Genomic DNA, 72089 nt, shown 5'->3' on the forward strand with positions numbered 1-72089 from the left:
CTATCAAACCAGTAAGCAGGAAATCTTGAGTTAAATAAGCAATTTTAATCTTGTTTTGCAGATATACCTCTCTCTTATATTCCTAGGAAATCCTGGAGTTCTTTTTTTGATTGGAATAACCACTAATAACTGTCAGCTGGAGATTAAATACAATTAAATTTGCACCAAGTTAGGAATTTCCTCATGCTAATCACCAGACATACATACTTCTCCCTGTATCCAAGTGACTGCACACACTTTCTGAGAATTATGAGTTTCAGAAAAGTCTTTTCCTTGCCCTCCTGTCTGCCAATGAAATTCCAGATGGGACTACTCACGAGAAGTTACATCTTCATCACTGACACCTACATCACCTGCTCCCAAACTACACAGCTACAGTGGCAGTGTTAACTCTCTTGTCCTCACCATTTTTACACTAGTGAAGAGTGAGTTGCAGCAATAGCTTCCTGAAAACTGTGTGCGTACCCCAGTTTTAAGGGTTGCCACGTTCTTAGGTATCGAGCTCTTTACTGTTTACCAGCTATCTTGGAATTTCCCTGAACGAGACACAAATCAAAGTGAAGTTTTTATTTTTGTAAGCTCAAGGAGGACAACCGCTACAGCAGGTTTAGAAAAAAGTGCACTAAAATAATAAAAAAATCACAGCCCTTGAGTAGCTTTTACCTACATTTTTATGAGGTCCAATATATTTCTCTTTCTATGCATTGTCATTTTTCATTCATCATTCACTTAATTTTTTTAATCAGAGCTTTTGTGGCCTCCTGTAGGTAGAATTTGGTTTTCAATTTAAAAAGCACAGAAACATCTTTTAAGGAGTTTCAGGCTTTTAATTAGATGACACTGAAATACGTTGTGTATATAAGAAAATCATCCATTAAATACATGTTTATTTAAAACTATTACACAAAGGGATATTAATTGCAATTTGTGAATTGATGGATTATACCTGGTCACAGGTGGAATTTTCAATAGTACCTAGCAGCGCCTTCACATAGAGTCGTACATAATCTGAGTACAATCAGTTATGTTTCCACAAAATATTTGGTTTTCTGCTGTATTTATTTTTAGTCACTTTGCCCTGCATTTGAGAGCTGTGAGGCTGTGGCCCTACTGAGGCATTCCAGCACTTGTGAATCTTCAAAAGGAGCAACCCTTGTGGAAATTCTTGATGATAAAAAAAAGGTCAGTTGTAAAACTTTCATTGTGACCATTTGAAAGAGAAATTGGCACGTGAAACTCAGAAGAAAGTCACTAATAGGACAGATGCAATAAGCAAAAACAGGAGCTGAAATGAATGCGTGGAATTGGGTCTCTATTTGATTTAATAAAATATCAACGTCAGAGCCCTGAGAGCACCAGTAGACCTTAATGATGTTGACCAGCCTCACCTGGGACTTCCACCCCCTGCCCATGGGCCTTGGAGCCCCATATCAGCTCAGGTCTGAGCTCCCCAGTCCCTGTCCGAGTTATGCTGTAGGGGTGTCTGTCCCCAGTTCCGTCTTGCACATGGACTCCTTGAACCCATATCGCAGCCATGTCTCCAGTCCTGTCTGCAGATCTGTCTCCTGCTGCTCCTGAAGGGACTCTCTGGATGGGGCTGTGGATGCACACTGTTTCCAGCACCCGTCTCTGCCCACCATGCTCAGGTACTTCAGGACCGTGCCCTGGTCAGTGAGGGCACCGCCTGGCTGGGATCACCCTCAGCTCCAGGCTCACTCTCCCTGAGGAGCTGCCTGTCCTTGCTGCTCCCTGGCAATCCAAGACAGGACAAAATTTTTCTCTTGCTTTCATAAATTGCTATGTGATCTGTAAATAATACTCAGAAAAGGACAAAAAGCCGAGTGTAAGCACATTAAGAATGCCCAATACTCAAGGGCAAGGCAATCCACCTGCTACTGAGACTTGGAGCCTGCTTGATTGTACTGTCCCTGGCAAAAGAGAGGCAGATGAAAGAGAGAATCAGGATAATCCTCTCAAGTGCTAAGAGACCTTGATCGTGTAACACAAGTGTCCCAAACAGCAGAAAATGTTCTTTATTCTTGGTTAATGTTTAAAGGCTTCGAAGTGCAATATTGCTATGTTTGTGATTGAAAAGGACAAATTCTGCTCACAAACATACCTCAAGATTTTCTCTCTTATTTCCTACTTAACACATTTTTTTCTCAAAATACTGACAAAGCTATCGATTTGGGAGACAATGACAGTAGCTGAAAACTGTTTGATTGACTCTAGGAGCTCAAGTCCTTTAGCATAATGCAAAAACTTTACCTTGCCTTATGTGGGTTGTAATACTCGTGTGTTTGACACTTTAACATCACTGGAAAAACACACTCCTGGTAGTGTAATGGTGGGAGGACTTCAGCCTGTACAGCTGTTTTGAAATGCCTAATTTCAATTTCCAGGAAATCCTGACACTAGCAAAAGTATAGCTTATTTGGGAACCAAATGCATCATTTTTAAAAAATTTGTCACAGGCACAAATTTCTGGAAGTGCTCTGGTTTGGAAAAGTCAAGTAATTTCTTAGTTGGGGTATTTCTCTAAGAGAACAGAAATAGCTATACTGATTCTTAGATGCTCTTGGCCAGGAAGTTGCTTTAGATTTCCTGTGATGTTCTTCATTCCTGGGAGCAGCCCTGGTTCTCATCCTCTACAGAGGAACTAGGACTCTCAGATTTGCTGTGGTGTCTCATGAGCAAGGAAGTTCAGAAACTCCCTGGAATCAGCCTGCATTTCCGCAATGATCTAAGGAAGTAAACATGATTTGTAAAGCAGCATTTCCTAAAAAAAAAACAGCCAACAACCATTGAATGGCACCTCTGCCCCCCCTCCACTGGCACTGCTTTTTCATCAGTGCTGGCATGATACTGCTGGTGTTTACAGCTGCCCCTGCAAAGGGCTGTAAGAGCTGGCCTCTGAAATGTGCTCCCCAGAAACTACATAAACACCTGAATCAGTACTACTTTGTTGATTCCCTTCACGGTTAATGAGGAGGACAGCATAGGCTCTTTTACCAATTCACCCTCTCCTCAGATTTTAAATTCTCTCTCCCAGAGCTCTTGGTGGAAATAAGCAATTTGTAAGAAACAATCAAAGATTCATCAAGAGACTGACTTGGAACCTGACTGTCCCTAGGTTAGTATCCTAGCCAACCCATAAAATGTCAATCTTCTCTTTTTTTTCTCAGCTGGAGTAGGTCATCATTTATACAAATTTGGATAGTTTCAGCAGGAGATACTCTGGTCTCAGTCCCAGTGGGACTGGGACTGAATTGGAACATAAAGTTTGGAAGGTTTGAAAGAGGTCTGTTGCTTTCCAGTGGCATATTTTAATCCCTATGAAACAAGACGTTCTGGGGAAGATCCCAGTTTCTTATGAAAAGGGGCTTCTCTCCTTCCCAGAAAGGACTCAAGTAGGTGGTGCTTCAGCAGCAACAGGCATATCCTACAGGCTTGGGGTTGATGTGTACCTACCTTCCAGAGACACAACTTGCCATATCGCTCCTGAGCATCCCTGGCTCGCAACCTCAGTGTTTCATCCTCAGCTTCTGCAAATCCTTTTCTTTCATTGCACGTGTTTCACTCTCTGTAGTTCAAGGTACTTGGGCACCTATCCTGAATCCCACTAAGCACCAGGACAGCAGCTCTACTGGTGTCAAGCATCTCACTGTGTCATCCTGAGAAACTGAGGTTTCTTGCAGAGCAGTCTAGGGCCAGACATACAAAGGAACATAGAAAATCCCTGGAGGAGTCAGGTTACTCAATACCTTCTTGAATCTGGGAGAGTAGTAACTAAATCATTAGACTGCCTTCCCCCTCAGGTACACTATGTAAGTGGATAATGTGCAATAGGTAGTTGTAGATTAATGAAGTTCATCTGGAACACCAAAAAGAGGATTTTTCCCTTGGGTATTGTGATTAGGCTTCGTATACTTTCAATATAGTCAATCCATAGCACTTTACTCTCCTAGCAGTCACAAAGTCTCATATTGGCAATACTGAGCTCTGGTAGCTAATTAGGCAAGCAGTAGAAAAATACGTACATCTGTACAACTCCTTTTCCCAGAAAAAATCTTTCTCATCTCATTCCATTTGGTTGTCCTTTTATAGAAGTCTTATTACTATTATTTGCACTTTCCACACAAATACAGTGAATGCTTTCTTCACAGTAAGGTGCTGCTGCTGCCCTTTACACTACTTCCTGATATTTGAGAAACAGTTTGTTATTCATATATTAAAATAACAGCACAGTTGTGAGATTTAACACCACTGGGTGATATTTCAAGCTTCAGAACATTTTATGTTTCTTTAGTGGTTTAATTTTCAAGCTGATTTGATTCATTTTTGCTCCTTTATTCCCATAGCAACCATAGCCAGAAATGCCTTTTACCATTTGAGCAGGCTAAAAGGCTTCAGCCTTTTTCCTAAGATGCAAGACTACATACCGGGATTGATGGTGACATCTTTGTCACAGGAGGCGGTGATGCCTGCTAGGACCAAGCTTGCAGGCTGCCTGGAAGCTGTCGCTGATTCAAAATGCAGTGGTCTGCCAGAACAGAGAGATGAAAAACATTATACTAATCCCTAGATTGTACATTGGCCACCCATTGGAGCCTGGTTTTAATTCAATGCACTGGTCCTTATCTCTAAAGCCTTAAGATTTGGCTGACTCTGAGAACATCTATTTTCTGCCTGCTAGCATGAAGGCTGCAGCTGATGAGTTTTTTAGACTTTTCAGCTCTAGACTGAAAGATGAAGCGGGCAGGGGCACAATGCACCAGTTACTTCTTCCCATTTCCTGAGGCCATCTTCTTTTCCCTTTCAGACTGCAATATACTAATTCAGATTTCCAAGTTACAGAATATGGCTGGCAAAATTCTCTTACACATGCAGTTAGGACAGGTTTTTTTCATTACTTTCCTATTAAAGAAAGCCCCATGTTGTCACTGGTGAACATATTCTCAGCTCTTTTTATCTAGAGGTCTGCTAGATGTGATGCTAAGAAGTGTTTTTAAAATGTCTCTAATAATAAAGAAGCAGAGATGGAAAAGAAATATTTTCCTGTGCTTTAATTGGAGACTCAATAAAGCCTAGTGTTGACATGTGTCTGATATATTTATTCCATCCAGCAGCATTTTTAGTTCATCAAAAAGTTACCAACTGGCCACAAGATTTGTTTGGTCAATGCACACAATATGCTTTGAATACCTTACAAATACCATACCTTTCTTCTGTAAGCAATGATAGATACTAATGGAGTTGTGTCATTTCCAGATTTCAGCCTCAGTCCTGCAATTAATATAAACGTGGTTAATTACAGGTCATACCTGTAATCATAGTGAAAACAGTGGACTTTTAGTAAAATAAATCATATGTGCTTAAATGGTTGCAACAGCAAAGCCTTAAAGATCAAGAAGCTGTTCATTACATCTATTTCTTCAGGTTTTTGTCTTCAGGTGTTTTCAGCTCCTCTTTGTATGCATAAATCTTTATTTAGCATGGTTTGTTGCACACAAATACAAAATATAAACAGCAGCAACTAAAGAAGCCGAGAGCCTATAAAAAGACTGATAAGGAAATGCAGAGGGATAGAACCTCACATTTGTGTTGAACCCCTATCTGCCTTACAAGTTGAAACGTGTTAATATGCAGAAGAGAGAAGGCTTTGTGTCAGAAATAAAGCAAACTGCCCCCCTCACAGATTCTTTTCTATAGATTGTGCTGAAATTAATTGAGATTACAGCAGTGATTAACCATTCCATTCCAAGCTCCTTTAAAACTGCGTGAACAATATGAGATGAAACTTGCCCTATCTGCAATAGCAGATTCCCACATGGATGTCTTCTTAGAAGATGGTAATTCATATTAGTCTAGGCTCAAGATAGAGGAAGTCCACTTCTTGTGCAAGGATTTTCTCTATATGCCTTTTTTTTTAAAGCAGGTTGGTCTCTCTGAGGAAACTCAGCCTTATCAGCACATATTAGATTTTTATCTCATCATGTTGAGATAATGTCTGTGTCCTTGCCCGGAGATCTCAGGAGGTCTAGGTAGGGGAACGGCTGAGTTGTGGAACCCTGCCAGCCTTGGCACTGAGCTGGGTGCTGGACCAAAGAGATGGGGCAGTTCTGTACGTTTGCATGAAAAAGGTTCCATGTGTCTGTGAAATTTTCATACCGATTTGGATGGTAGCTACAGATTTTTCGTTCCCCTAGACAGCTGCAGAGCAACTGTGGGAACTCAATTTACAAGTCTGGTCTTGGTGGTATCTTTTTCTGCTTCTAGATTCAGTTTCAGCATCTGAGCCTTTTCTTCTGTCAAGTCATTAAATTCATGCAACCAAAACCCTGTTCAGTTAGTTCCTAGCCTTGAAGAAGTCTAAAATTTAGGGATAAGTGAGTTTTATTATTAAATGTCCCCACTCTATCTCATGAAGCTGAGCACACTCACTCTGTGCTCCCTTTAACTGGTGACATCTGGTGCTAGTCAGGTTTAATTGTAACTGCTTTGGAAAGCTGCAAGCTTTTTATTTCATTTAGCTTGAATTAATGTCCCCTTACAAGCACTCAGAACAGGCCTTTTCCCTCTAAGTATGTTGGCCACAGAGCCATTGTTGTGACTCATTATTAAGAGTCCTTTTTCTGCTTAGCAAAACTGAGACAAAGGAATGCCTCGTCGAGTTTTTACTGTTCTGCTGCCTTGCATTTATAAAGCTCATATGAATGGGCTATGTGCAAAAGTCCTTCCTGTAGAACGTCACCCAATGAACAGCTAGTGCACAGAACCATTGTTTTATTAATACAATCCTTTGCTTTAAACTTTTTTCATCTAAAAGCTTTTTTAAATTTCTAGTAATATTTCTGAGTATAATTGCAATTAATTTACAGTAATTAGAGAAATCATGGCTCTGAGACTTGTATTCCTATACATATTTAGCCCACCAATATTTAAATGTATAAACATCAAAATATCTTTAAAAATCCAGTCCTCATTCTCTGATTTCTCCAGCTTCTTGAGGAAGTTGTAATGCTTTTTTCCCCTCTGTCATTTTGGACTGTAAATTGTTCAGGCTGAGAATTCTGTTTTATTATGTCTCTATGCAGGATAACAGGACACTGTTTTTTTCAGGCTTACTGGGTGTTAGTATAGTCATTACTAAAATATTTGAGGGAAGACCACAAACATAAACTGTGACTGATGGCTGCTCACTTTCCTCCATCCAGATCATGTGTTGCAGTGGAAGGTGAAAGAGGAGGAAGAAATGTAGGTACTTCTCTCACCCACTTTCTTCCCTCCCTTTTCATCTCTATTATGATGGAAACGCAGCATAGTAAGGGACAGATGATGGTACTGGAGAAGACACAGTAAGATCTTTTTATAGATTCATAAAGATTACACCTCACAGGGATCATCCAGTCAGACCTCTTGTTAAGCAAATAAGTTCTCTATATTCAAATCACAAAGCATAATTGTACTGAAGTCTTTCTTTTCCCGGAAGATTTAATTGTTGCATGCTATGGGCAGAGAATAGGAGACCTCCAAGCACTGCCAGTACTTGAGTTAACAATAGTTTTGTAGCAGGGAGGTATTCAGGTGATCACAGCAGGGGAACAACAGCATATAATACAGAGAAAAATGAGAACTTTTCCTTTTTCCTGCCACTTCTGTGAAAATACTATGTCAATTCATCCGGTATGGCCAGTACACATAAACAAGGCTTGTAATCTCAGGTCCTGGGAGAGCTGGGCTGTTCTACTCCATGCTCTATGTTTGCATACAGATGGCCTAATGTTTTACATAGACATGGGGAAAAAAAAACTTAGAATGCATGTAGACTGTCATGGGGGAAAAAACATAATCTCTGATCTTTGCCTAGAGGGACTTGGTGAGAGTTAAGCTTTTCAGGGCATTATAAAAATACATTTAAGTCCTTACTTCACTGACAAGTCATAAAGGCCACTTGAATGATCATGCGTGTTTAACTACCCTAACTGCCCTCACATTGATACTGAATATTAGAACATAGTCACTCTTTATGAACAGTGAAGCATGCTCTCCTTTATAATTATTATTTATAATTAAGGATTTGGTGAAACAGTTATAAGGGCATGCTGACAGCAGTTGACTTGGTAGCAACCCTGAAATTGGCCATAATTGCTGTAATAAATCAATTTTACCAGGATTATTGCTACTGTAAAACTAATAGTCTGTAAGAGTAGTATGTGATTAAAGATCAGATCTTAGCAACTAGGAATTCAGAATGTAAAACTAAATTCCTAATGTAGAATGTAAAACTAATAGAGCTGCTTATAAAAAATGAGGTTAAAACTCTCCCAAAGTGTCAATGATCTAGGAACAAACGAAGATGAATAAAAGGAAAGCTTGATCAAATTTTGAGGCTGACAAGAAAACACAAAACAGCCCACATACTACCACACAAAGCTGGCAACCTGAATGCCCAAAGCAGTCTCAGTGTCATTAAGATCCCTGCCCTTGCAGTGCTGCAGGAGTTGTGTTTTCACATCATGAATAGAAGAACAAGGGAGACTTCTGGAATGATACCCCAATGAAACAATAAGCCTCGCATTTTCAGCTGGTCTAACTGAAACACTTCGTTAAAACAAATGTCAGGAACAATCAGTGCAGTAGTCAAACTGCAGCTTCAAATTTCTCTTTGTTCCAAACAAGCCTTTTCAGCACTGTATCTGTAGTTAGCGCCAGGACAGTCATGGCTTCTGCGTGCTAAAATATCTGTAGAACTTTTGGCCATTTTGGTCATGAGAGGATCCACATTACTCTTGTCTTCAAGGAATCAGTCTCAAAAAAAGAAGGATGGTTGTTCTCAGGCCAGCTTGGTCATGTTCCTTGCTTATATCCTGACTCTAAATGCAGAAAATATACATGACTAATTTATCTTTTGGACTATACTATTTTTCACATTGTCCAAGCAACACTGGATGCTGAGGGCTTTCCTGTAGTGTGGAGATTTCTGAATGTGTCAGGAGGATGAGTGATGAACCAAAGTGTCAGCTTCCATGACAACTTACACTACATGTTTCACAGACCTGTTTTTCTCCCGTCCCTTATATACAGGGCACATTTCAATGCATTATCAGCTTATAAAGCACAGGAGGAAAGCCTTTTGGGGTGTATTTCTTGGTCTCTAAAAACCAGTAAATCTTCCTGCATCTATGTACATGCCCAGAAAATCTAGAAGTTCACCAAGGTAGGAGTTAAAAATGTTAAGTAAAGTAAAAAGTTTAAAAGTTTTTAAAAAGTTAAAAAGTTAAAAATACCATTTCCTATATCTATCTTTAAATACTTTGAAGATACTGACACATTGGTTTGTAGTGTCTGTGGTTTATTCATCTTAAATAGACCAACTAGATCATAGTAAAGATGAAATTCTTTTGAGTAAGCCTTTCAGACAAGTACAATGGGAAAATATTAACATGGTTTTGTACGTACGTGTGAATGTAAACCACACTTAGGAGGATTATTTACTGCTTTTCTTATGAGAAAGAAAATAAATTCATGCAGACTATAAAATCATAAGAGTAAAATTGATGCTAAAATTAGGGACCAAACGTATAAGAAATATGCATAGAGCAAAAATTACGGTGAAGTAAGAACTCACTACTACAGTGTTCAGCTGATTCATAACCAACTTCGTTAAACTGCAAGGTAGAAAGGAGAAAGAAGGTCAATGGCTATTACTGCAAAATCCATTTCCCTTTTACTTTATTCATAACTTTTTGAAGAACGACTCTTCATATCCTTAGCTGTTACTACAGCACACATCCTTCTAGCTCACCAGCCCCTGTTTCTAGCTGTTTCTAAAATGCTGCCACTGAGAGCTTACCATCCAGTCCAGCTCAAAATAAGGTCCACAAATAACAAGACTGCAGCACTAAAACCACACAAGTGCAAAGAATGTGTTGGAGTTCTAATTAAAAACTTAACAGAATCTGCAGATGAAATCCTCTTTTCATTCTTGAGACAGGATAGCAAGAAATGTTCTTGCAGCTACCTCCACCTTGTTTTCTTGAAGGACTGGCAATGCATAGAAAGGATGGAAAGCTCGCAGCTCACTGGGAAGCTCGTGGGAGTTATATTCACTGAGTCTCTGCAGAAAGAAATAGCACTGCTTTACAATAAGCTTTGATTAACCAGACCTGGAACAAAGTGGACTGCGTATTTTACTAACTCTTCAGCACTGTAATCTTAGCAGATTAGACAAAAATTAGGACCAAACTGGGGAGCTCAGGTAGGCCTGCCAAGTTACAGATGCTGATGAGAATTTTATCCACTAGAATGTCAAGTACTGACTTGCCTCTGGTGTCAATCACTATTCGGTAGGAGTCTGACTTATTAATCAATACATATCTCACATTGATGATACTGAAGACAGTTGTTTCTCCAGAGATCTGTATGCCTTAAAATAATGATGCTGCATCTTTAAGACTGGTGTTCTATTCCTAAAAATAGAATCCAAATTACACAGGTTTCAGCAAAAATTTTTGTCACATTGGGTGTTAGCAGCTTATGAGAAATTAAAAGATGAGACAGGTTTCTGTAACAGTGTCCTGAATCTATTTTATATCTATTTTGTGGAAGTGTTTTTATTTTAAGATAAGACAAAAGCTTTAAAATGATCACATCATATAAATGTTAGCAGTCTCCAAAATTGTGTTGTTTATTTTTCTCTCCATATCACAAAATGAGTCTGATAATGCTTTGACTGAAGTCAGTAGAATAGCTCCCATTCAATTACACCCTAAACCTGCAATGGGATTTGCTAATGAGTATAATGTCAAAGCCAGTGCAAGTGATGAGCAAAGGGTTTTTATGATGTGCAGTCAATAATGAACATTTTCCTTTAGTTTTTCTGAAAGGCCTAGTTTCAGAATCAGGGGAATATTCAATGCCAAATACCTATTTCAAAAGGACCAATTCTGCAACAATACTCAAGCTAAATATTCAAAATCTGTTTCAGACCAGCTTCTGTGACATTACGTGATACCCAAGGTGCATGAAGATGGCAGCATCAGAGCTGATATGAGTAAGAGGCATCAATGACAGAAGGAAACAGATAAAGAGCAATCAAAAGGAAAAACAGCGCAAAGCAATGCCTTCAGAAAATCCTCCCCTCCCTGTTCTTCTGTAGTTAGTATTAAACAAAATCTTCACCAGCTGATCAATTCAAATTCCTAAGTCTGAAAATGATTTTGCCTATTCCACAGCATGATAATGGTCATGAGATGAATTTTGCATCTTTAATCCACCGTGACTACGAGGAGAAAAATCTCAGAATTTTTCTGTCCTTCAGGCCACCAGGATCCTGCCCGCTGTTACCCGAAACCTTTTCAGACATGAATGTCGAGATACAAATGGGAAGGAACTGCACGCACAGTTGTGTTTTTCACCACTGTTAATGGTATAGTCTAGTTAATTATCTCCACACATTTTCCCCATATTTTCAGATAGCTGTTCAGTTTATGGAAGCTAGAACAGCTGTAATGTACCATACAACACCTATATTCTTTCTAATCTAATTAGAAAACCCCATCTTTATAGTCATGGTTTTCTTATCTGATAATCATGTGCTAGCACAATGTGATGTGTTTACTTCCATCACTACAGGGAATGCAGAGTTATTTGTTCATCCTCCACAGTCTCCCTCAAATACAATACTGGCTTCACTTAATTCAGTGGAAATCTTACCACAGCTGGACCAACATATCATACACCCTATCCTGAGTACTTCAAAATAATTAACATCTTTTAGTCATTCTAGGTTTTATAAAAGAAAAAAGCAATCAAATCTAGATTTATTCGCCTCCTCTTGCATGGGAGTCCTTGTGGGAATCCTGAAAAAACACAAAACAAAACAGTGAGTGTGATCTGGATATGACCCGTATATCTGTTTGCATTTTAAAAACCAGAGCTGGCCAAGTTCTTATCTCCTATGTAGCTCTGCTGGTGTCTGAGCTCTAGGGAAAAATTTAAGAATCTTGGCCATGCCTACAGAACACAGAGAGAAAGACGTCTGCTCTCACAGTCCAGCCCTTTGGTTTCTGCTAGAGCTCAGGGACTGGCAGCAGGGTTAGCTAGCACCTGTGAACAGGAACTGCTGGCCACTAAAAAGCAGCTTGACACACCAGGCATGCCCACAGCCTAGGCACCTAACTCAGTGGGAATTAGGTGCCTAAGCAACCCCAAGGCTCAGTGCTCAGACACTGCAGTAATGGTTGCCATTATCCATGCAGAGAGCGAAATATTAGATTATGCAGACTATTCCTAAGGCTGCTAACACACTGCACAGTTCTTAATTTTCTCAGTTATTCATGTGTTTGATCTCAGAAGCAGCAGTAACAAAGGCATTTAGGGGAAATGAGGGCATAGCATCCTACGGACAAGCAGGTTTCACAGGATGAGAAGCATGTTAAACATACGGTTTGACCTATTAACCCATTAGGTCCAACAGTACAAACCCCACAAACTGCTGGGCATGAAAAAGGGAATAATGCAAAATACTGAGGAAGAGATGCACAGGGTGTTAGCAAAACAGGAAAACACGTAAAAATGAAAGAACCTAAATCTGGATGGTGGTGTAAAAATTTTGTTTCTCAGCACACACTATTTGAAAGATTGAGGGAAACAGAGAAGATCTCCCATCCCTTCAGTAGATGCTAACAAACTTCCTGCTCAAAGTAGTGTTCTGTACGTGTAAAAAACAGGGATCGCCCTTTAATATCCATTCATCGTGGTGAGAGAAGCGGTGCATAAAATACCATAACGAAGCTCTCAGGGTGTGTCTAAACCAGTGGTTCAATTTGGATTACTTTTCAAGTGTATCTCCTAATATTACTATTTAGTCCTCTGATTCGCATTGTGGAGTGGTGTCTGAGTGCAGAAACTGAATATGTGCTCCAGGAGCACACCTCGTGTACTGCCACCACAAACAGGCACTAAATCCATGGATCAGATTTGTGTTAGCCCAAAATTTAAAATAACCTGTAATGTGACATCCAGACCTCAGCACTAACTCTTTCACTCTACATATCTACTGTTATTGGTCTGCACCCCTTGCTAATGTGAACTTGGCCTCAGATATCACTTTTTGCAAGTGTTAGCAAATGCTGGTGAAGAGAAAGAGGCTATTAAAGTGGTTCGGGTTTCAGCCAACAAGGGCAGATGAGAGAAAGGGGAGAGAGAAAAAAGAGGGAGGGAGAAAATGGCAGAGGCAGGAGGAGTCCTACCAGCATGGCTCACAAAGAGACTGTCAGAGTGATGCTCTGAAGCTCTCAGAAAAGCTGGGGAAACAAGAGTGGAAAGATGCAGGCTTTCTCCCACTACCAAAAGATAAGATCTGAAAGGAGCCAAAAAGTACGTCAGTAATTATTAATATAGGAAGGTGAACATGGATGCTGCCTGTAACATTTATATTCTTTGCACGCACTCTTGTTAATCCAAGAGCTCAAGTCTGAACATCTTCTAACCAAATGCATGTACTTAAAATTCTCCTTTCCTGTATTTCATTCTTATATTATTACACTCAGCATGCATTCTGAGATGATGGAATGACAAGGTACATTATTGACTGTGACACAGAGATGAAATGACCATTTACTACCCCTGCCTGCTTCATGACCTTCACCTAGTCATCTTCTCCTTCAGATAGTTTTGAATATTGCAAAATGGCTTTCCTGTTTGAAAACTACAGCAACTGAATAAATAAGATGGTAGATCATAGATAGCACGAAGGAAGCGAACAACAATTTGTATTTCTAGTGTCAAAAGAAGGTGACATGCATAGGTGAGAAATTAAAAACAAGTAGTCTGGGTTTTAAATAGGGGTGAAAATAAAATTACAGATAGAGATGGACACTTAGCTTGGGCAAATTGCCTGTGGAAATGACTAACAGTACTTTCACTCAAGATATGCAGATGAGTTTTCAGCCTACATGAAGATTCCCTTTGACCACTGTTCACACTATAAAGCAGTGATGTGAATGTCTGTGTTACATACCATGATATACTTCATTGTTTCGCACCCCACAGACCCCAGGTGGTCTTTCAGTACAGGAAGAATCAATGAAGCTGTTGAATTATTGCAGAGTTTAGTCCTGGAGCATCTGCATGGGGCCAGGTTTCAACTCAGAAGAGAGGCATCACCTGAAATATTGTTATTGTTGCTGTTATTTGGAACTTCCTGTTTGTGTTAGAAGGTGGAATTTTTCCTAAAATACTGAGCATAGGTGACTATTGCAATAAATCTATTTACTTAGCTGTAATTTTTTACGCTGCAACTGCTCTATTAAAAAAAAACAACACCACAAACAAAAACTGACCTTTGGCTTTTTTCTGGTCATTTAGAAAATTAAACAAAAATCCTTCAATTTAATAAAACATGCAAGATAAAACTGAAAAAAATCTTTGATTGCGTCAGACTGGAAGGGATTGCCTTCTGTTTTACTGCATGATATACCATCAGGGACTACATCAAACATCTTAATTGCAGTGGGATTTGGAAGGGGAGACTTTCTGTTGCATCATGGTATTTTCTCAAACGTACTTTCTAGCACTTACTTTGCTCAATACAGTACATACATAATAGCATGTTACATATATGTTGACACAATTTCCTCAATTTTTGTAAGATGCATATCTTCCAGAATCCCTTAATAAGAACCATTTCATAACTAAATAGAAGCACTACAGAAGAAATTTTATTCAAGTGAGATTGAATGCTAAAGGAAGATAAATTATTAAATACAAAATTCAGCACCACACTCGACATAGCTTTCTGGTGTAAGGGATCAATGAAAAGTTTCTGTAATATAAAAATAGTCTTTTTTCATCAAATACACATTTAATCATATTCAGAGGCTGATGATCTTTGATGTTTTACTAAACTTTTGTGTCTTAGGCTACTCTAGAAAAACGTGGACATTTTAAAAACATTAAATGCTGCATCTATGCATCCTAAAGGAGCATAAACTGAAGTTCTCCATTAAAAAATTCTCAGTGTAAACTTATCTTCAAAGTAGAATAAAAATCATAAGGAAATTTAAGAACTATGCGCCTGTACACAGTAAGATATCACATTATGAGTTTTGCTGGAGTGGGAATTTTAGGTTTGCCCTTTGGTTTGAAGTCAGTGGCAATATTTACAAATCTTGTGTCAGCAGGTCTTCCTCAGTGATTGGAAAATTCTATTTATACAGCTTTAGAGCATGTGAGGTAATTTTTCCTCAGTATTTTCCCTATATAAACATGACAGCACACCATGTTTTATGAAACATATTTGGATATGATGACAATTATGTATTCATCATTGATTTTCCAGTATTTCACACCATAAGTGGTTATCAGTGTGTTACATTAAGATCATAACAGCATCTTTGTATATCCTTTTTGCAGTAGCACTGGTGTCTACTCAAAGTACAGGACACCAGAATACCAAAGATAACAGATAAAAAAAGAAAAATCTGTAATATTTTCTGTGACAGTGACATATACAAAGTAGCATGCCCCAAATGCTGCACTGTCTTCAGAGATGTACAAGCACCATACATAACCAAAGCTAACTCCAGGATTACGCTTTTCTTCAGTCAGTCTTGTGCAGGTGGACTTGAACTTCAGATAACACAAACTAGACCTGTGCTGTCACTGTATGACTGTACTGCTACTTCAGTTGTTAGTAGCCATATTCCCTTTAATTGTGTATTATCATTTCCATGATAAAAACAGCTTCCCATTGCTCCCGAGTAAAAAGAAACAATTACACGCCAGATTATGATGAGAAATCAATTTTTAACAAGATTTACTGTGAATTAAATGATTGTTTGCTGTATAAATATGTTTCAGAAGGCTGAGAAGTTATCCATCAGGAAGATCTGTATCGTTTATTCATATGACCTTTAAATGAAAACTCACACACTGAGAACTCTTTCCACAAGCTAGATGAAATAAGTAATAAAATTTAACTGGGTATCGTACAACAGCTATGGTTATCCTATAAATTTACTTTGCTCTCTGCAATCCTAGCAATACTTCCTGATTTTTTTAAAGTTATTTGCATGCAAACAGCACCTCCCCTTCTCCCCAGCCCACCCCATTCATAATTGATCGCCCCCTCGTTTTGCTTATACATTTAGTGCAATATTTATTGTCTGATTGTATCCAGGCCTGCCAAAATAAATACTTAGCACTGGCAAACAGTGTCCAACCAGCATACATTTAAATGTAACAATTTCTGTAAGGGGCTGGTGAAGACTAGTAGCTGAGCCATTTTCAAAACTAGGCTGGACGAAGCACCAGAGAACAGTGTCTGCTGTAGGGAAGAACTTCGCTACAAGACAAGGAGCAGAAGACCTAACATCTCTTTCCTCAACAGACACAATCCAACACAAAGTTATAAATGTCACAGATGCTTTTATTTAAATCAGTCGTGAAATAGTTCAAGAAGCTACATTCATCAAATTATTGGGAAAGTTCACTTCCACAGACATTTTTCAAGCCCCAAAATTTTCAATGTATTTGCATGTTCTTTGAATGAGCATTTCCATCTCTGCTTGAATGATGAAAAATTCCCATTCTTCTTGAAACTTATGTGAATACAGCTATTTAAAGATTAAGCAATTCTTCAAAGCAGAGAATTTATAGTGAGTCACTTGTACCACATGAAACAATTCCAAGACCCCAAAGATTACACAGCAGGGAATCAGTAAAATTATAGCAACACATAGAAAGAAGCAAGAACAAGGAGAGTATTAAAAATTGTACAGAGTTGTCCACAGAATTAAAACTGTGGCTATACAACCCAGTTGGCATGGGGATTGTAACATGAATTTGTGAATAAATTGCAAGCTTGTCCCATCAAAAGGGGTTTCTGACATTTCTTTTTGACAATGACAATTTTAACAGGCTTTCATTTACCTTCATTTCATTATTATCTCTTACAGTGAAAAGATAATAGGTAAAAGCAACTCTATTCTACAGGTGAAATAAGAGAAGTGTGCAAAATTTTCTTCAGGGGCAATGGATGAAGCCTCTCTTGGTTTCAACAGAATTTTGCCCATTTACCCATAAGTAATTTGAGACATTTTATGCTGCAGAGCTACACAAAGTAAAGGAAAATGCTGTAAACACCACCACGATTTTTCACCATGTGAGAAGTCTTTTGAGATTATCTTTGTGTCAAGCCTAACTGAATTTTTTCCAATTTTTTTGTTTAAATACAGTGATACCTATCAAGCATCTTGAAGTGCCGCAGTTTCATAGGGGCTAAATGTAAATGTAATAAATGAAATTCTCTCAAATCCCTGTGGAAGCTCCATGACCATTTCTCTGAAGAATATGCTGTTTCCCTGTAAGACAAATCTTCATCCTCAGAGCTGCACAGGATGGTTTTGACCAAGAGCAAGACAGCTGACAGGTACAAATTGCAAACCAACAGCTATTTTATTGTTTCATAAAGTGCTTTAGGCTAGCTAGGCTCCTAAATGTTACCCAAAAAATGCAACTGGATCCTAATTTTCTCCTCAAGGTGTACATCTAAAATTATACAAGTCTTGCCAAGGAGACATAATTACAGGTGAAATCAGTTCTGACACCAGTGTTGTAATCTGAATTCTGGGTATTTTCAGATGCCAGAGACCTCTATAGGTATCAAATCACAACTCCATGCTTCTTTCCATTTGAGGAAACACACTGGGGTCCCATCTGTTCAGTTACGCTGCAATAATGACTAGCAACTGAGTTGTAAATATTCCGCCCCAGGGTGGAATATGTACCACTGTGAAACCTCAGAGGCAAGGCTCAGTTAACATAATGATCCATGTTCAGCGAAGTCAATAGAAATACGGCAATTTTCACTAGATTAAGACGTTCCCTCTTGGAAGATACCCCTACTTCCAAGTAAGAAATAAAGCATGCCATTTTCCTGCTATGAGTATTTGTTTGGTTTATGTCCTTCAAAGTGGTGAGACTAGTTGCCTTACTTTTTTAAAACATCAGGTTTTTCTACCGGAATATGGATTATAGCATAGAAAAAGGTAATATTTGGGGACCATGATTTCTCAGATATTATTTATCCAACTAAAACAACAAACTCCCTCATTCTTTTCAAATATTCAAGTTAATTAAGCAGTAACAAGGTTTTATGTACAACAATCTACCCTGCTCCAAGCAGGTTTTAACTAGGCATGATGAAAATCTGCTACATACAGTTTGTCCTTGGCTATGTTTACAGCCAAAACACACTCAGGAGCATTTCACAGAATGACAGAATGGTTGGGGTTGGAAGGGACCTCTGGAGATCATCTAGTCCAACTCCCTGCCAAAACAGGTTCACCTAGAGCATGTGGAACAGGGTTGCATCCAGGCGGGTTTTGAATATCTCCAGAGAAGGAGACTCCACAACCTCCCTGGGCAGCCTGTTCCAGTGCTCTGCCACCCTCAAAGTAAAGAAGTTCCTCCTCATATTCAGATGGAACTTCCCATGTTTCAGCTTGTGCCCATTGCCCCTTGTCCTGTCACTGGGCACCACGGAGAAGAGTCTGGCCCCATCCTCTTGACATCCGCCCCTAAGGTATTTGTAAGTGTTGATAAGATCCCCTTTCACAGAATCACAGAATCAATCAGGTTGGAAGAGACGTCTGGGATCATCGAGTCCAACCATTGCCATGACACCACCATATCAACTAGATCATGACACTAAGTGCCATGTTGTCTTTTCTTAAACACATCCAGAGATGGTGACTCCACCACCTCCCTGGGCAGCCTGTTCCAATGTCTAATGACCCTTTCTGAGAAGAAATGCTTCCTAATGTCCAACCTGAACCTCCCCTGGCGAAGCTTGAGGCTATGTCCTCTTGTCCTATCGCTAGTTGCCTGGGAGAAGAGGCCGATTTCCACTCTGCTACAACCTCCCTTCAGGTAGTTGTAGACTGCAATAAGGTCACCTCTGAGACTCCTCTTCTCCAAGCTAAACAACCCCAGCTCCCTCAGCCATTCCTCGTAGGTCAGACCCTCCAGACCCTTCACCAGCTTGGTCGCCCTCCTCTGCACTCGCTCCAACACCTCAACATCTTTCTTGAAGTGCGGGGCCCAGAACTGGACACAGTATTCAAGGTGCGGCCTCACCAGTGCTGAGTACAGAGGGACGATCTCTTCCCTAGACTGGTTTGCTACACTATTCCTAATAGAAGCCAGGATGCCATTGGCCTTCTTGACCACCTAGACACACTGCTGGTTCATGTTTAGCCGGCTGTCGATCAGCACCCCCAAGTCTCTTTCTGCCGGGCCGCTTTCTAACCACTCTTCCCCCAGCCTGTAGCACTGCATGGGGTTGTTGTGGCCGAAGTGTAAGACCCGGCACTTGTTCTTGTTGAACCTCATGCCGTTGGTCTTGGCCCATCTATCTAACCTGTCCAGATCCCTATGTAGGGCCTTCCTATCCTCCAGCAGATCGACACTCCCACTCTCAGTCTTCTCTTCTCCAAGCTGAACAGACCCAGCTGTCTCAGCCTCTCCTCATAAGAGAGGTGCTCCAGTCCTTTGATCATCTTTGTAGCCCTTCGCTGTACTCTCTCCAGTAATTCCTTATCTTTCTTGAACTGAAGGGCCCAGAACTGAACACAGTACTCCAGATGTGGCCTCACCAGGGCCGTGTAGAGGGGCAGGATAACTTCCCTTGACCTGTTGGCCACACTCTTCCTAATGTACCCCAGGATACCATTGGCCTTCCTGGCCACAAGGGCACATTGCTGGCTCATGGTGAACTTGTTGTCCACCAGAACACCCAGGTCCTTCTCTGCAGAGCTTCTCTCCAGTAGATCAGCCCCCAACCTGTACCAGTCCATGGGGTTATTCCTCCCAAGGTGCAGGACTCTACACTTGCCCTTGTTGAACTTCATGAGGTTCCTCTCTGCCCAGCTCTCCAGCCTGTCCAGGTCTCGCTGAATGGCAGCACAGCCTTCTGGTGTATCGGCCACCCCTCCCAGTTTTGTGTCATCAACAAATTTGCTGAGTATACACTCTGTTCCTTCATCCAGGTCATTGATGAATAAGTTAAACAGGACCGGGCCCAGTACTGACCCCCGGGGAACACCACTAGCCACAGGCCTCCAACTAGACTGAGCACTGCTGATCACAACTCTCTGGGCTCTGCCGTTCAGCCAGTTCTCGATCCACCTCACTGTGCACTCATCTAAGCCACACTTCTTGAGCTTTCCTATGAGGATGTTATGGGAGACAGTGTCAAAAGCCTTGCTGAAGTCAAGGTAGATAACATCCACTGCTCTCCCCTCATCAACCCAGCCAGTCATGTCATCATAGAAGGCTATCAGATTGGTCAAGCATGATTTCCCCTTGGTGAATCCATGTTGACTACTCCTGATGACCTTCTCCACATGCTTAGAGATGGCATCCAGAATAAGCTGCTCTATCACCTTTCCAGGGATGGAGGTGAGGCTGACCGGTCTGTAGTTGCCTGGGTCCTCCTTCTTACCCTTTTTAAAGACTGGAGTGACATTGGCCTTCCTCCAGTCCTCAGGAACCTCTCCTGTTCTCCATGACCTTTCAAAGATGATAGAGAGTGGCTGGGCAATAACATCTGCCAGTTCCCTCAACACTCGTGGGTGCATCCCATCGGGCCCATAGACTTGTAGGTGTCCAGTTTGTCTAAATGATCTCTAATTTGATCCTCCTCAACCAAGGGAAAGTCTTCCTTTCTCCAGACTTTCTCTTGTACCTCCAGGGTCTGGGATTCTTGAGGGCTGGCCTTAGTAGTAAAGACTGTGGCAAAGAAGGAATTCAGTAACTCCACCTTCTCTGCATCCTCCGTCACCATGGCACCCTCCTCATTCAGCAGCGGGCCCACGTTTTCCCTAGTCTTCCTTTTGCTGCTGATGTACTTGAAGAAGCCCTTCTTGTTGTCCTTGATGTCCCTTGCCCGATTTAATTCCAAGCGGGACTTGGCCTTCCTTCTTGCCTCCCTGCGCACTCTGACAACCTTCCTGTATTCCTCCCAAGTAACCTGTCCCTTTTTCCACATTCCCCCAAGTCCCTTTCCCCTATGCTGCTCTCCAATAGGTCTGTCCCCAACTTATACTGGTACATGGGGTTGTTCTTGCCCAGATGCAGGACTCTACACTTGCCCTTGTTATATTTCATTAAATTTCTCCCCGCCCAACTCTCCAGCCTGTCTAGGTCTCTCTGAATGGCAGCACAGCCTTCTGGTGTGTCAGCCACTCCTCCCAGTTTTGTGTCATCAGCGAACTTGCTGACAGTGCACTCTATTCCCTCATCCAAGTCATTAATGAATATATTGAATAGTACTGGTCCCAGTACCGACCCTTGAGGGACTCCACTAGATACAGGCCTCCAACTGGACTCTGTCCCATTGACCACCACTCTCTGGCTTCTTTCCTTCAGCCAGTTCACAATCCACCTCACTACCCGATCATCCAGACCACACTTCCTCAGTTTAGCTGCGAGGATGCTGTGGGAGACTGTGTCAAATGCTTTACTGAAATCGAGATAGACCACATCCACTGCTTTACCATCATCTATCCACTGGGTTACACCCTCATAAAAGGCTATCAGGTTGGTTAAGCATGACTTCCCCTTGGTGAAGCCATGTTGACTGCCCCTAATGATCCCCCTATCCTTGATGTGCCTAGAGACAGCACTAAGGACCAGTTGTTCCATTACCTTTCCAGGGATGGAGGTGAGGCTGACTGGTCTCTAGTTACCCGGGTCCTCCTTCTTGTCCTTTTTGAAGACTGGAGTGACATTCGCTTTCCTCCAGTCCTCAGGCACCTCTCCCGTTGCCCACGACTTAGCAAAGATGATGAAGAGTGGCCTAGCAATGACTTCTGCCAGCTCCCTCAGCACCCGCGGGTGCATCCCATCAGGGCCCATGGATTTATGGATGTCCATATTGCTTAATTGGTCCCTGACCCAGCCCTCATCAACCAAGACAACTCCTCCTCTATCCTGACTTCCTCTGGGGCCTCAGGGGTCCAGGGCTCCTCAGAACAGCCTCCATCAGTACAGACAGAGGCAAAGAAGGCATTCAGTAACTCCGCCTTCTTTTTATCCTCTGTCTCCAGGGCCCCTACCTCATTCATCAGTGGGCCTACATTGCCTCTAGTGTTGGTTTTACCTGCAATGTATTTGAAGAAGCCCTTTCTGTTGTCCTTGACCTGCTGCTGCACCTACTGCTGATGACACTTGTCACCAAGTAACTTTTCGAAGGGAGGCAAGGATTGAAAACCAAGGTTCCAGCCACTGATACATCAATACCAACCTGGTTAATTACAAGCCAATAGAATTCCTCAGATTTGGAAAAGTGTGTCTGAGATCCTAATCTGGCACTATGTCTTATCTCGTTCGCAGGGGCAGCAACCTTGCTCTTGAGAACCTGGGAAGTGTGCTGTCAGCACGTGTGTTCAGCCCCCAGCTTTCCTGAGAAAATGAATGGCACAGAGCAGTTTGTTGTATGACTCTGCCAGATAATTGATTTCAGTAATGGTACCGTGTGTCAGTTATTAACTACTACAGTAGAAAACATGAAGTGGGAAGAATTGCAATGTAACACAGCTTTTGTCAACCATCTGATTTTAATATTTTCAGCAGCTAAGTCTGAAATAAATGCATCTGGATCAAGAGTCAAAGAATCATTTATGTGTTCACTGAGCAACAGCTTGATTCTTTCTCTAATGAATGCGGTTTAAAACATCTGTTTTTACAGAATAGATGTTAATTTCTCAATTAATTGTAAAGTTCAAATGACAAAATTTTCCTTTTAGGAGAAAATGCTTTCTAACATACCATTATAATGAATCACTTCCATCTGTCTATTTGTACTGCATTTTCAACCATAACTAAAATTGATGTAAAGTTTAGGCACTCCAATAAAAGTAAAATGATAACCAGAATCATGACATCTAAGATACAATAGCTGTATTAAAAGGGAAGCATTTTAAAATATGCTGACATTCTAATGAAAAGTTAAAATCTCTGCTTACTCACAGCACATCCAGTGATATCAGTCATAAAGCAAGAACAGAATTTACATCTGAGTGGTTCAAGTGGCCCAAAAATTTTTATCTTAATCAAAAGGTCATGAAAAATGTATGACTTCCAAAAACATGCAATTGAAATGGGTACTGAATGATTTTTAACAACAGATTACAAATCAACTGATTACCAAAACTATATAATATTTTGCTATTTTGTAGAAATAAATGGTTGTAAAAGAGCATTCACTCATTAATTTCTCAGCAAGGTTTATGAAACATTCATTTTAAATTGTGCGTGGGGTGTCTACAGTTTGAATAGGAGATACTCTACTGAATTAGTCAGTGAGACCCCATTGAAATGACTCAGCCTACCAAAACGCTTTTGAATTTGCTGAAGGTTCATGGTGTATACAAATCAGAGCAGTTTCACAGGCTACCACATCACTGCTGTGCTGAAAAGTTGAAAGATACTGATGAAAACTATTCATATATTTTCCTGAGCTTTGAATATTTAATAAATTACCATAGGCTTCCTTTTAAGTGTCTTGACTGTTTCATTTTTCTTGCCACAATACTCAAGACACAGTGACACTAGTGAAATGCATCTTGACTGACAGAAAATGTACAATCTGCCTTGTGAGCCATTTGTGGGCTTTTTTTAGCTGGGAGATTAAGTCAGCCTTACCCCACCATCAGGAGAAATGTTTGTCAGAAGGCTGTTTCTAATTGCCACCATCTTTCTTGCCCCTAATAGTTCCAATGGAGTTGACTGGGCTAGCAAGCAACTGTGGGAAGAAACTTAAGGATCGAGCTCCCAATATCAAAGCGGGAAGTGCTTCACCAGCTGGAGCTCTGGGTTTTGCTTCACATAAGTCCAACCCTAAGATGTGCTTGGAACGGACCTTACCCTGACACCCCAGCCATGTCCTGAAGGAGAATGTGAACGGGGGAGAAAAAGTGGCGAAGTCTTCTCCTCACCCTTTGGCAGCCCCTCTTCAGACTCAGCTCCCTTGGAGCTCTTGGCTTTGTCTCTTTTTTAACCCTAATCCAAGAGTTAGATTCTCCTGGCCTTAAACATAAGCCTAGGCATGGGACAAACTGTACCCTGAGACACCTAGCATTGTCCCAGAGGAACAAAGAAGTGTTCAGGCATGAGCTTTTTGCACAGCCTCCCCCACAATTGGTCCTCCCCCTTGCATCCTCACTGCCCCTGGAGCTATGGGCTTCATGTCTCTCCTAATTCTAACTCTAGGCATAGGCTAAGCCTTAGCCCTAGACTTCCCAGCACGGCCCAGAAGTAAGAATTTTTGGGAGATAATTCTTCTTCCACCCTTCCAGAGCAGGCAGGTGTTGCTACAAAAATGGGGTATTGGAAAGTATCTACATGTGTCTTAGGCGAACCTGCAGACGACGTTGAGAAGGTCAAGCTGCCCTTCCCCATTTTGTGACAGATGGATTATAAACACAAGCTAGGACCTCTGGCCTACTCTTTACAGGCAAAGTCCTTCGGTAAAAGAATGAACCATAACAAAAAATGTCTAAGCATGTTCCCAAATTACAGTCGGTTTATATCAGAATTTCTGCTTTAAACGATATTTTGATTGTCAGAACTATACCTTTTTGTCACGGTTTAAAGCTGGGCTGGCGATTAAACCTGCAGCAGACGCTCTCTGTTAACCCTCCCCCCCCCCACCCGAAGGGAAAGGGAAAGGGAAAAGGGAGAGAGACTTACGGGTTGGAAAGTTAAAACAGTTTTAATAAACCTATAATAATGAAAAAGAGTATAATAATAATATTGGAATAATCAAATATATACAAATATATATACAAAACCAAGATCGAGCTCCCCCGATGTCGGCAACGTCACCACCGGCACTGCAGGGCAGGCTCCGGGAAGGCCCAGGCTGGGCCTAGCGACGGTCGAGAGCTGGATTCAGGGATGCAGATCAGAATCGGGGGCAGCAGGAAAACAGTCGGAGTCCTCCTTGGACACCAGCCATAGCAGAAAAAGCAAGAGCGAGCAAGAGGGGCGAGACCCTCGTGATCCCCCCGCTTTATACCGAGAATGACGTGTATGGGATGGAATACCCTCGTTGGTCAATTTTGGGTCACCTGCCCTGTCTGCTCCCCCCTGCAGCTGCGACCCCCCCTTCAGCTTTTCACTTGTAAGCAGTGAGGAATCCAGCGGTGACCTTGGTTTCTCTAAGAAAAAAGTACAGCAAGAGCCTTACTGCACAACATCCCTACCGGTGCCTCAGCGATAACTACAAACTTCGAGCGTTATCAGTCCTGGAAGCAGACACTGTCTGCAAAAACATGCAGTTAGTTTCAGAAAGTGCAGTTATTTAGAGGAGACTTAGCTGAAAGTAAAAATCACTGAAAGGAAAATCGGCCTGGTTTAGGCCAAACCAGGACATTCCACCCCTTATTCCATACCATTCACGTCATACTCAGATCACCACTAACTTTTCATTTTAAAATATATACAGATAACATTAGTTTATGATTCATCTCTATACAGAAAAAAAAAAAGTTCATCAAGTTCATTTAGTTCAGGGTTGTGGGTTTCCATCTGGCTAGGAGTCTCCCAGGGTAGGAGAGATGGTATGAGCTTTGTGACAGTTTGTGCCCACGGGTTGCAGGTTAAAGATGTCAGTCTCGAGGAGGTTACTGGACGCCACTTGCAGCTAGCTCTGGTCTCGTCACCACTGTCTTAACCTGAAAAACACTTATGAACACTGTTAGTATTATGCAGCAATTAACATCATGCAGTTCAGAATTAAGTATTCTCACCCAAGATCAGATCACCTTCAGGGACACATCGGACTCCACCATCCTGCAGCATCACCCACCAAGTACATCCAGGTCCTTGAGCAAAAGCAATCCCATGAATGGGTTTACCTTTGCCCGTAGCAGGAAGAACCCAGACAGTTTTTCCCAACAGATTCCTTTCATGCACCACAGGGACTTTATCCCCTTCTACTGTATGTAAAAGGTCTGACTGAGCAGGGCCAGCTCGGTTGATAGATCCCCTGGTGTTAACTAGCCAGGTAGCTTGTGCCAAATGCTTATCCCAGTTTTTAAAGGTTCCACCCCCCATTGCTTTCAGGGTAGTTTTTAACAGCCCATTGTATCGTTCAATTTTCCCAGATGCTGGTGCATGATAGGGGATATGATATACCCATTCGATGCCATGCTCTTTGGCCCAGTTATCTATGAGACTGTTTTTGAAATGAGTCCCATTGTCCGACTCAATTCTCTCTGGTGTGCCATGTCGCCACAAGATTTGCTTTTCAAGGCCCAGAATAGCGTTCCGGGCAGTGGCATGGGGCACAGAGTATGTTTCCAGCCATCCGGTGGTTGCCTCCACCATGGTAAGCACATAGCGTTTACCCTGGCGGGTTTGAGGGAGTGTGATGTAGTCAATTTGCCAGGCCTCCCCATATTTATATTTCAACCACCGTCCCCCATACCACAAAGGTTTTAACCGTTTGGCTTGCTTAATTGCGGCGCATGTTTCACAATCATGGATAACCTGTGCAATAGAGTCCATGGTTAAATCCACCCCTCGGTCACGAGCCCATCTGTATGTTGCATCTCTCCCTTGATGACCTGAAGTGTCATGAGCCCACCGAGCTAAAAATAGTTCACCTTTATGTTCCCAGTCCAAATCTATTTGGAACACTTTAGCAGCCTGATCTGCTTGTTGGTTGTTTCGATGTTCCTCAGTTGCCCGACTTTTAGGTACGTGAGCATCTACATGACGTACCTTCACGACTAGTTTCTCTAGCCGAGTAGCAATATCTTGCCACAGTTCAACAGCCCAAATAGGTTTACCTTTACGCTGCCAGTTGCTTCGCTTCCACTGCTTTAACCACCCCCACAAGGCATTTGCTACCATCCATGAGTCAGTATAAAGATACAGCCTTGGCCACCTTTCTCGTTCAGCAATGTCTAGAGCCAGCTGGATGGCTTTTACCTCTGCAAATTGACTTGATTCACCTTGTCCTTCTGTGGCTTCTGTGACTCGTCGTATAGGACTCCATACAGCAGCTTTCCACTTCTGATGCTTTCCTACAAGATGGCAGGATCCATCGGTGAACAGGGCATACTGCTTCTCATCCTCTGGTAGTTCATTATATGGTGGGGCTTCTTCAGCACGTGTCACCTCCTTTTCTGGTGGCATTCCGAAGTCTTTGCCTTCTGGCCAGTCCATGATCACTTCTAAGATTCCTGGGCGATTAGGGTTTCCTATTCGAGCCCTCTGTGTAATTAATGCAATCCATTTACTCCATGTAGCATCAGTTGCATGATGAGTAGTAGGAACCTTACCCTTGAACATCCAGCCTAGTACTGGTAATCGGGGTGCCAGGAGAAGTTGTGCTTCAGTACCAATTACCTCTGAAGCAGCTCTAACTCCTTCATATGCTGCCAGTATCTCTTTTTCAGTTGGGGTGTAATTGGCCTCGGAACCCTTGTATCCTCGACTCCAAAATCCTAGGGGTCGACCTGGAGTCTCCCCTGGTACTTTCTGCCAGAGGCTCCAGGTAGGACCATTGTCCCCAGCTGAGGTGTAGAGCACATTTTTAACATCTTGTCCCGTACGGACTGGTCCAAGGGCTACTGCATGCACAATCTCTTGTTTAATCTGTTCAAAGGCCTGTCGTTGTTCAGGACCCCACTGAAAATCATTCTTCTTTCTGGTCACTTGATAAAGAGGGCGTACAATCTGGCTGTAATCTGGAATATGCATTCTCCAGAAACCCACAACGCCTAAGAAGGCTTGTGTTTCCTTTTTGTTAGTAGGTGGGGACATAGCTGTTATTTTGTTGATCACCTCTATCGGGATCTGGCGACGCCCATCTTGCCATTTAATCCCTAAAAACTGGATCTCCCGGGCAGGTCCCTTGACCTTGCCTCTTTTTATGGCAAAACCAGCTTTCAGAAGAATTTGGATTATTTTCTCCCCTTTGTCAAAAACTTCTGCTGCTGTATCACCCCATACAATGATGTCATCAATGTATTGCAAATGTTCTGGAGCTCCACCCTTTTCTAGTGCAGTCTGGATCAGTCCATGGCAAATAGTAGGACTGTGTTTCCACCCCTGGGGCAGTCGATTCCAGGTGTACTGGATACCTCTCCAGGTAAAAGCAAACTGTGGCCTGCACTTTGGTGCCAAAGGAATAGAGAAAAATGCATTAGCAATGTCTATGGTGGCATACCACTTGGCTGCCTTTGACTCCAGTTCGTATTGAAGTTCTAGCATGTCTGGCACAGCAGCACTCAGTGGTGGCGTAACTTCATTTAGGCCACGATAGTCCACAGTTAATCTCCATTCTCCATCAGACTTTCGCACTGGCCATATAGGACTATTAAAGGGTGAGCGAGTCTTACTAATCACTCCTTGATTTTCTAATTGTCTAATCAGTTTATGAATGGGGATCAGGGAGTCTCGATTGGTGCGATATTGTCGTCGGTGCACCGTGGTAGTAGCAATTGGCACCTGTTGTTCTTCAACCTTCAGCAACCCCACAACAGAAGGATCCTCTGAGAGGCCAGGCAAGGTAGACAGCTGTTTAATGTCCTCAGTCTCTACAGCTGCTATACCAAAGGCCCATCTATACCCTTTTGGGTCCTTAAAATACCCTCTCTTGAGGTAGTCTATGCCAAGGATGCACGGAGCATCTGGGCCAGTCACAATGGGGTGCTTTTTCCATTCATTTTTAGTTAGGCTCACTTCGGCTTCCAATACAGATAACTCTTGAGATCCTCCTGTTACTCCTGAAATACTGATAGATTCTGCCCCTTTATGATCCGATGGCATTAGGGTGCACTGTGCACCAGTGTCTACCAAGGCTCGATACCTTTGTGGTTTTGATGTGCCAGGCCATCGAATCCACACAGTCCAATAAACTCGGTTGTCCCTTTCCTCCACCCGGCTGGAGGCAGGGCCCCCCTAATCAAGAAATGGATTTGTGCTGCTCACAGGGACTGGACCTTCATTTCTCCTATTCACACTTTGGAAAAAGGAATTTGAGGCCCATCTACCCTGACTGGGGTCCTGCTCACTGGTAACTGGAGCAGCCATCCTCCTAGAAAAATTCTCTCTGGTATTTCTTTTAGCTTGCAACTCACGTACTCGTGCCTGTAGGGTACTGGTAGGTTGTCCATGCCATCTGTTCATGTCTTCCCCATAACCACGCAGGGCAAACCACAGGATACCTCGTGATGTGTTCCGTTTCCTTCGAGCTGGTCCTGTAGGAGGGTGTTTTCTCTTAACAGCTGCAACGCGGGCCTGTGTAGGTAGAGAGTCAAGTTTATTCTCGATCCTGGACAGTTTGTCTGACAGTTGTTTAAATGAGTCCTTGTTTTCCTTAGTCAGTTTTTCCACAGCTGAGATGCGTGCCTGCAGTGGGGAAGAAATACTATCTTCATACTGTCGCATACAGTTAGCCATTTCATCCACACTAGGTCGTGCCATAGCATCTTCTCCCCAGACTAATATTGACAATGTATGGGTGTATGTCGGTGGAGCATTCTTCACAACCTTCCGGAACATGGATCGGTTGCATTCCACTTCATCAGGATCTACAGGATCTACAATTTCCCGTGGGTGTCTATAAATGATCTCTTGCACAGCTAGTTGTCTAAGGTAGTTAATACCTTTTTCTATAGTGGTCCATTTGCTCAGGTGGCTCATAACATCATCTTTATAGGGATACCTGCTCTTTACAGCTGACAGGAGTCGCCTCCAGAGACTGACAGTGTTTGACTTTCTTGCAAGCGCCTTATCAATACCACCATCTCTGGACAGGGATCCCAACTGTCTGGCTTCTCTACCGTCTAATTGCATGCTATCTGCCCCATTATCCCAGCATCGGAGCAGCCAGGTAATAATTGGCTCACCATCATAACGGCTGAAATCTTTCCTTATATTTCTCAGGTCCTTCAGGGATAAGGAGTGGTAGGTTATCTCTACATCCGAGTCCTCCTCCTGTGATAGTTCTGCTTTAGAACGACCTTTCTTCTGTGATGGGTCTGCTTTAAAATGACGATCAAGGGAACCCCCATCTGTGTCAGGCCCTGACTCTGCCTGAGAAGGGCCCTCACCTGGGTCCTGTGATGGCTCTGCCTTAGAAGGCTCTGAGTCATCATCCTCCTCTTCACGAGCTGATTTCTTTCTGTATTTCTTCCTGGTTACAGGAGCAATTGGTACAGATTCGTTAGATGCTGGACTCTGAGTAGATGCAGTGGCTGTCGTGGGAGTGCTGAGACTCGTTAGAGTCTGAGTAGCTGCAGTGGCCATCTTGGGGGGTGTAGCAGCTGTGGTACAGGCTGCCGAGGTTTCAGTGGATTTAGTGGCTGTAGCAGCAGCACACGCTGTAGGATCTGAGGTGGCTGCACAACATCTACAACTGTCCCTGCACCGATATTTAATCTTATCCCACATCAGAAACACATTCAGGACAACCGAAAATAAAAACATGCCACCTAGACAGCACCATCCGAATTTCACAAAATCTAGAGGAATCAGCTTGGCAGAAAAGGAGAAGGTACTATTTCCCGAAGTAAAATTGGAAGTGTAATCATTAACATAATCAGCTAAAGGACGCCTGGAGCGTGCAGATGAAGTCGCTGCTACTGATTCGCGATTAAAACTGCCCATCATTGTGTTATAGAGATAAGAGATCGGAATAGTAACTGCCCAGTTTATCACAGCATAAATCAGTATCAAACCCCATACCAAAACAATACATTTCGACCAGCGCCCACTGCTAAACCGCATGTAAACATTCATAAGAAGCAAACAATAACACAGTGCCCACGGCAGGTAAGGCATCATTGCAATACTCAACTGTGAAAGAAACTCCATAAAAAGACGAGATAACACAGTACTCAAAAATGACATCAGCATCTTCCCTATCTGTTTTAATTTCCAACCCCTCGTAAATCTCAAAGGAAGAAATCTGATACTCTCTCAGCTGAGCTCTCCAGGTCTCCTCCCGCCGGAGCCGGGATTCGACTTATCAGAGGAACCTGTTGGAGCTTCTCTCGTGCCCCACGTTGGGCGCCAATAAATCTGTCACGGTTTAAAGCTGGGCTGGCGATTAAACCTGCAGCAGACGCTCTCTGTTAACCCTCCCCCCCCCCACCCGAAGGGAAAGGGAAAGGGAAAAGGGAGAGAGACTTACGGGTTGGAAAGTTAAAACAGTTTTAATAAACCTATAATAATGAAAAAGAGTATAATAATAATATTGGAATAATCAAATATATACAAATATATATACAAAACCAAGATCGAGCTCCCCCGATGTCGGCAACGTCACCACCGGCACTGCAGGGCAGGCTCCGGGAAGGCCCAGGCTGGGCCTAGCGACGGTCGAGAGCTGGATTCAGGGATGCAGATCAGAATCGGGGGCAGCAGGAAAACAGTCGGAGTCCTCCTTGGACACCAGCCATAGCAGAAAAAGCAAGAGCGAGCAAGAGGGGCGAGACCCTCGTGATCCCCCCGCTTTATACCGAGAATGACGTGTATGGGATGGAATACCCTCGTTGGTCAATTTTGGGTCACCTGCCCTGTCTGCTCCCCCCTGCAGCTGCGACCCCCCCTTCAGCTTTTCACTTGTAAGCAGTGAGGAATCCAGCGGTGACCTTGGTTTCTCTAAGAAAAAAGTACAGCAAGAGCCTTACTGCACAACATCCCTACCGGTGCCTCAGCGATAACTACAAACTTCGAGCGTTATCAGTCCTGGAAGCAGACACTGTCTGCAAAAACATGCAGTTAGTTTCAGAAAGTGCAGTTATTTAGAGGAGACTTAGCTGAAAGTAAAAATCACTGAAAGGAAAATCGGCCTGGTTTAGGCCAAACCAGGACACTTTTGCTTCACAAAGTTGAAATGAGACAATGCTCGTATTTATAATGGTATTATATCATTATTGGGATAATAAAATGCATTCTTTCTAATCAACATTGCTACTTTATCAAGTAGTTGAGGTTAGAAATAAATGCTTTTGAATCATGAGCCACAGGCAACTGAGTGTTGGTAAAGATACAGTAGCTAGAATTTCTCAGTAAATTAATACATATAAACTGTGTTAGAGCAATTGGCTTAAGTGACTAGGCAGGCATTCAAACAATTCCTTTTTGGAAAATGGTATCATTCTCTAATGTGAATGTAATTTTCCATACCCAAAGGAAACTTCAATGAATGGAGATGCAGAAATCCTCAAGCTTTCCAAGTAGGACATATAGCACATGGTACCTCACTGTAATTATGCCTATGATGGCATTTTGTTTTTTCTGGGCACGCACATCAAGCAGGTATGTGTGTGATGCCTAATGAGATTAGTACCATTGCAGGAGTTACAATTTACAGGTAATTTATTTCAAATCACCTCAGTAAGAAAGAACACTATGCCCACGTCTATTTCAACAGGAGATGCTTTTGGGTGCAGGGCATAGCCAAATGCTAGCATTGCAAAGTAATTAATTAAAATGGGCCAAAGCATGAACAAAATGTCTAAAACGCCTCCACAAGCGACTGTGTGTTTATATCTATGCAAATGCAATGGAGGGCAATGCAGACAAGAACTGAAACTTTGTGGTGATGACACTACTATTAATAGTTTCAAAAGCAATCCTTTTTGCTCCCTTGTTTGTAAAGAGCAATCTAGAAGCATTCACATTTCTAGTCATACTGTTGTGAAATGCCAATTTGTAACAATATGGAAGAAGGAAACTCCTCAATTAATGCTCCATAAGTAAATTCCCCTTAAAACAAATGCTCATGTAAACAAAAATTGGATTATATTTGAACTATAGGTTTTCAAACGGACTAAAGTGCTGCAATCAACCAGATATTCTTGTTGATGGGTTTGCAGCTATTGACTTATGCTCCTTCTCATATCAGTGACTGAAAGCTGATTCATAATGTCCCAAAATATAAATTTTAAAGAAAATACTTCTCCAGCTGAATTTACATAATTGTAGAGATTCAAGCAGTGTCAGATAGCACACTGCAAATAAAGATTTTGCATGTTGTAGTTAAATATAAATTTTTTTTTTTCCACTGTGTACTGGAAGCTCTGATGTTAACACATCAGAATATAAAAGCTCTAAAACCTCAAATGTAAGGATGAATTTTCTGAGAAAAATTTGTATGACATCCTGTCTCCGTTTAGCCCACTCACAGGGCTAAACAATAACCAGTTGTTCTATCACCCAATGTCCTCTCCCAGCCAAGAAAGGGAATTTGGAAAAGGAGAAAGACTCATGGGCTGAAATTTAAACAGATTTAATAAAATAAGAAAACGAATATTGATACTAATACAAAAGACACAAAATTATACTTAGCTCATAGAGTGGTGGCAAGTCCCTCCAGGGATAGCAATCATTAAAAAGAGAGGAGAAAAAGGGATGGAAGAACAGAGCATAGCAAAGAACCCCCCATCCCCACCAAGCTTTCCCATTTGTAGTGAACGTGACATTAATGTATAGAATACACCTGTGGGCCTGCCTGGGTCAGCTGCCCTGGCTTTCACTGCTGATGGCCTTGATCACCGTACCACAGCTGGCCACAAACTGAAACAAAATGTTAACAGAAAATTGATTATATAAATTTTATCCCTGCAAAACCAGGACACATCCCCAAGTGCTCTAACATCTACCTAAAACACTTATATACAGCAATAGTCTTAAGAATGGTAAGATTATTTGCAAAGGCTGCTCAATAAATGCATTCCTATACAAGAACATAAATACAGAAAGTCCAAAAAAACCCCATCCAAATAGAACTTACATGTAATTACTAAAAACTGAATAGGGTTATTTTTATATATCATTAAATTTATGTGTAGGGTTGTATATATACATATATATGTATTCACAATCTACTTTTTAGTCACAGAAGAAAAGGAAAGAGGGTGCTTTGCATGCTTAAGGGTCATGCAAAAGTGTTCATGCGCCAAATGTAATACCTTTGACAAGGTGTCAAAGTCACATTGGAGTGTCTAGGTGTATATTCTTTGGAGGTGATGACTAACATGGGGAAAATCATACAGTCAGAGGGGTTACATGTACATGTTGGAATAGTTGGTGGTGGTGATAAGGGGTATAGGGATATATATGGTGCTAGAGAGAATAAATTCCTGATGATGAATTGACGGCAAAGTTGTGTGTATCTGCATGTTAAAGTGGTGGGTAGCGATAATATGTATAATTGTGATGGTGGGCAGACAGTGACAACAAGATGTGTGAACTGTAGGAGGTGATGGGTATGCATGGTAAAATGAGTAGGTTGTTAAGGATGCATGTGTGATGCTGAGTGTAGTGGTGCTGTTAGGGAGCGTATAGCAGCATATGCACTGTGGTGATATTTAAGTGGTGTAGACCTGCAGTTCTTGACAAAAGTAGTTGGTGCTCACAGGTGACAGTTTACGTGAAGAGGCAGGTCGGTGTCAATACAGGTGTGATATGCTCACACATACGAGTGGCTACAGATAGCAGAACAAGCAATTACTGAGTACTTTGTATGTATGTCCGTGCTGAGGGAGTGTTGACGCAGTGAGCAAGTGTGAGGGTGTATGTATTAGTGAGTAACCATGTCTGGTTAATAGAGAATGGGCAGGTGGTGGTGGTATATGGAAATTGTTAAGTGGTTATAAGTATGTAAGGACAGACTGTATGTATGGAGCAATAACATATAGGGAGATGAGAGACACATTGCCCAGAAGGAGAGTTGCAGGTGAAGGTCAACATTTATTAAAAAAAAAAAAACAAACATAAAAAAGTATGTTTGCCAGGGTATAGAGATGCAGTATTAGGACTAACTGCTGGTGTTCATGTGTGTTTGGAACTGGTGATGCGGATGAGGCATGTAAGGCAGCAGTGTCTGTCTAGAGACGACAGTATGAGTAGCTATCGGTGTATATGACTATGTTTGTCTAGGATCAGGGTGTGTGTACAAAATAGCACAGTATGGGTCTGTGGACAAGCAGTTTGTGGGTGTACAAGTGTAGCATGGGATAAGTCATTCAGGTAGTGATGGTACATATATATAGAAGTAGTATGTGAATGGAGATGGTGTCACTGTATAGTGCTGAGGAGGGTTTATAACCTCACCCTGTGTCGACACAACCATATCAGGGATAGGCATATGTTTCAAGTACAATATTAAGAGAGGGGGCTGTAGCACTGGTGATGCAGCATGTGATGGTTGAGCTTGAAGTGATCCTGTGAGTGGAAGCAGTATGTGAGGGGACAGAAGGGTGGACAGATAGTGTGTTTGCATACCAGCATGGCTCGGATGGTCTTGGCACCACCATGGTGTAAATAGTGATGGTGAACTGTAGCGTGCAAACTGGTGCCTGCAGTGTTGGATGTGTGGTGGACAAAGGCAGAGCATGCGCTGGGGTGTGAGAATGAGATGGGGCAGGGCATGTTTAAGGACACAGTGTGTGGAGAGGGGCAGGGCTGTAAAGTGTTGGGTACTGCTAGTGCGTGATGTGTGGTGGTGGCGGTGGAACAGGCCAAGGTGGGGGACATGGAGCTGCGTAGTGGTAGGGGACATGGGCACTGCTGTTTTCAGGCAGTGCTGTGCACTTCGAGTTGAAGGTTAAGTGGTCAATGCCATGCCTGGTGCCAGAGCCATGGAGTGGGCAATGCTAATGGTGTGGTGACAGGAGAGGGTTACAGCAGCTGTGTAGGCATGCCTGCCCGGGTAACGCTGCCCACCCACCCATGCCCCAGGCTTGTTTCCTAAGGACAAAGAATGGTCCCTTTGCCTGGGGTGCCCTGGCCTGGACTTGGGTGCCACTGAGAGGGAGCAGCACAGAACGGAGAGGGAGGAGAGGATGCTGCCTGGGCGGGGACCAGTGCGGGGCAGGAGGGCAGTGCAGGGTGGGGAAAACAATAGTGGATGGGGAGCGCAGTGTGGGCTGGGGGAGCATTGCGAGGTGGCGAGGCAGGGGGACGGTGGAAGGCTGCACGCCGGCAGCCCCGGCTCTGCCCGAGCTGCGAGCAGCCGGAGGGCGGGATGGGAGGCGGGCAGGGGGCTGGGGGTGGGCGGGACACCCACTTACGTCTCCTCCTGCAATTTTTTTTTTTTTCTCTCTTTCCCTCCTCCTTTTCGTCGCTGGTGACGCGCCGCCGCCTATTAATCATTCACCAGCCGCGGAGCAGCAATTACCGCCACTCGGAGCGAGCGGCGCCGGCAGCCGCCCCCGTCCCCCTGGCCCGCGCTCCGGGGCAGCCGCGCCGGGAGCCGCGCCGGTATGCCGAGCCCGGCCAGCCGCGGGCGCCTGCTGCTCTGAGCCGGGGGCGGGGAGGTCCAGGCAGAGGATGCTCCCCAATGGCACCTGCACCAGGCTTCCGGGCGGTGCAGGCAGCGGCAGCGGCGGCAGCGGAGCCGGCAGCGCCTCGGCGGAGGCGGCGGGCATGGACTCGGGCGGCAGGAACTCCTCTGGAGCCCCGAACAGCACCCTGAGTGAGTCTCAAGGCAGCGCCATCCTCATCTCTTTCATCTACTCCGTGGTATGCCTGGTGGGGCTGTGCGGCAACTCCATGGTCATCTACGTGATCCTACGCTATGCCAAGATGAAGACGGCCACCAACATCTACATCCTCAACTTGGCCATCGCGGATGAGCTGCTGATGCTCAGCGTCCCCTTTCTGGTCACCTCCACCCTGCTGCACCACTGGCCCTTTGGCTCACTGCTCTGCCGCCTGGTGCTCAGCGTGGATGCCATCAACATGTTCACCAGCATCTACTGCCTGACTGTGCTCAGTGTGGACCGCTACATTGCTGTGGTGCACCCCATCAAGGCAGCTAGGTACCGCAGGCCCACTGTGGCTAAGATGGTCAATCTGGGTGTCTGGGTGCTTTCCATCCTCATCATCCTGCCCATCATCATCTTCTCCAACACAGCAGCCAACAGTGACGGAACGGTAGCTTGCAACATGCTCATGCCAGAGCCCACCCAGAGGTGGCTGGTGGTCTTTGTGGTCTATACCTTTCTGATGGGCTTCTTGCTGCCTGTGGTGGCTATCTGCCTCTGCTACATCCTCATCATTGCCAAGATGCGCATGGTGGCCTTGAAGGCTGGCTGGCAGCAACGCAAACGCTCAGAGCGCAAGATCACCCTCATGGTCATGATGGTAGTGATGGTCTTTGTCATCTGCTGGATGCCCTTCTACATTGTGCAGCTGGTCAATGTCTTCGTAGAACAGGATGATGCCACCATCAGCCAGCTCTCCGTCATCTTGGGCTACGCCAACAGCTGTGCCAACCCCATCCTCTATGGCTTTCTCTCAGACAACTTCAAGCGGTCCTTCCAGCGGCTGCTCTGCCTCAGTTGGATGGACAATGCTGTAGAGGAACCCATAGACTACTATGCCACTGCCCTCAAGAGCAGGGCATACAGCGTGGAGGACTTTCCCCCAGACAACCTGGAGTCAGGGAGCATGTACAGGAATGGCACTTGCACCTCCAGGATTACCACCCTCTGAGGAAGCATTCCTGCCCCCTCGCTCCCCTACTACCCCCCAGCAGGAGGGTGAGCGAGGCCAGGGCTGTGGCATGGGGAGGCTGGGAGGGAGGGGGGTTCGGTCCTGCCCACCAAGAGCAATGTTTGGCACAAGAAGGAGCGACGAAAACCCCACGTCCTCGCTCTGCTGCCCCATTCCCCCCCCCCCCCCATCTGCCTCCCTTGAGAGTGGGTGCATTTGCTGATGCTTTGACACCCACTTAGCAAATTGCCCCACTCATGGGTCAATTTAGGGTCTGGCAGCCAGGCTCTGCCACCCCTCTTTGTGTCTGAGGAGTGGCTGTATGGGTCCCGCGGCGACTCTCCCCTCACCTTTTGTACAGGTTGCCCTCCCCCTCCCTTGGTGGGACCCCCCAGGCCACTGAGTCGAGCCTGCCTCTGTCAAGCCCCAGCATTCAGGCTCAGACTCCCCCCGACTGAAAGCGACCCTGCTCAGCATCTGTCAGTACGCACCTCCCTTTCAGAGAGTTAGAAATGCTGGGAAAAGTCCCCCCCCCAACACATGCCTTGCCCTCCCCCAGGAAGGATCAAGTAGCCTCTTCCTGCCCCCCCCCCAGGAATAAAAAAGAAAGCGGGGAGCAAAAAGGCCCTGAGAAAAGCAGCACAGTCATGGAGCCATCTTTTGCTTTGCAGACAGCTTCCACCTCACTGGGGCTCTGGCTCTCTGTGCCACGCTCAGGAGAAGCGGGGCAAAAAAGGTCTTCGAAAAAAAAAATCTGATTATTGCTGTGCTTCAGAGCTGCGCAGCAGGTTGCTGATAACGGCAGATAAACAGTCCCGTGACTCACAGGGAGCAGAGCAGGAGCCGGGAGTCAGGGGGAGCACTGAGCTGGGAAATGTTTGAATGTATCCATACATACACTAAAGTGTGCTAATGATAAAGTTTAAAGGGAGCGCTAGACTGCGAAGCTATTGTCTTGCGCCTGCTCCATCAGCTGTGAAACAGCGATGAAGGGAGCTGAGACGGTTTTGAACGACCTGGGTGGCTGCAAAGTCACTTTAGCCTACATGGAAAAAGAGGGATTCGTTGCAAAATCTCCATCAGGCTCTGAAATAAATACTTGACAAAAAAAGGTAGCTGTCTGATAATAGCTATTGCCCTAGCTCCAGTTTCTTCTGTTGCACTAAAAAAAAAAAAAAAAAAAAAGGGTTTCATATGTTGCCAATGTAATATACTGGCCCAGAGCTTCTTAATTTTTAATTTCTGAGAATTCTTGGTTTTAGTGTGTGCCAGATGTCTTTTTGATTTTTATTTGATTCTTGTCACTGTATTGTGAACGTGTTTCTCTGAAGCAATTTATACTGTGTACTTACGTCTGCGGTGGCTACTTGCAAGGTTGCATTTAAAATGGGTGATGCTCAAGAAGGCTCCTTTTCAGATAAAAAGGTTGTCACTTTTTCTGACTCTTTCATCTACACTGCCTCCCCCACAAAAATTCCCTCTCTTGAATTTTCTCTCTTCTTCTCTTATGACAGAACAATTTTCGTATAGATGAAAGCAGCTTTCTTGTTTGATAAATGACAGATGATTAAACAAAACCTTCTATCCCTGCTCCCTCTTATCCCAGATGCAAGAATCAGTATGAAATAAGCAGGTATGTTTTTTGCTTTCTACCACCTATGTTAACAGTGTCACACAGTGGCTGGTGTCCCAGTAGCTGTGACAAATCACCTCTCTAGCACAATACGGTGGTTGTATTAATTATAACTACTGGCAATCTGAAGCAAGAAATTGGGGAAAGTCTCTAGTAGCAGCATACCCGTAGCATTGTACTGGTAGCTACGGTGCTTAAGTACAGCATTAGGTGTAAGGTTGACCATTAAGGCATCTAGCATTTGCAGTGGTGGGCTTATTACAGGTTTTGTTAAATTATACCCTTTAACTTTTCTCAGCAGCAAAAAGCGGGATACTACTTTGTACATTTCTTCCGCCAAAAATTAGGTACTGTTAAATGAATGTATAAATTTAGTATTTCAAAGTTGTCTGATTCAAAGCCCATCGAAATGAGAGAAAAAGTCCCAATTCACTTCAATGGACTGTGAGTCAGCTCCTTTTAGTTTAAAAATTGCTAATGTGGAAGCTGTTACATCCTTATTAAAATATTTTGTGAAAAGCTTTAACATTTGTACAGTTTCTTTTCTTTTACTTCCCAGTGGACCTCATTTAAAGAAAACATGCAAATATTAATTTGCGTAATGTTTTACATGCACATACGGGGAAAAAAAAGGATGAAGGGATGAAGGGATTATTTAACTTTTCACAGAAACCAAACATCTGTCCAAACAGTAAAAATGCCCCACGATACCACGCGATGCTATTTGTAGAGCTTTACTTAAAATCTCACTCACAATCTCTTTAAAATGGTATAAATCTCATAAGATTATGTGGTCTTTCTCAACCAGGCATATTGTTATGTATGGTCAGATTAAACACAGAGTCAGTCTAATTTCTACTGTTGGATTTGTTTAACATCAGACACGACGAAGTAGAAGTTAAAAAGCAGTGATTCATACCTGATACTCAGCTTTGATGAAAAATTGAACCTGGTTTTGTTTGTTTTGTTTTGTTTTTACTTTGTCTTTAAACAAAGCTGTGATGGATGCCTGCACACCTACCAGCATATGCACTTCAATTTCGGTTCTCCCAGGCGGATCGCAGAGGGGTGGTGTTCATACCCGACGGAGCAGCCGGGTGCTGCCGCAGGGGCTGTTGGTGCCTCAGTAGCTGGCAGGCTGACCTGCAGATGGGTGCATTAATTCACTCCCCACCAGCAGCGCCCATATGCATTACTGCCTAAAACACACTCTGTAGTTTCAGCTACAAACAAAATCTGTTTATCCTAAACTAACAGTTCTTCCTGCTATTTTTTTTCACCCTGAGTTTAGTTTTACTTTGGCAGTGGGGGAGGTGATCAACAGCTATAAATCATCCTCGATTTGCTTTAGAAGAAAAAGTTCATTTTGCATTATTATTCTAAATAGTAGAACGTAACTACCAGGAAAAAAAAAAAAAAAAAATCACAGAATCACAGAATGTTAGGGATTGGAAGGGACCTCGAAAGGTCATCTAGTCCAATCCCCCTGCCGGAGCAGGATTACCTAGATCGTATCACACAGGAACGCATCCAGGCAGGTTTTGAATGTCTCCAGAGAAGGAGACTTCACTACCTCTCTGGGCAGCCTGTTCCAGTGTTCAGTCACCCTCACTGTAAAGAAGCTTTTCGTCATATTTATGTGGAACCTCCTGTGTTCCAGCTTGCACCCGTTGCCCCTTGTCCTGTCAAGGGACGTCACTGAGAAGAGCCTGGCTCCATCCTTGTGACACTTGCCCTTGACATATTTATAAACATTAATGAGGTCACCCCTCAGTCTCCTCTTCTCCAAGCTAAAGAGACCCAGCTCCCCCAGCCTCTCCTCACAAGGGAGATGTTCCACTCCCTTAATCATCTTCATGGCTCTGCGCTGGACTCTCTCTAGCAAGTTGTCCTTGTGAAATAATGTGTACCAGAAAACAAACAGAACTCTCTTTAATGTGTTCCAAATTGCAAATAAGAGTCTCCAGATTTCATATGGAAACAATTTGAACTAATGCTTAATTCACTGAAAAAAGAAGAGTACAGTGACGTATTTCTTGGTGACATTTTGCCTCTTCATACAGCTACAATATAATTCATCTACAAATGGGTAAACTGTAATTTACAAGCAGTAGTATGTTGCTGTATTTTACCCATGAGTTTAATATTTTCAAAATACTCCCTACACTTTGTCATGGAAATTGGCCCTGTGCCACTGAAATCCATGCAACTTTTGTTCTTTGCTTAGCCTAAAACCTATACTCAAAAGTGTGATAGCTCTGAATAATATCTAGACAATGGACTGGAGCCATGGTACACACAGAGAGAGAACGGTCTTCACATGGCACATACATCAGGTACCTCTGCAGCATTTTCCCACGCAAAGGAGGGTATGCAGGAAACTACTCTCCTTTCTCACCAGGCTTCCCAGCACAGTAGCAAAGACAACACATCCCATAACCCTGGGGCTGCTAAGTGCAGTTAGTGGGCTTGAGCCAGACTGGTCACAGAGGCCCTTTAGATCTGGGCTGTGGATGAAAAAGGTGATGGCCACATGGAGATCCTCTGCCTCTTGAGACAGTCCTTACAGCAGAGAACATCACACAGGGTATGGTTTCTTTGCATGCAACACTTAACCCATCTGATTTCTTCACAGAAAAGGAGAATCAGATTTCTGAATGTGACGTAAGCATTTCTGAAATGCCAGGTTTCCAGTGAATCAGAATAAAACAAAAGGCTTTCTGGTTGTTTTTGAAAAACTAAAAGTCTGCATTTCAAATGTATGTGGCGGACTCTATTAACATTGTGACCATACACTGTATTTTAACCAGTTTTCAAAAATCAGCATCCTAATTTTAAATATTAAACTAAATCTTACCAAAATAAAATGACCCACTGACAAATATTATGTAAGATTGTACTTTTCTCTGTCATGTTTCCAGAACAGCAGTGTAAATTAGTGTCCTAAAATCCTGCCAAAAATATCCAAGAAAAATAATTTTAAAAACCCAACAAACCCAGAAGAAATTAGCCACAAAAGAAACATCAGTACGATGGTTCTAGACTGTGTGACTTCAGCCCCTAGAAGCCTTACCTGACTCCAGGTCTCTAGAGACAAGAATGTGAATTATGACTCTCTAGAGGAGCATAAACTATTTCTACTGCATTGTGTATTCAGCACTTCCATCCTCTTCAACACAGAGCCCTGTTAGACCAATAACTGCAGGCTAAGCCACAGGAAGAAAGGGTAATTTACTAATTAGATTTCTCTTTGAGAATAATGCTTTTAGACATATTTTGTAGACAGAAACAGCCAAGAAGAACAGGTGAACCAGAGAGTATTTCAAAGTACGTCACTAGACAGCTACAAACCAAGCACAGTTTTGACAATGAAGATGCTTTTCAATAAAAGCTAACTATGCCCACCCCCTTCCACCCTTCTTTCCCCAAAAGCCTGAAATCTGGGTTTGGCAGAGTAGTAAGCAGCCATGAAGCAGAGGCAGCAAGATGGTTTATCCTACTTGAGATACACAGGTTTTCATTTCCAGTCTGGATGGAATACATTTGTCATTATATGCTTATCAAGCCTATGATGGGTAGAGTCACCTTGAAAGCAATACAAATGTACAGAAGACCCATTCTGCTCTCCCTTTTCCCAAAAAAAGTCTTTTCTGTACAGGTTCTTATGCTGTGTAATATGACTTAGGGTCACTCTGGGGGTTTTTGAGCTTCCTAACTAGAAAGGCTCAGACAAAAGTGCCCAAATGCATAGCATATGGGAGTTGTAGGACAGATAAGAATTACCAGATTTATGACTTGGGACCTGCTGATCACTGTGACGATCACGGTAATGGGATTGTATTGGCTCCGCTTACATTGTCGGTGACAGTGCTGTTTTCAGTGTACGCATGGGCCCTACCCATCGTAAAACTCTGTAAGACAGCCCAGAGGGAAGCTTCTGCGAGGGTGCTGTAACGCACTGCACTTCCTAATGCTGAACAACGCTGAGTAACGTCGGTGCTGGTGCCAACAGACTGATAAAAGCCACAAGTTCAACTGATCCACGCAGGACTTGCAGGTACTCAAATTTACAACAGCAAGCTCAAGTGATCGCTGGTCAGCTGGAATAGCTCAAAACGTGGCAAAGCTTCACAAAACAAGTGTGCGTGAGTGTATACACACACACACAAAACGTGCATGCATGCATATATGCTTCCTTCTTGTGAAATATATAAACATCCTATTTGGTCCATTATCCAACATGTAAATGTATGAATTAGAATGTATATTGGTTATAAAGGAATTCATTAGTAAAATCCAGATTCCAGTTGCTGGACAGTTAGGTAGCACCATTTTACTATTTAGGCAATAGGAAGTCTGGTTTGCTTTTGTGCTGCTCTGATGTGAAGAAATTGCAGCGTTAATTCTACTAAGGAGGTGATTCCATGGCTTGAGAGATGGGAGCTGGTAGGAGAAGGAGAACAGAGAGAAAAAAAATGTGACTAGTGTTTGATTTAGAACTGGAGCGGCTATATTTGGAGACATCGCTTTGATGTTCAGAAAGTTTGTAACTTGTTAGCACTCCCTGAGAGCTGCAATTGCCCAGCACTTCAGGAAATCACTCCCCAAGCCTACTACACGGACCAACCACACCCTTCCCCAGCTAAGATGAACACCTCCATCTGAGGTCTAAACCAGACAACTAAGGGAGGCTATGATTATGGGCTTTTCATTATTTAATTGGGATAGACAGGTTACAATACATTGTAAATGTATACAAGATGTGCATTATCTATCAGAGTAGCAGCTAAAGGCTGGGGATCTTGTTCCTCTCTGGTTTCTGTTAAAAACAGACATAGATAGGACTTGCCCCCTTATCCAGTCAATGAGAGACAAGTCATGGATGAAAGAAAAATATGAAAAGCACTGCTTTATTGAGCAGAAAATCAATACCAGTATTAGTGAGTTTATTTTCCTAACATTGCAGCAGAATTATTTTGTATATCATTTAGTCACAGAAAGAGAAAAGACACTTTTAGAAGCTAAACTGATTGTACAATATTGTAAAGAAGATTTTTTTAAAGGAGTTTCATATGTCTTCATGAAAACTAGAACAACTTCTATATTAAAACATGCTTATTCTCTTGTGTCTTGTATTTTCTATACCCTTTTGTATTATTTCCATAAACCCAAGTGTCTTCACAAGAAAAGTTGTTTATTTACCCACTGAAGACTCTTGGCTACTATCAGTAACTGATTTCAGTGATGTTTTGAACAGCTACACCAGCTAAAGATCTAGTCTACAGTTCATGCCTTAGATTTATACAAATCACACAAATCAATTGCAAGATCAAATGAATGAAAGAAAATTCAATGAAAGAAACACAGAGAATGTGTTTTTTTGATGGCACAGTATATACTTTGATTTTTATGCTGGTAGCTGTTAGCTGATCACAGAATGAGTCCAGAAGAAATTGAATCTGCTACTTGTACTAATACAAGATTGTACAAAACCCTCATCAGTTAACTGGGAAGAAAAGTTATGGGAACAGCTCTCTCAGATGCTTGGATGCGAAGTTGTTACAGGTGCAGAGGACAGGTGGGGTTTTAATTGCCACTGTTGTTGTTTCTGTTATTTATGGTGGGAAAGAAGGTGGAAGAGTTGCAGGGCTTTACGAAGTGTCATAGAAGACCATGCAAAACATTCAAGATATATTCACATCAGGGCAAAAAACTGGATATTTGGGGAGAATGGATATGAAATAAGGCAAAACTGGTGGATATCTGACACTGAACAGCCTCAGAAAGAATGAATCTGAAACAAGAAATATCAAGGGTGGGATGCCCAGGAAAAGGCCATTTTGTTAAGAAAAGAGGAAAAAAAAAATAAGAGTCCAGTACAGGCATTATAAAGCAGGACTTGGCTCTTTCACACAATTAATTTAGATTGCTTAGAGCACAGCAAATACATAAACTTCCAACTCAGCAAGAAAGATGAAGTTTTGCTTTTTATGTCAGCTGCTATTTTCAAAGTGGGCTGTTCTTTTTGAAGGTTAAAAAGCATCCAGGTATTTTTTCTAAGAACCAAATGATAATTTAAGTATTTTATAGAATGATTAGGAACTCAGGAAAACAATGCAGAAAACAGATAATAGATTTTTTTAAATGTTAATTTATTTCAGATTTTTCAGATGTTCTGAATGTCATGGATTATTTTCTTTCCTTTTATCATTAATATAGAAAAAGGTCATGAAATTTTTACTCAACACAAAGAACTCCATATCAACAAGACAGAAAAGGAATACAGCAGCATTTTCTCTGCTTTTTCACCATCATAAAGTAAGATTTACAGAATTTCTTACTTTAAAAGCACCTTCAGTGCTATGACTGGGAAAATTACTTCCCATAAGAGAAATACATACTCTTAAGAACAAAAGGTAACATTCAGGTATTCCTGTCCACAGACCTTGAAACCCTGAACTTAGTTTAGCATGAAAGCATACAGCTACATTCCCAAGATATCTTATCTGATCTACAGAGACTTGCAGGTTTCAGTGTACTCATTCAAGAACATTTCATTAGAACTAAGATTTAATTGAAAATAAGCAAAAGAATAAGATCCCTAAGCATGCAAGAAAATCTCCTGATACATTCATATTTGTGGAAAAATATGTCAGTCATATTTGCACTGAATCTAGAGTCCGCAGAAGGACTTCTCCTGACCAGACAGAATTTTGCTCAAAAAAACCTATTCCCACAATCTCGGATTTTACTAGGAAAGCATTTTCTCTGTAAATGTACACCAATACATGAATACTTAAAGTTTTAACACAAAAGAAGAATATGCATTTAAACCTATGTTCTTGTCTTTTACTGCAGCAAAGTTGACTCTATATGACAAGCCAGTAGGATGTTCTTTTGAGAGATCTAAACTGGATTTAGGGAATTGCAACAGATGTTAACAGCATTAGTGTGCTCAATTTATCTGAAAGTAATGAAACCTTCCTCATTAGTATCTGTCTGATGAGTAAGAGGTAAGTAAAAGAGGACTTGTGATGTAGAAGTTTTGTGTATCTAATAATATAATGTCACTAAGTATATGGGAGAACAGACCATAATGCACATTGCATATCAATAGGTTCATGCTCATGTTGTATATTATCTTCACATCCCTTTAAGCTTCAGAATCTAGAAGAAAATGAAAACCAACTTTGTTTTACTTAGGAAGACTAATGCATGTGTTCTTATGATTACTTACTCTCTTAGGATATCAGAATTGCTTCAAATGGACTAGAATCTGCTTCATCATCTCAGTGGTTAGGTATAATTGAAAGAGAATCAATTTACTTTAAGTGCCACCACTAACACTGCAGAATTAGAAGGGTTATTGCCATGAAATCTAGGAGGGTTGTGTTCTGAGGAAAAGCTACATGCATGACATACACACAATTCATTACTTGCTTGGAGAGGGAAGAATTTAAACACAAACAACAAAACTTTTTTTTTTTTTGTGGACTGCTATCATGACAGATTAACTAGTAACTAAATTTCCAGACATGTTTACTAATTAATTCTTGCCACAATTAGTAAGATGACCCACAACAGAAGAAACAGATCCTGATTTTGTCTTAAGGATGGACATTATTTGGCTGAACACTGACTACAACATACCTAAAATGAACAACTTTGAGTAAAAAAGCTAAAAACATTCACTATGCTAATGTTTAATTTCAAAGCAGGGAGCTACGTATAAATTAAAAAGGATGCTTGTCTCCTTTTAGCCCACACCCAGGGCTAAACAATAACCAGCTGTTCTATCACCCAATCTCCCCTCCCAAGCCAAGAAAGGGAACTAGGAAAAGGAGAGTGACTTGTGGGCTGAAATTTAAACAGATTTAATAAAATAAGAAAACCAATATCAATACTAATACAAATGACACAAAGTTATACTCAGCCCATAGAGTGGTGGCAAGTTCCTCCAGGGATAGTAACCATTGAAGAGAGAGCAGAGCAAAGAGCCCCCTATCCCCAGCAGCTTTCCCATTTATAGTGAATGTGTCGTTAATGTTACAGAATACACCTGTGGGCCAGCCTGGGTCAGCTGCACTGGTTTTAACTGCTGATGGCATTGATCATCATACCACAGCTGGCCACAAACTGAAACAAAATGTAACAGAAAATTGATTCTATAATTTTATCCCCACAAAACCAGGACAATGCTAAAAAGAAATTAAAAGGAACAGTTAAAAGGGTAAAGCAGGTGGCACTGGGACTATTTAATGATATTAGGACATCAGATTAGACACACATTACCTATCAAAAGAAGACATTAGAAGACCACTTTCCCCTCAAAAAATCTAAAAGGTTAAACATTACACAACAGAAAAGGACATAATTTAAAGTTGAAATCAAGCACAAATAAAGAAAACAAAAGAAAGGGTGAACTTTAGCAAATAGATAGCAAAATTTTAAAGCAAGCAAAAAAAATGTAGAGGAACATCTGCCTAAAGACATAGCAACTACCAATGTAAAATCCAGCAGAGCAGGAAACCAACCAGTGTACTTATTGCTGATGAATGATGATTGTATTTAAGAGTGTTTCTGGAAGAAAGCGCCATAGGGATAAAGCCATGAAATCTTTTTGCCTTTATTCATTATGGACTATCTTTTTTTTTTTTGGAAGAGGGGCAATGGATAAGTCTGTAGAAGTTCATCAGAATGAAGAGTTTGTAGGAGTTTTGGAGTTAAATCAGACAGTGGACAGTACAAAACTATTAGCAGAGGCCTGTGTACCTCTAAGAATTCAGAAGGACTTCCCTAATGAGAGAGCTGTACTATTAACTGTGGTGAAACCTGCTAGAAACCCACAAGGCTCTGTCCTGGGGCTTGTCCTGCTCAAATTTCTCATAAATTATCTAGAAAAAACCTGAGGAATAATTCTTTGAAAACATCGGCACAGTTTTCTGCAGTGCTCAAAACAAACAAATGGTTATATGTTAGTAACTTTTTAAAACCAGAAGATACTGTTAAGCCATCGTAGAAGACTACCCTGTACTTGCATCTCCAACAGTTTCTAAATTTGGATTTCACAAGGAATCTAACAGTATAAGAAAAGGTGCAAAAAAGAATAACAAAACAATCAAGACCTATAGAATTGTTTCTAAAAAGAAGAACTAAATAGACTCCTCAGCTTGGGATAGAGATGAGTGAAGGAGTGTCAGGCAAAGGTATGCAAAATCAAGAAGATGAACTCGTCTACTTTTTTATGTCACATGTAAATAAATTGTGGAACTAATTGATACAGGATGTTTGAATGCCAAAAGTAATAAATCGAATCCAAACTCTGTTAGACAAATTGATGGAAGTCTATCAAGCATGACATGAACTCAGTCTCAAACCCAAAGTCTTGCAACCTTAGAGTACCTAAGAGAAGCATCACTCACAGATGTCAGATTTCCTATTCTATTTCCTAAAGCATTTGCTATTGTCACAGAGAGATTACTGACTTAGATGACTTTTAATCTCACTCAGACTATCTGTTTTTATGCTGCTATGTTATGTTCCAGGGAACAGTGTAAACCTTTCTTATCAGTCCATAACACAAGACCTGCTGGTTACATTCCAAAAACAAAACCGTGCTTTTCTGACATACTACAGCCTGTGTGCTGTTCCTGGATTAATGACTGAAAATGTTTATTTTTTTCCGCAAACTACCACATTTTGAGTAACAAACATCTGAAAAAATATGCAGCAGGAGGATGGCAAGGATGGACACATCCTGGTAAAGATGGATACTTGCCTGTCTTTCTTCTCTCTCCCTCCTCAGCTCATCCTCTCCCTGGACCTGCAGGATTCTCGCTCTTTATGTTATCCATGGAATACCTAATAGTAGTTGTTTCCCCCATCTTTCTGCCTCAGCCTTGCAATGCGAAAGGACTGGCAGGTGGCAGGAGGGAAAGGACGTAATAAATGTGGGACCACCACCACATCTCTGCCTTCCCCACCTCCACTGCTGCCTTCAGGTACCTCACCTACAGCAAAGCAGTCCTTCAAGTCTGCAATATGGAGAAGGAAGAGACTTACCTGCAAACAGATGACTTCCTGTCCACTTTCCAGTCTCCCAATGCCAGGGCACTACAAGTCCAAAGGAGAAAGACAAGGCTGCATATCGGGGGAAGAAGGAAAGACATGAAGTTTAACCTATTTTGAAGCCCTGGGAGCGTGGTTACTGCTGCTGCCTTGCTGTGTCTGCCTTTCAAGTCAGTTGTATATCATTAGTGACATGTATGAATTGCCACTCTACAGCCTTGATAAGTGTCCACATCCTGAAGGAACAGAAAATATTATTTCTAGAAGGAACTAAGTTGCATGTACCAGTGATTAAGCTCCATGCAATAAATGAGGAAAGATAATGAGGGCTGAAAACATGAAAAAAATTAAGTGATAGGATATTACGTTTCCTGGGGGAAGCACAGAATCCATTCATTTTTTAATCTTCTTTAAGCTATATACTACCCTTAAAAAAAGAGAAAGGTTCTTTGAAATATTTGAATTTTGCCTATGTCCACTTTTCGATTTCACTGTAATCCCATAACACACCTAATGAAGCCCTCAGCAGTATAAATCATTATTAAAAATTTGGGGAAAGTCAAAATTTTCTTTCTGATTGTTTGATGAATACAAACCATTAAAAATTCATCACATGTTCATGAATAAAATGTACAGCTGACAAATGATGTGCCTACCAATCAAAATATCTTTGGGGGAATTAAGGAAATCTAAAACTTAGATTTAATAATTGGCAACAGGGGACACTTTTTGGACCACTGTGGTAGATGAGAGGTTTGGACATTCCTACTCTTTGCAGAAATCACCATTTTCAAATGTGGACTCACAGATTCTTATGTCCACCATTTCATTACCATTACATTATTACATCCAGTCCTCTAGTCAAGAGCCAGGGTCTACAACACTACGCTTTACCCCAGAGAATTTACAATTTTTAAAAAAACACCTAATATGAACCACTAGAATTGAAAGTATTAAATAATATGGGATGAAATAATGTTTTTCCTGTATTGGAAAAACAGTTGCAATATAATATGCTTATATAATATGTTTAGTCAAAGGACATGTATATAACATGAGGGAAAAGGCCACTATTTGTCTCCATCTCTGCTGTGTTTTGGAAAATATTTACATTTGATTGTGTGTTTTACATATGGTGTTACATAAGAATTAAAAGAATGTTGCATCCAATTTCATAACCAGCCACTTTTATTATATCAATCCTTGTTATGATTATCTGTACTCATTATGACCTTACTTATTGTCCTCCTATGGATGTAAACAGCCAACCGTGCACTGAATCTGCCTTGCAGACCACTGAATCATGGTTATGATATGAGCCAATAGTCCATGTTGCAAGTCAGTTATCTGTTGGTTTCCTATTTAAGAAAGACAATTTAAATTGAGAGTGGAAAGCAGAAATTATTTATACTTTCTTCTAAACCATCAATTTCTTGGTCTGAACCATTAGAGGAGGAGACACTCATGCATTTCAAACCTGCTGAGGTTCCAATCAAATCCAAATGCTATTGGCTTTGTATTCTACTGACTGCAAAAAGAAGGTAAAGAAACCCAAATAAACAGAACAAGAATCTCTAACGTGTAAAAACAATAGAAGCTGTGGTAAAATTATGACCATCTAGCCATGCCTTGAAGAGACACAGGGTACTGTGGGCTTGCTTCTAGAAAAGTGACTTGCACAGCTTGAGACTTAGGTTAGCTGATTTTTCTGATCTAATTTTAGATGTCTGTTTTACAGGCATTTAAACAAGAGTAGCCTCCCTAGGCTTTCTTTACAGTTGATGTGTAGAAATGGCACTTTTAGGATGCAGTTCATTGCCATTTTCATCATCTAGTCTAACATGCGAGAAATTGCAAGTACATACTTCTGCCCATAGGCTGTAAGGGAGTCCAGGAGAGTAGACGAGTCTAGATGAGCTCTTAGAGATGTCTACACCTAGTGAGACAGATCCCATCCTTAGATGCAAAATAGTCTGGTTTCAGCTGAGTCAAATTATAAACCAGGGAAAACATAACAGAATCCTTGTGTAGTCCTTTAGACAAATGTCTAATGCTTAATCCTGAATCTCGAGTGTGAGAAAAAGAACTCTGAAATCAAAATGTGATTTCACAGGAAGCCCAGGCAAAGAGAGAAACAAGAATAAGATGAGACAGGTGAATGGCTTGCAAGGGCCTGAATCTGTACATTTTAACCAAATAGTCTGAGTCAAATCCTGAGAGACACCGGAAGAAGTAGCCAGTTACAGGCACTTAACTCAGCACTTAGCTGTGTGCTTGGTAAGACTCCTAAAACACAGAATGAGAGTATTTCTAGAGCTTGGAAAAAAATACCTGGAGAGCTGTACAGTCCCATTAAGAGTTCAGCCATCTGATATGTGGGAAAGAGGAACACATAGAAATAACAACTTACAGAGGCTCTCATTCATCTTAGTTGCTATTTGCTTATACAGAATCTTGTAGAAGGATGGAGCTCCACTTACACTGCCCCCTAAAAGAAATTACTTACAGTGATGGTAACAGCAGTGGTATTAAGACAAAACGTATGAATGACTAAGTCATTTTCCAGATCTGTGCACATCTGAAAGTAGAATCAATCCTCCTACCGAAGTTGGAAAGTGCTTGCCTTCTGAAATACATATGTCAGATAAACAGATTAGAAAAGCATGGAAATTATGAGACAGCTTTGCAATGAGTAGCATTCTCACCCAGCTGGATTTCATTCCTGTCATGATACAATGGAATTTATAGCTACAAACAGCCTGATGGCTCACAAATATCTGGGAACCCCTTAACAAAAGCAAAAGACTGTTTCCCAGACAGCAACAGCCTATCAACATTAAGCAGAGAGAGAGGGAAAAAGGAAAAACCCATGCTATGTCACACTTTATCCTTAGCAGACGTTTACACCAGATTAATCTTCAAGTATGTGCTTGCAAGAAAAATAGGTAATAATACACATTATTGTTTGAAACTGAGTTCTCCAAACTCAACAGGAAAGTGACAAAATAAAAGCAGTAGTCAGAAGGTCAGCTCTAAGAAAAAACACAGAAAAAGCACCTTTGAAAAGACATTTTAGAGCTTAAAGTTCCTTTAAGGGAAGAAAATATTTCCCTACCCTCCTCACACCCCAAAAGGCTTGGATGAGATCCAGTTAGTTGTGTCTTACTGCACTCAGAAAACCTCAAATCAATATTTAGCATTAACACTTTAATGGAAAACCAACACCATAATAATAGGTAGTGCGCATCAGTGCTCTGAACTGCAAAGAAAGCAAGTTCTGCGGCCAGGAGGAAAGCTGCTCTACAGGAATCCCCAAGGGAAATCACAGAGGATGCGTATACCTCGTTTAGAAAGGGGCACAATGGGTGATTTCTTATTTCCTTACTCTCAAGGGACTCCATGGAAAACAATACATCTGACTAAAAAGAATGGGATTTGCATGATGTATTCGGACCCACATTAGCTCTTCTCACAGTGCGAAGTTTGTCAGCACCTTGTCTGACAGTGAGGGAGCCACATACTGCATGCAGAAACCAAGTTTTGTACCGACGCACCTTAGGAGAAAAACAGTAACTGAAAAATTTGTTGATCTCCTACAATAAAAATGAATATTGTATGAGGTAACAAACAGAGCAGTGATTTAAGTTTTAAATCATCCTTTATTCTTTTCATCAGCTGAAGTATAAAACTGACTCCCCATTAACCTCCCATTTCCTCAACAATTTAATGACCTTCTAAGTATAGAAATGCTGTTCATGTATAAGAATGTCAGTCTGAAAGAGTATGGGTCACAGTTTCCTCCAAAATTATGGCAGTTCACCTCTCCAAACGTTCCAGCAATTAGAAAGAAAATGAGAGCCTCCAAGTACCACTCAGACAAGGAGTGACTTCGAAATTACAAGACACAAGTGCTCAAAGTGGTCCCCTTTACACTTGCTCCAAGGAAGGCACCCGAAGAACGGTTTCTGAGAAGATAAAAACCCACAACTGTTGCAGCTGCAGATAGCAATCGTTCTGTCAGCCAGGCTGCTATATTTATATTTTACTTATGCCAGCACCTAAATAACTGTTTTTCAGACCGACAAAAACTCTTGACTGTCCAAAGCCTTCAAACCCCTGAAAAGGGGGTCGCTGCGTGCCCCCATGTCTGACAATCTGCAAGTTCTGCTCAGCCACGTCCCACGGCGCCTCTTCCTCGGCTCCCCGCGGCAGCCGGGCTGGGGGCAGGAGAGACGGGGGGAGCCGAGTGCTGCCCGGGGGTGGGAGCTGCCGCTCGGGGCAGCCCCGAGGGACGGGCCCCCGCCGGCCCGGGGCTAGTCGTCGCCCGCTGCCCCGCACGGCTCCGCGGAGCCCATCTCCGCCTTGCTGCCGGCGTCCGGCGGCTCCTTGTCCCCGCGACCCTCGGATTTCTTGTTGAAGCACAGCTTGAAAACCCCCAGGACGGTCATAACCAGGATGACCAGAACCACCACCGCGACCGTCACCAGGATGAAAACATAGTTGGAGGAGGAGGGCGACGAAGCGGCTGTCTTCTCCCCGCCGGCGGTGGCGGCGGGCGGCCCCGCGGAGCCCCGGGGTGCCGGGGCGGAGGGGCTGTGCTCCTCCACCCCTGCACCCCGGGGCTCCGCGGGGTCGCCCGCGATCGTGGGGGCCGCCCCCGTGGCCGCGCAGGGCGTCCCGGGCCGCCCGCCCGGGGTGCAGGAACAGGCGAAGCCGCCGGCGGCATCGCGGCACCCGGCGGCCTCGGCGCACCGCCCGCTGCCGGGGCTCCGGTAGCCGCAGGGGCAGAGGGCCTCCTCCGCCCCCTTCCAGGTGAAGCCGCCCCGCTCGGGCTGGCAGGTGAGCCGCACCTCCCCGCCGGGACACCCCACGGTGAGCACGGTGCCCGGCGGGCTGAAGCCGGGGCCGGCGCTGCGCTCCTCGAAGGGGAGGCGGTAGCCGAGGTCGAGGGCGCCCGCGGGGCTGAGGTCGGGGCAGGCGCCTTCGTACTGGTACTTGCAGACGTAGCCCTGGCTTTCCCGCTGGCAGGGCCGCTCCTTCCAGCCCCAGGTGGGGCCGCTGCCGGGGGCAGCCGCCGCCGCCAGGTGCAGCCCGGCGCAGCGGGCGGTGAGGCAGGACCGCAGGGGCTCCTTCACCCACCGCCCGAGCGCCACCGGCACCTCCCGCGGGGCCACCCCGCCGCCGGCGCCGTCCCAGGAGAAGCCGCGCAGCGGCTGCCCCGCGTCGGTGCAGGTGGAGGCGTTCCTCTTCAGCCCGACCCAGAACAGCGACGGAGCGGGCCCCGCCGCCGCCTCCGCCAGCAGCCCCAGCAGCAGCCGCAGCTCCGGCTCGCCGCTGACCCAGGCCAGGCCGCCCCGCCGGCGGCCGCAGGCGCTGCGGGCCTCGGCGTAGGAGTCGTCGGCGAGGTGGGCGCTGAAGCAGGCGCCGGCGGCCTGGCAGCGCACGGCGGCCCGCGGCGGCGGGGGCCGGCCCAGGGCGCAGGCCGCGGCCAGCAGCAGGCACCAGGGCCCGGCCCGCCTCATCCTGGCGGCGCGGCGGGCCGAGGGGCTCGGGCTGCCCCGGCGGCTGTGGCAGCGCTCGACCCTGGCTTAGGCTGGCCCCAGCCGCCCGCCCCGTCCCACCCCAGCGCCGTCCCCGCGCCCACGGCCCTCCCCCGGGTCTGCCGGAGGAAGCGTATCGGGAGCCGGGGTTGACCTCGGCATCCTCCGTTTGTTGGCGGGCGGGGGACAAGCAGCTCCCTGCGCAGCCAGGAAGCGTCTGCCCTGCCCGGTGGGCGGGTGTCCAGCCTCGGCGGAGGACGGGGGTGGAAAATCCCGGTGCCCGCTCCACTCTCGGAGGGTCAGAGGGCGGTGAGGCCCGGAGCCGCAGCAGCAGGGCCCATGTCAGGCCTGTGTCTGGCAGGTGCCCGGGCCCATCTCGCCAGCCTGTCGCGCAGTGCTGCCAGGAGAAGAGCAGGGCAGCTTCAGTGACCTCTTCCTTGAAAGGTTTCCTGGTTAGGTGAAGCTGTGCAACCAGCCCCTTAGCTGCCAGTACTCCAGCCAGTGTAACACTCAGGAAAACCAACTCGGCTCACTAGTTTCAGGCAAATAGGTTGTTCTTAAGTGAGTTTAACTGATCCACTGCTGCTGTTCCTCCATAGGCAGTCTATGTCTTGCCTCTCTTACTCTGACGTCTATCTGCTGTTATCTCATGTGTGTTCAGATACAGCAAGTATCTGAGCCTCTTCCCCAGGCATTTTATGTGGCACAAAACCACATGCATATGTATTTAATTTCATTTTCCAGCTTTCACTTTGAAAGAAGCCCTGTCGATGTTTTCAGTTTCATGAGTGTGATATAATACAAATTCCTGCATTTGGATACTTAGAAACAGCGCGGAAAAAAAGCAGAAAATAATTTATTCAGAATTTAAAAAAACGTAATGTTCATCAGTAGCTGCAGTCTGTAGAGGTGAGTTCTACAGTCTTGGATCGAGGCTCCAGGTGGACTCAGTCCTGCCCAAGTACCCGCACTGCTCCAGTACACCAGTAGGCTCTGCATCTGCTCAGCCCTTTCTGAAGAATTAATTTCTCTTTGGAGGGAATAAATGTGGATGACAAGTCCCATTCAGCCAGCTTGTGACAGACCTGCACGGATCTTATTGACTCTAGGCCTACACTAAGATATAACTCGTTTTCTCTGGACACCCCAAAGAAGAATTAGAAAGACAAGTGTACAGACACAGTGTGTGATGAAGCTCTGAAGCACAGCCTGTTTTCATAATGGATTCTAAATATTGGGTAAATTTTCTAAGTTTTCCAGGAGGAAACTGTCTTGGTGGACAAAGCGTTTGAAAGACTGTTTCCTAGGAAAGCCCAGCAGCTGCTGTTGTTGCCAGTGCATTGCCAGAGCTGCAGTAAACCATACTGAAGAAAAATCAGAAGCTTAGAGTTACATTTCTTCACTTGCCCTAGACCCTGTATCCTGGGCAGCAGAGAATGCAGGAAGCACACAGGGGTCTCTATTCACGAAATTCCTCTTTATTATTAACAGAAGAAGGGTGGGAGTAAAGGGGAAAAAAATACCGTCTGTGTAAGTTCTATAGAAAGTACATCCCCGATACCTAGTGGATCTCCTACGTAGGGTGTGCTTTAGAGTTAGAGACAATGTGAAAGCCATGCCTGGTTTTGTTCGCCTTCTCCCTGAATACTTGATGACAAGAGACTGCAGCTTGATGAAAGCTGTTTTTAACCTTCATTTTCTGACAATATTTTGAATAGCCTTGGCATTCTTATTTCCTAGCTCAGCACAGAAGTTGCAATAAACTGAAAAATAAGATACTAAAAAAGAGTAAATTCTGGTTTCCCTTATTGTCCAGTTCGGTGAATTATCAATAATTAACTTTTTTTCCCCCAAATAAAGTAGACTTTCAAGCACTGTTTATGGCTTTTCAAGTATTCCAGTACTTAGAAGGTGGCTACCGAGAGGATGGAGGTTCTCTCTTCACAAGGAGTCACATGGAGAAGACAAGGGGCAAGGGTACAAGCTGCACCAGGGGTGGTTTTATCTCCATATAAGAAGTTTTTTACACTAAGAACAATCATTCACTGGAACAACCTCCTCAGCGGTGTGATAGAGTCCCCATCACTGGAGGTTTTCAAGATGCAATTGGACAGAGTGCTGGGTAATCTCATCCAGGCTCCCTTTCCCACAAAAGATTGGACCAGGTGATCTTTCAAGGTCCCTTCCAACCTGGACTGTTGTATGATTCTATGATAAGTAGAATGATTTAAATACTTATTTCAGATCGATATGAAAATACAAGAATTCATATCAGCCTCTCCCCAAAATAAGCATCTGTTCGTTACTTCATTTTTGTTTGAGGAAACATCTTGCTAAATGCTTGTGCAGCCCCACTGGACATCACATATACAGAAATTCTGTTCATCACAATTGTGAGAGTTAACAAAGCAACATTTTGAAATACATGAAATAGAAGGAGTTGATTAGGGATAAACTGAATTCACACATTCATATCTGGTTTTAGGCAGATCTTTACATTCAGTTGGTATTTTGTTTCTTGGTATTCAGCAAAAATGAAACTACATCAAACATTGCCTATATTCTTACAATTTTTATATTTCAAGAGCTATTAAACTGCTTTGGTAAAAATAATTAGGTTAAATTTGCTACATGCGACAGGGAATGTAATTAATTTTGGGTGCCAGTACACTTAATTTTATGGCAAATAGGTTTTCATAACAAAACAAGAACCTGTTGGTTTAATTCTAGATGAAATGAGAATTTTGGTTAATCAAGATGTAGAGATGATGTAGCCACCAAAGTCAAAATCGATGGTGTTGTAGCAGCTATGTTTTCAGAGCTCTGCTGCCTATTGGAATTGTCACTCTGGCGTTCGTTCTTCTCCACAGTATGTCAGGATGGAGGCACCAAACCACGTGCCTGTGCGGGTGAGCATGGGGAGATCCTCACTGTCTGCCTGCGATCTGAGCTGGGAAGGTGCAGTTCAGTTTGCATCAGGTAGCTTTATCATCTAGCATTCAGATCTTCGGTCCTTTGCTGGATCTAGCCTTAAATGTACCTAAACTAAATGAACCATTCCTTTAGCCCCTTGATATTTCTTGATGATATGCAAAAGCTATGCTTCTACAAATACCTGTCAGCTTAGTATCTTGAGCCATTTTCCCCAAATGTGGTTGATAGGTTTGGGAGAGAAGAGAGGTTGCTACAGCTTAACTACTGCCATCTTGCTCGGGAATGCTGGCAAGGCTTTGCCTAATATGCCCCTGCAATCATACAGCTTCAGTTTGTTTTCTTTTTCAAAATTTAGTTCATTTATTACAGCTGAATAGAAACTAACCTTTACAAATAGAAGGAATAATATAGAAGCCCCAAAATTTCCATTTCGTGCTTCAAACCTAAGGCTCTGTCCCTGGGGAGGAGAATGCAGCTCAGTCTGTGAAAACATTTACTCCCTTGCATCTCTTCTCAGCTGTCAGCAAGGGCATGATTTGAGCCACCTGGGGTGGCCTCTCCGCCAGGTAATTGACAGGTACTACCGGCTCATTTCACACAGGCCATGACTTTAATTTCCTAGGCTATATTTGAAACGGCAATTTAGAAACAACAGGTTAGCCACCAGTGCAGTGTCATTGGAGGAACTCCTACAGCACAGAAAAATGAGAACACTGCATGCCGAAGCCAAAGGCTTGCGCCGTCGGGAAATAGAGACAGTAGCTCTATGTCTACTTGATCTGCCTGTATGCCTGCTCTTTTCTCCTATGGCTGCCCCTGATAGTCCTGCAAAATATTTGAAAAATAACAGGTTTCCTAGATCTCCAGAAAACAGCTCTGCCTCTGGTTTTGACTGTTCTTCTAGTTCTTACTTTTAAGTAAGTAAGAAAACAGTTTCATTAGGTGTCTTCATGTGGCTTTTCCTGAAGACATCCTTTCTTGAAAGAGAGGATTAGCTACTCACACACAAATGCTGGTACCAGTCAAGGTGTGAGGCAACTAAACTTCTACATATAGAGAAGACTTTATTACATGAATGTGAATGTTATATGACTGATCGATCTATAAGTCCTAATGTAGCTGTTTTGCTCAGTAGTAAAAGCCTTATTTAGCTGTATGTCCTGGTTTGGCCCAAACCAGGCCAATTAGTCTTAGAGAAATCAAGGTCACTGCTAAATTCCTCATTGCTTATGAGTGAAGAGCCGAAGGGGGGTCACACCTGCAGGGAGGAGCAGACAGGGCAGGTGACCCAAGATTGACCAACGAGGTATTCCATCCCATACATGTCATTCTCACTTTCCTATTTATCACTAACCCACTGCCTCCTGGAGGTGGGGCCCAGGAGGGAGGGGTCCTCCCGTCTCCCACTGATTGGTACCAGCTTTGCCAATTCTCCAGTTAAAAGCCTGCAGGTGTGATGGCAGGGGAGCTACTGCATTTTCCCCTCTGCCCGTGCTGGGGGGAGCAACTCTGCCTGAGGAATTCTAAGCTCTCGATCTTGGTTTTGTATATATTTGATTATTTCTATTATTATTATTATACTCTTTTTCATTATTATAGTTTATTAAAACTGTTTTAACTTTCCAACCCATAAGTCCCTCTCCCTTTTCCCTTTCCCTTAGGGTGGGGCGGGGGGGGAGAGGGTTAACAGAGAGCATCTGCCACTGGGTTAATAGCCAGCCCAGCTTTAAACCGTGACAGATTTATTGGTGCCCAACGTGGGGCATGAGAGAAGCTCCAACAGGTTGCTCTGATAAGTTGAATCCTGGCTCTGGTGGGAGGAGACCTGGAGAGCTCAGCTGAGAGAGTATCAGATTTCTTCCTTTGAGATTTACGAGGGGTTGGAAAGTTAAAACAGATAGTGAAGATGGTGATGTCATTTTTGAATGCTGTGTTATCTCATCTTTTTATGGAGTTTCTTTCACAGTTGAGTATTGCAATGATGCCTTACCTGCCGTGGGCACTGTGTTATTGCTTGCTTCTTATGAATGTTTACATGCAGTTTAGCAGTGGTTGCTGGTCGAAATGTATTGTTTTGGTATGGGGTTTGATACTGATTTATGCTGTGATAAACTGGGCAGTTAATATTCCGGTCTCTTATCTCTATGACACAATGATGGGTAGCTTTAATCGTGAATCAGTAGCAGCGACTTCATTTGCACGCTCCAGGCGTCCTTTAGCTGATTCTGTTAACGATTACACTTCCAGTTTTACTTTGGGAAATAGTACCTTCTCCTTTTCTGCCAAGCTGATTCCACTAGATTTTGCGAAATTAGGATGGTGCTGTCTAGGTGGCATGTTTTTATTTTCGGTTGTCCTGAATGTGTTTCTGATGTGGGATAAGATCAAATATCGGTGCAGGGACAGTTGTAGGTGTTACACAGCCACCTCAGATCCTACAGCGTGTGCTGCTGCTACAGCCACTAAATCCACTGAAACCTTGGCAGCCTGCACCACAGCTGCTACACCCCCCAAGATGGCCACTGTAGCTACTCAGACTCTAACGAGTCTCAGCACTCCCACGACAGCCACTGCATTTACTCAGACCCCAGCATCTACTGAATCTGTACCAATTGCTCCTGTAACCAGGAAGAAATACCAAAAGAAATCAGCTCGTGAAGTGAAGGATGATGACTCAGAGCCTTCTAAGGCAGAGCCATCATATGACCCAGGTGAGGGCCCTTCTCAGGTAGAGTTAGGGCCTGACACAGAGGGGGGTTTCCTCGATTGTCCTTTTAAAGCAGACCCATCACAGAAGAAAGTTCCTTCTAAAGCAGAACTATCACAAGAGGAGGACTCGGACGTAGAGATAACCTACCACTCCTTATCCCTGAAGGACCTGAGAAATATAAGGAAAGACTTCAGCCGTTATGATGGTGAACCAATTATTACCTGGTTGCTCCGATGCTGGGATAATGGGGCAGACAGCATGCAATTAGATGGCAGAGAAGCCAGACAGTTGGGATCCCTGTCCAGAGATGGTGGTATTGATAAGGCGCTCGCAAGAAAGTCAAACACGATCAGTCTCTGGAGGCGACTCTTGTCAGCTGTAAAGAGCAGGTATCCCTATAAAGATGATGTTATCAGCCACCTAAGCAAATGGACCACTATAGAAAAAGGTATTAATTACCTTAGAGAACTAGCTGTGCAAGAGATTATTTATAGACACCCACGGGAAGTTGTAGACCCTGATGAAGTGGAATGCAACCGATCCATGTTCCGGAAGGTCGTGAAGAATGCTCCACCGACGTATACCCATACATTGTCAATATTAGTCTGGGGAGAAGATGATATGGCACGTTCTACTGTGGGTAAAATGGCTAACTGCATGCGACAGTATGAAGACAGTATTTCTTCCCCACTGCAGGCACGCATCTCAGCTGTGGAAAAACTGACTAAGGAAAACAAGGACTCATTTAAACAACTGTCAGACAAACTGTCCAGGATCGAGAATAAACTTGACTCTCTACCTACACAGGCGCGCGTTGCAGCTGTTAGGAGAAAACGCTCTCCTACAGGGCCAGCTCAAAGGAAACGGAACACATCACGAGGTATCCTGTGGTTTGCCCTGCGTGGTTATGGGGAGGACATGAGCAGATGGCATGGACAACCTACCAGTACCCTACAGGCACGAGTACGTGAGTTGCAAGCTAAAAGAAATACCAGAGAGAATTTTTCTAGGAGGATGGCTGCTCCAGTTACCAGTGAGCAGGACCCCAGTCAGGGTAGATGGGCCTCAAATCACTTTTTCCCAAGTGTGATTAAGAGAAATGAAGGTCCAGTCCCTGTGAGCAGCACAAATCCATTTCTTAATTAGGGGGGCCCTGCCTCCAGCCAGGTGGAGGAGAGGGACAACCGAGTTTATTGGACTGTGTGGATTCGATGGCCTGGCACATCGAAACAACCAACAAGCGGATCAGGCTGCTAAAGTGTTCCAAATAGATTTGGACTGGGAACATAAAGATGAACTATTTTTAGCTCGGTGGGCTCATGACACTTCAGGTCATCAAGGGAGAGATGCAACATACAGATGGGCTCGTGATCGAGGGGTGGACTTAACCATGGACTCTATTGCACAGGTTATCCATGATTGTGAAACATGCGCCGCAATTAAGCAAGCCAAACGGTTAAAACCTTTGTGGTATGGGGGGCGGTGGTTGAAATATAAATATGGGGAGGCCTGGCAAATTGACTACATCACACTCCCTCAGACCCGCCAGGGTAAACGCTATGTGCTTACCATGGTGGAGGCGACCACCGGATGGTTGGAAACATACTCTGTGCCCCATGCCACTGCCCGGAACACTATTCTGGGCCTCGAAAAGCAAATCTTGTGGCGACACGGCACGCCAGAGAGAATTGAGTCGGACAATGGGACTCATTTCAAAAACAGTCTCATAGACAACTGGGCCAAAGAGCATGGCATCGAATGGGTATATCACATCCCCTATCATGCACCAGCCTCTGGGAAAATTGAACGGTATAATGGGCTCTTTAAAAACTACCCTGAAAGCAATGGGGGGTGGAACCTTTAAAAACTGGGATAAACATCTGGCACAAGCTACCTGGTTAGTTAACACCAGGGGATCTATCAATCGAGCTGGCCCTGCTCAGTCAGACCTTCTACATACAGTAGAAGGAGATAAAGTCCCTGTGGTGCATGAAAGGAATCTATTGGGAAAAACTGTCTGGATTCTTCCTGCAATGGGCAAAGGTAAACCCATTCATGGGATTGCTTTTGCTCAAGGACCTGGATGTACTTGGTGGGTGATGTTGCAAGATGGTGGAGTCCGATGTGTCCCTGAAGGTGATCTGATTCTGGGTGAGACTACTTAATTCTGAACTGTATGTTGTTGCTGCATAAGTGTCTTTCAGGTTAAGACAGTGGTGATGAGACCGGAGCTAGCTTCATCAAGTGGCGTCCAGTAACCTCCTCGAGTCTGACATCTTTAACCTGCAACCCGTGGGCACGAACCATGACAAAAGAGAGACTGCTAGCCAGAGAGACTGCTGAGAGACTGCTAGCCAGATGGAAACCCACAATCCTGAACTTAATGAACTTTTTGTATAGAGATGAATCATAAACTAGTGATATGTGTATATATATTTGAAAATGAAAAGGTAGTGGTGATCTGAGTATGACGTGAATGGTATGGAATAAGGGGTGGAATGTCCTGGTTTGGCCCAAACCAGGCCAATTAGTCTTAGAGAAATCAAGGTCACTGCTAAATTCCTCATTGCTTATGAGTGAAGAGCCGAAGGGGGGTCACACCTGCAGGGAGGAGCAGACAGGGCAGGTGACCCAAGATTGACCAACGAGGTATTCCATCCCATACACGTCATTCTCACTTTCCTATTTATCACTAACCCACTGCCTCCTGGAGGTGGGGCCCAGGAGGGAGGGGCCCTCCTGTCTCCCACTGATTGGTACCAGCTTTGCCAATTCTCCAGTTAAAAGCCTGCAGGTGTGATGGCAGGGGAGCTACTGCATTTTCCCCTCTGCCCGTGCTGGGGGGAGCAACTCTGCCTGAGGAATTCTAAGCTCTCGATCTTGGTTTTGTATATATTTGTATATATTTGATTATTTCTATTATTATTATACTCTTTTTCATTATTATAGTTTATTAAAACTGTTTTAACTTTCCAACCCATAAGTCCCTCTCCCTTTTCCCTTTCCCTTAGGGTGGGGGGGGGAGAGGGTTAACAGAGAGCATCTGCCACAGGTTTAATAGCCAGCCCAGCTTTAAACCGTGACACTGTAGTCATTCCTTAGTCTTCTGCCTGTAAGATCTGAGCCTTTGAAAAAACAGTGGCTTTCTTTAATTGTAATTTTATTAAGAGCCATTAGTTTTTATGTTTCATTATGTAACTGTGTCTGTTTTATAATATGTTCATTTTGACTAAGGAGTAATGAGAGAAGGGCTGAATTAATAAAACTACTTTTCTCTTTTAGGGTGTATTCTTTTTTGCATTTTTATGAGGTAAATTAAAACTATTCTTTTTGTGACTAACCAGGAAATATGTCAACCATATACAAGCACATACTTTGCAACTGCTGAGGCTTAAGGGGGTGCATTTTCATTAGAAGTAGTCTTGTAGAGAGATACACTATCCTGTTCTTACTAAGAGCTATATTTTGCTTTGCAGAGGTGGATGGATGGTGCAATAAAAGAGATCTGCCTGGCTGTGAAGGGGGCAAGTGAAATGATCGTATAACACTGCGATGTGTAGGGCTCGAGTAAGGTCACTAAACTGGCTGGTGACTCTTCTCATCCCCAAAGGGGATACAGGAAAATGTCTGGAAGTGGATCTGTCTACCCATTCTGCCACAAACCTGGAAACAATGTCTAACGGCAGAAGCAGCTACAGCGTCTCTTTTCTGCTAGCGTAAAGGAGGGCTGCTGAAGTGCACCGCCCTTTATCACCTGTCCTGTGCAGATGGAGAAACCTATTGCAGTCTGTCGCATTATACATATTTCTTTGGTGTTGGAAACTTTGGAGAGGGAGCGAGAAAAGAAGAACAATAGTCTGGCAGCACTGCCCATTTGCATGGCTCCAGCCTTTTAGCTTGCTGCAACCTTGTGGAGTCTACACCAGTTGGTAGTGGAGAGGCTGTATTGTCCCTATGAGCTCTTTCCTTCCCCCTTGTCCCAGCCAATATCTCTACTGGATCCAGACATCCTTCTGCTGAATTTATCGTGAGTAAAGTCAAAACATATCCCCTATCTTTCAGTGCTCTGCTAAGATATAGGTAATAAAATAAATAAACCAATGGAAACAGGTATTTTGAACAAGTGAGAATCACTGTTGTTTGACAGCAAGCCTCAAAAATTACAGTTTAAATCCTCCTTTCCTCACTCAGTTCTTCATGAAATTGGTATCTGTATTTAAGAAGTGGTTTATCAAATAATAAGGCAGCCCTACATTTCACACATAAGTTGTGTTTAAGCAAAGAAAAGTATTTTCTCACTAAAGGGTTATATTCTTCTTTAAGAAAATACCTCAGTTAAAAATCAGACCCTCTTGAAGTCGATGAGAACTGTCTTATTTCAACAGCGTGCCAAGATTTCTCATTAATTACCCTGCATTCAGGCAAACAACTTGCAACAGGGAGTAAAAATGCCAGGTGGAGTCTGGCATGCTTTTGTTACTTTTCCAGGAAACAGGATAGGTAATGAAAATAACAATATCTATCTTATTGTAACAACTAGCACGATCAGAAGAATTTAATTATTAATCTCCTGAAAGGACTGCATAGATAACAAGGTTCACTTGCACAGTTTGGAAAAGAACCCAGCAGGGGTCATGCAAGTTCCTGTCTACCGTAATAACACTTTCCAATGACATTATCACGTAGCTATGGGATGTTTTTAAAAATAAGGAATAATATTTAACTGCTACTGTGAACACAGTGGTATATCTGTTACATTTATGACATGGACATAGAATATAACTAATCCTGACCTGCTGAAGGGACATTTAATACATGGACTGCATTGGCAAAAACAAACAAATAAAAAGATGTGACTGTAGCATTACCCAATATGCATATGTTCCCCTTAAAGCCTGTTCAGTTTAGATGTTCCTGTTTCCATTACTAATTATGCAAGAAAATAATGTATTCTGTTAACGCTTCTATTCATCTTTAATAAGTTATTAAGAAAGTTTCCAATCCTGTAATTAGGTAGGGGAAATGAACTCCAGAACTCTCAAATTAAACACTTTAAATCTTTTCCAGAAATACTGTAGTCTATAAATATTTTTTTTTCTCACTCTAGCCCACTGTCCTTCCTTCTGTTGACTGGACAATTCATACTCTCTCCATCCCAGCCTCCAAATTCTTCACATCTCCTGTATTACGTAGCACTGTCTGGTTGCCTCATTTGAGCTTCATGTTGAGTATACGTTGGCGTGAGGGGTTCCACAAGAACTGGAGGTTGAGAATGGCCATATGGTCTAGTTTGCAGTTAACAATGTCAAAAATAATAAAAGCACTGAAATGCATCATGGTATTATCAGCCTTCCCTGCATCATCATCTTTTTTCTCTGTACCTTAAATGACAAACACCCAGCAGTGGTCTGAGCTTTTACTGGTTTGATGTATTTTATTGGTCCATATGAAGTGTCCACGTGCTGCAGAATCTGAGCTTTCAGTTGTGTTTGTGTGTGTGTGTGCCTGTATTTAGATGTTTTTATGTATATCTGTAGAAAAGAAAAGGGAAAGGAAAGGAAAGGAAAGGAAAGCTGAGAGTACAGCACAGGGTTAAGCTGAGGGAATGGAGAGCTGCAGCACAGAGTGAAATGAATAAGCAGGAAAAGAGGGAGTAAACACAAAAGAAGATAATAGGGAAGAAATCAAAAGAAAAGACAGAAGTAAGGTCATTCACCAGCGCCAAAGTACCGGAGTGGCAAAGGGAGCCGAGGGGCCGTGTCCCTGCTGCCACTGCCCAGTGCAGCACATGTGCTGGTGTGTGCAGTGGTGCTGGTGATTGCAGGCATGTTTGCACAGCTGGGCAGCCCCCACAGCAGCATGGAGCAAAGGACAATGCCGGCTAAAATAAAAGGCTGTTACCACATAAAGACGGCAGGCGGTTCTTCAAACATATTCCTTTAGGCAGCTGCGGGAGACCCACTGCATACAGAGGGGCGTTTGAGCCTTTGTGGCTCAAAGGCCATCCTTAAAAAGCATTATTGTCAGAACGAGTTTGACAATTTCTTTATGCCACTTCCTTTCTGGTCCACAGGGATGCTATCAGCAGCCTGTGTAAACCATAGGTTTCGGAGGTCTGGGAAAATGTTGAGCACAGTTCTGATGTCCTCCCATCCTAGGAAAAAAAACAAGCAAAAGAGAAGACTGAGAGATTAATTCAGATTTACCTATATCCTATTATAGGTTTCTAATATTTTATCAGGTTTTGACCTAGATAAAAACATTTTGTGAAATCAATGACTTTTCATTTAAAGTGAGAAAATCCCACGTTTTTATTAACTTCCCATAGAACTGTAATTATACAACAAACTTCTGCGACTGGCAGACTTTTTGGGATGAGGCAAAGTTTCCTAGGGAAATAAAGTAAAATAGAAGGAAATCTAGTGGTAAAGAGGTGATTTCACTTCCTGGCCTTTTGCCAGACTGACCATTTCAGAGAGAGTCTTGAAGTATTTGCTTGAAAATGGGCAAGGGATACAGACTAGTGAGAATAGATTCAAGAGAGAGCAGCTGTGAGATGGAGAGGCAGCAGATGCTTGTCTACACAAGCAGTTAATTCAAAATGAAAAAAAATAAAAGGAAGGAAGAATATTCTGAGCCTAATGAAATAATTGTTGCCATGGAGGTTATGGGAGGTAAACATACCTTTTATAGAAATATTTATTGCCATTCTTTTTGTGAGACTGGACAGACTAAAAAGGTTTTAGTTCATTTTACTGATGCATTTTCCTCCCTTTCCCTTTTTAAATAATCCCTTTCATGAAGCATTTCCTTCTCAAGAAAGTCTAATGCTTTAAATGTTCCTCATTGTTTGCTTGCAAGAGATAGAAGCAGAGACTTTAGATTATTTGTGTACTATAGAAGAGGGAGAAGATTTTAGAGGATCTTACTGTATGGCACATGGCTTTTTTCCTCTCCTTCCTTACCTTTATCATGGTAAAAAGGCCAACAGTGTTGTTCTTTGCACTTGTATGTTAAATGTGTGTTCAACAGTACTTACTCTTGCTATTCCAAATGGCTACTATAAAATGGTACCTAGGATCCTGAAATTTTACATGACATAAAAAACACAAGGAAGTTATCTTTATGATCTGGAAGAAGTACATTTTGAAAGCAGATAGGCTCAAGAAACAAAATTAGTGTCTGCCTGTGGACTTCCCACACTCCAAGATGTGGGATATTCAGAATTTAGGTGTTAGTCTGTGTCAAATTAAAACAGGAAAATTAAAATCATATTTTAACTTTATTTTCCAGAAATGACTTATGGGCTAAGTAGTAAATATCTTCCCTGCATTTCTTTCATGCAAAGGTTAAAATCAAATGAAATAAACATCTTTGTTATGACCTATGAGACTGTGGTTTTTCAAAGCCTTAAAAATTAAGGTCTGTCAATGCTAAAGGCATCAAAGACCAACTGTTCCCATGAAGAATAAAACAAGCTTCTCCTTAGCAAATACATTTCAGAACACACAGTCACACATTCCATGCATTAGCAATTATGCATCCACAAGGTAGAATTGATCTACATTTTCATCCACACGCAGGTTTTGTTATTATGATTACTGTTTTTTTATTTTTATATTGTGGTTGTGTGTCAGGCCCTGGTTTCCTTGTCTTATTATTTCCATTAGATTATATCATATAATATCAGCAAAGATACAGTCCTTGTACTGCCAATATAAACAACTCAGGGTTGTAGACAACATATAAACATCATGTGTCTCCTGTAGAGCTGTGCAGACTGACTCCCATCTGAGCCTGTAGCTAATCTGTTCTGAGGTGGATGTGTGTATGTAAAAGGCAAAGTGCACGCATGCAAATTGCATACGCATATGCAGCGGGTATGCATATGCCCATTCTGCCCATATCTGAACATTTGTGATTAGTCATCCTCTGATATTCTGGGAACCCTTGAGAAAGATATGCGATCTATTCATATGATAAAATAAAGCCCCAACGATTGTTTAGCTGAAGACAAAAACAATTAATATCCATATAATCATATTTAGAATAAACCGCGAATAATAGGATGTGTAAACAAAAAGCAGCCACGCTTCCTGGCGTCATTCAGAGTGATGCCAGCCAGAGGCTGCCCTTGAAGATTGTCAGTGCACAGAGACTGTCCGTGAAGGGAGGGACCGTCATCACTGCTCCACTGTTTCAGGTTTCAGCCACCATACACTTTGTCTACTTTTACCTGGTACAAAAACACAGTCGCAGTAGTTTGTTCCTTGGTTCTCATCAGGTAGATACAGTATAAGGTGAGGGAGAGGCTAGAATCTCCAGGAGTTTATTTAGGTACTGATGAGCTCTACAGACAGGCCAAGTTCTCTGGGAGCCTGGTTCATTTTCCATAGCATTTTCTCCGGTAAGGCAAGCACTAGCAGTGTGTGCTGCTTGCTGTTGCTTTAGCTGCCCCTTGCTCAGGACAGTAGCCTGCAATCCAGCTGCACCACTTGGCGCTTGGGTTCAAAGGGCCTTGGTTTCATATTAGCTGAATAGAAAAGGTCAATAAGAGGTGAGAGACAACAGAATGTTAATAAATAATAAAGGAATGAGAGCTGCAAGTGTTTGACCCATCCCTGCTGATGTGATATTGATCTGAACTAGAAGAGAAATGACAAACCCTTCCCCACCCAGAGGTCTAGAAATGCTTCTGATGTGTGTCAGTAAAAGATAAGAATCAGACCAAGAATATATTAGCAGATGCTACAGGGAATAAAGCATAAACAACCCAAGAACAATAGTTACTGTGTGTCAGCTACAAATAAGATACGCTTATTTGGCAGAGCATGTTCTGCTTATGCCCGTTTCTTCAGGGCAGTCTGGGCATGCCAGAAACTTCTCCTGGGAGGAGAGGTCAGGTACAAGGAGACTGCATAAGGGTAAGGTGGCAGGTTCATGGGACTGCAGCTGTGCCCCCCACGTGGAGGGGTGGAAGGAAGGTTTGAAGGCAGTGGATTTGCTCTACACAGACTTTCCACCCCATGTATATTCTGACTGTCCTTCATATTTTACCCTGAGAGCACCCAACTGAGATCTGCAGAGGACTTCAGGCATCGTGCTACCATTTCCAATTAAAGAATGGATCTTCAAAGCCTCTGCTATGCTGTGATTTAACCCTCTAGAGGCAGCTCCCCTAAACATCCATTTTCCTTCCTGTAAAGTACTTTACATTTTTCCCATTAGACACGTGTGTACAGCTTGACTGTACACTTGACAAGTGAAGAATTGTCCCTTCTGTATTATTCTTATTCTTTGATCTCTGATTAATCAAATCAGCTAAACACAGCTACTGCATAAAGTCTAGTACAAAATGCAGTCACATAGTAAAAGGACAGATAAGGGAAATCCTGTAGCCTGAAGGTTAAGGCATTTTTCCTGATGAAGCAGAGTTACTTCTGCTGCAGTGATTATTTCTGTATTTTATATCCACCGAAAAAAAATTGTCAGGAGAGACTGATGTGGAAACCCATCTAAGATTGCCTGGTCTTCTCCTGAAGCATGAGGTTTTGCTTCACATCCCTGCTCCACAGTCTGACAGAGGAAGGATTTGAACCTATATCTCTGACGTTCAAGTAAGCATATTAATCACTGAGCTGTCTTTTTTTTTCCTCTTTTTTCTTATTTAGAGAAACTGGCTACATACCAGTTTTCTGATGTATTGGAAGTCAACCAGTGGGGATTTGGACTAAAGAAACCTCTTTTGCTCCTTCTTGCCTGACAGAAAGGGCTTCAGTATGTCTCCATCTTCAAACAAGCTAGGAACACACAGCATTTGACAGAGATTGGTCCTTTGAAGTCGATACTAAATTGAGGCCTGTCTACAATATTCAGATTGCATTACAAAGGAAAGAGCTCTTGCAGAAATATCTAGAGAAACAGTGCTTTTGCTGAAATGTTCTCTATTAGTCTCCTGCCACATCGGGATCAGGATGGCAATGTTTGCTGCTGTAAAACCAATGAGAATCATCCACTTTTAAATGTATTGGTTTTAGTCTTACTCGTGCTTTATGCCAGTGTGTGAAAAAGGGATTTTTATTCTTTAGCATTTAAATATTAAAAAAAAAAAAGGGAAAAAAATTCCTTCCTTCGGTAATTCCCAAAGACTTTCTATTTCAGTGTAATAAAACTTAGGGGAATGAATATACTTAATATTTGCTAAAATCTCAACATTATGTTTATTAAAACTTGTTTTTATAAAATAAACTTTATTTTATAAAACTATGTTTATTAAAGATACTGAAGTAATTGTGACTTTAAGCCACTGCTCACAGTGGATAACATTTCCAGGGGAAACAGGAAAGGGGCTTGGTTGGTGTTTTTCATTTAGGCAGACTCCTTTGATGGGAGATAGGCAAGGGAGACAGACAGATGAGATAAAGCTTCCAACTGAATCCCCCTGCTAGACTGGCCGTTTTAGTTGCTACAAAGAGAATTAATCCTGTCCTTCTGACACTCTAAAGATTAGTTTACCAGTTTAATTATAATTGGTCATGCAACATTTTTTCTTTTTGTTTTTTTTATGTGAGGGGAATATCCCATAAGCACAAGAAAAGTCTGTAAGAACCACTGGATTTTCAGTTTCTCTCAGGAAAATAAGTTAAACAGGATTAAGGAATCTTATAATAATTTAAATTACTTCCTTTCTAGGTCAAGCAAATGTTACATGAGACATCCTTCCTTGAAAAGTAGGCTTTATATAGACCTTTAACTTTAGACTTTAAGTTTAAACTCGTATAGTCACACATATTAATTGCATGTATATATGCAATGCCAATTTAGAGTTGTGCTTGAATACGTTCATTGCTGATACAGTGGCTTTATGGCAACTGGACCAGAGGGCCATGAAACCTTGCTCTCATTCCCCAAGGGACAAAATGCTTCTGCTGCTCAGTAGTCTTGTATGCTTGTAACCATTAATGTTCCGCCTAATTTATTCCTCTGTACCTGACAAATGACGTCCAGAATACCAATGTGAAACTTGTGTAATTCACATAAGGCCAGTAATGGGACAGGAAAATAAATGAGTTTGTAAGTCCTCTCTGTGCTTTTGATATTCTGGGGCTGTCAGTTTATGGTGTAAGTTTCTACAGCTTTGTGGCTTCTTCACCATGTTAGAAAGTAAGAAAAAGTTATTTTGCAGTGCAAAATGTGTTCCTGACAGGCCCCTAAATGACACTGTGTCCAGGGAAGCAGAGCTGCATCACTGACAGAGACCTCTTGTATAAAAACCTTGAGCAGCCTGAAGACGCACCTTCACAGTCAAGTCTTCATTTTGAATTCTGTCATTCCAGTAATAGGTAAAGGGAGAGGGAAAAAAAAGAGGTGTGGAGAGTACTGAAAATCATCCTTTATGTGGCTGTGAGCAACAGTGCACCCGCTGCTCAGGAGGAAAAGCCACAAGAAAAACAGCTTGCCAGCCTGGATCTGTCCCTGTGCTCCAGACTCCTGGCCAGAAGATACAAAGGAGGCTGATGGAAGTGGGTTGCAGGGCCGGGAGAGCACCAGGGCATCTGGGAGAGAGATGACACATCTCAGCTTCCCTTATCCTGGTCCATATGTTTGCAAGTTAAGGCATTTGCAGATGGACTTTTGGGAAGCCTGAGCTTGTGTTGGCCTGAGAAGT

General features: G+C 42.9%; 2 protein-coding genes across 2 annotated transcripts; one reads left to right on the top strand and one right to left on the bottom strand.

Moving 5' to 3' along the window:
• Nucleotides 1-36369: 36369 nt before the first annotated feature.
• Nucleotides 36370-37702, top strand: SSTR1 (somatostatin receptor 1). The gene has a single exon (XM_068399257.1). It carries the CDS (start codon nucleotides 36370-36372, stop codon nucleotides 37534-37536), a length of 1167 nt encoding a protein of 388 aa, XP_068255358.1. The 3' UTR covers nucleotides 37537-37702.
• Nucleotides 37703-52899: 15197 nt separating this feature from the next.
• Nucleotides 52900-54939, bottom strand: CLEC14A (C-type lectin domain containing 14A). The gene is given in 1 exon segment (XM_068399626.1): nucleotides 52900-54939. A coding segment is annotated over 1 exon segment (1389 nt). The 3' UTR covers nucleotides 52900-53550.
• Nucleotides 54940-72089: the final 17150 nt, after the last annotated feature.

The sequence above is a fragment of the Nyctibius grandis genome, chromosome 4 (genome assembly GCF_013368605.1).
Source record: "Nyctibius grandis isolate bNycGra1 chromosome 4, bNycGra1.pri, whole genome shotgun sequence".
Taxonomy (NCBI): Eukaryota; Metazoa; Chordata; class Aves; order Nyctibiiformes; family Nyctibiidae; genus Nyctibius; species Nyctibius grandis.

Bases quoted from the DNA above. Each gene is read 5' to 3' on its own strand.
- SSTR1 (XM_068399257.1), top strand. From the start codon at position 36,370: ATGCTCCCCAATGGCACCTGCACCAGGCTTCCGGGCGGTGCAGGCAGC.